Consider the following 72089-nt stretch of genomic DNA (forward strand, 5'->3'; position numbering starts at 1 on the left):
CGAATATATAATAGTGCCCCCCCCCCCCCCTACCTAAAAACATGCACCCTACGTACAACAAGGAGAGGAGACAAAAGAGGGCCGAGACACTCGCAAAGAAAGCGGGGAAAATGAAGCCGGAGAGGTCGCCTACGTGGACGCGGCTAGCGGGAAGTCGGGGGCGGCGGTGGCTGTGGTCGTCAACGGCCGCGGCGTGCCCGCCGCCTCCGCGTCCGTTAGAAGCCGAAATGTAGACACGGCTGAAGAAGTTGCAATAGCGCTCGCTTGCGTTGGAACGGAAGCCAGCATAGTTATTAGTGACAGCAAAACAGCTGTCTGGAACTTTGGAAAAGGGAGGGTCTCGACGGAGGCAGCCAAAATTTTAGAGAAAGGAAAACTTGACAGAAAGATTCGAATTATTTGGACCCCCGCGCACGAGCTCATCCCCGGCAACGAGGCGGCGCACGAGCTAGCCCGAGCTCTCTACTTCCGGGCAGCCGTAGAGCCGCCTGATTGCGATGGGATGGACGACAGGCTACAAACTTATAAGGAAATTTTAGAACACTACAGACTTAGCAGAAGGTCCCTGCCACCACCGGACCAAACGCTAACTAACAAGGAGGCCGTCGCTTGGCGGCGCCTGCAAGCTGGGAATTTCCCAAATCCCGTCTGGCTTTTCCACACGCAAGTGGAGGAAAAGGCGGACGATAAGTGCGAAACCTGCGGAGAAAGGGTTACTCTGGATCACATAATCTGGCAATGCCTTGATTCCCCTGGCGCCAAGGAAAACATAAACAGTAGAGAAGCCTGGGAACTGCTACTGCGGAGCGAGTCCCCCGCCAACCAGCAGCGAGCTGTCCGCCTGGCGGCTGAAGCCGCGAAGAAACACTGTCACTTCGCCTGTCTTTAGTCGCGGAGGCCCCGGCCTCCGTCCTATAGTCCTGCGTGCCGGGGGCGGGGAGTAGGGGGCCTCCTACATCGGTGGAAAAATAAAGTTCATGACAACAACAAGAACCTTTTCTCCTAACATCGTTGGCGTTTGGACGGTACACCATCGCTCCTGTCGCGTGGCGTTTCTTGGCCGCGTGTTCAAGTGTGGGATTGCAGATGGCAGGAATGCTAGACAAAATGAGACTTCTGGTTGGTCGCTTCGATTTTGGTGGCTAGGGATGTCACTTCTGCGTCGACCAATCAGGTGCGCCGCTCGCCCGGACAGCTTTTTTTCGACGACAGTGTGAGACATTTAAGGCTTTTTCCGAACGTTCCCGGAAACAGGTTCGAGCGAAAATGTTTGAGCAACTCAATAGCAGCTTTTTAGTCGTCACTGCCTACTCTCTAGGTTAGGTTTGGTACTGCACAGCTCCGCATTGACGCTATTTTTGGGTTGCTTTCCCGCGCTCAGGTGTACTTTCAATCGTGTGCATGCATTTTTGCATGTATCAGTACGTGCAAAATATTGAAATGTGACCAGCATCACCGGTGCTTGAAACGAGGATATGGCGTTGCGCAGAAGACTACGCTTGACGTGGCGTAACATGGGCGGTGTTGTGTTCCTTGGTGTCGCGGGAACTATGACACTGGTCCCAAGGTGCGTGTTCTCGCCAGTAGGATGAATCATAATTTAGAGCCATCTCGCGGAAGTATTTCGCACCCAGCGTGCATTCCAACGGTGAGAAACTGAAGTATATGTCCCGCGTCCTCGACCAGAAGGTCAGGAAGTGCTTAAATAATCTTTGACGTGAAAATACTGGCAGTCTTAGTGAACTTTCACCAGGGCAGAGATAATGAACAGAAGTATGAGGCAGTGTGCTCGACTGCTAAATAACACGCAAAGTATGTAATAGTGTGTCCATATGCCAGCAATAAGTGACTACATATTTTTATGCCGTCTATTATTTACGAATGGTGGTGGTGACAAACTTTATTAAGATGAGCCTTAGCTGTAACATCCTAGGGATGGAATGGCTCTTGGGTGCGTGTCGTGGCCGGAAGGTGACGTTTTCCGGCGAATTCCAAAGCCCAGTACACCAGCTGCCGTTGGGCAACCGGCTCAGAACTGGACACCGCAGCCTCCCATCGCTCGAGGTTAATGAGTTGCCATTCGGCAGGTGGAAGATGCTCAGGGCAAGAATAAAGAATGCGAGCAAAATCCGCTTTTGGAGCACCACACAGGGTGTATTCTGGCGTGAACAGTCCCGGGTGAACAAGGGCGAGGTAGGCAGGGGAGAGGAAAGTGAGATCATTGCGCGTTGGAGCCAAGTCAGCGAGCGGCCGCTGACACTGTAAATGCACTCACCTCGCGATGTGTGGGTCGGGGTGCTGCCTTCGGAGGTAGTCGTCGATTACCGCACGCACGTCCACCAAAGCGAGTTGCTCGTCGCTAGGAGGGAGTTCATGTGCTGCGGTAGCGAGCTCGTCGGCACGTTCGTTGTCCTCGATGCCGTAGTTGCCGGTCATCCACTGTGCTCTTATAACACAGCCGCGCTCCGCCAAGCGCGAGAGACGAGCGCGAATCTAACACAGCAGCGGAGTTCCCCGGCCGGTGGTTCGAAGGCGGCTGAGGGCGGCGCAGGAGTCGCATAGCACGGCACACCTGAGGGGCGGTGGAGTCAGTTCAAGCAGTAGATCAAACCCTAGGCGTAGGCCCAGCAGCTCCGCCGAAGAACCCAGGACTGACAGGTGCAGCTGTCTGTGCAGTTGCAGGGCGGGGATGGAAGCCGCCGTTGCTAGCGAACAACTATCTCTGGCCACGAAGCCGTTGTTGTTGTTGTGGCTATAGGAAGAACGAAACGAAAATGCATGGGCCTGCTACTGGCTCTGCAGCTGAGCCACCTCCGCTGCCTCGCGCAGACAGAAAAGAAAACAAAGAAAGAAAAGGAAGAGGGAAAGAAAGACGACGCGCGTCGCAACAACAGCCGTCGTCCACCTCCTAAGCGGTGGTGGGTGAAATGACGGCCTACAACAGATAAAAATTCGGTGTCAGGCTAGCCCCCGCCGCAATCGGCGGTGACCCAGCCCCATCAGGGGAGACCTGCCACGGAGCCGTCAGAGTAAATTAAGAGGTGGTGTTGGAGTGCCTCGTAGACGATGGCTCCGGTCACCTGCTGCACTGCACAGAGCGGTGTGGTGCGTTTCCCCGCAATGCCCACAATTTCTCGCTAAACCTCCATAGCAGCGGGTCAGGTTAGCACAGGTCGTAGGGTGGCGTTGCATTGGAGAGCTACTCGTACTCGAGCTGCACCACTCCCATGCACGAGTAAAGATGTTGTCGCAGTCGATGTAATAGCGGGCCGCCGTCCACTGCGCGCTGTAGGCGATCGATGTGTCGGAGCTCCCGCCGCGTGGTCTGAAGTTGCGATGGCCACTAGCCTGCCTCGGCCAAAGTAGCTGCGCATTGAGAGTTCTGAGGAAGGCCGAGGCAAATGCGGAGCGCCTTGCGATGCTCGACCTGCAGTTTCTTCCAGCATGGTTTGCGCAACGTGACGAGCTTTAGCGCGTAGAGAATAGTCCCTCCAGCCGCAGAGTTTTACAGCCGTAACGCAACTTGCTGGCAGATGCCCTGGCCTCGAGCAGTGAGCCTGTATACGGTGGCAGTGGTTCTCTTCATCTGCAGGCAGGCCTTGGTCGCCGCGGGTTGAAAGAAAAGGCGCTGGTCTATGTCTACCTGCAGGTACCGCACCGAACGTCGCCACGGTAGGAGGGTCCCGTCCAGCGTGAGCGGAGGTGGTGGCTTGCGCGAGCTCGAAACGCAGGCCATTGCTGAGCGAGAGACCTAGGTCGCTCAAGCAGTCAATCACCGCGGGTGAGGCACGCGCGCACCCTGCGCGGCCTCACCCGGAGGTCCCAGGCACCACAAAGCAATGTCATCTGCGTATATGGAGATGTACACATGATGCCGGCTGCCTGCGGGCAGGGAGTCCGGTACTACCGACATCGCCGCATTGAACAGAAAAAGTTGTTGTTGTTGTTGTTGTGGCTGTAGGAAGAAGGAAAAGAAAATGCAGGGACCTGCTACTGGCTCTGTAGCTGAGCCGCCTCCGCTGCGTGGTGCAGACAGAAAAAAAAACTGATTTATTTATAGGAAGGGAAAGGCGTGGTAACTGTCTCACTTGTTTTTCTGTGGACACCGCAACCGCGCCGTAAGGGAAGGGAGGAAGATGGGAGTGAAAGTGGAAAGAGAGAAAGAGGATCCGTAGTGGAGGGCTACGGAGTAATTTCGACCACCTGGGGATCTTTAACGTGCGCTGACATCGCACAGCACGCGACGCCTCTTCGTTTCGCCTCCATCGAAACGCAGCCGCCGAGGTCGGAGCAGACAGAAGAGAAAATATAGAAGAAAGAAAAGGAAGAGGGAAAGAAAGACGCGCGCCGCAACAACAGCCGTCGTCCACCACCAAAGCGGTGGCGGGTGCAGTGACGGCCTACAACAGATAAAATTTCGGTGACAGGTTAGCCCCCGCCGCAAGCGGCGGTGACCTACCTGCCCCAGCCCCATCAAGGGAGCAGAAAAGGTGGTAGAGCCCTGCGGCACGCCCGTCCCGACCGGGCGAGGCGCCGAGAGAGCACCCCCTTACGCGAACGCGCATGGAGCGCGCCTGAAAAAAGCTCCGAACGTATTGTAGCAAGCGTCCGTCCACGCCAGCCTCCTCAAGCATCGCGAGAATGGGAGCGCGGCAGACGTTATCAAACGCGCCCGACACGTCCAGCAGTAGAAGCACCGCAACATGCCTCACTGCCTTCGCGTGCTCGAGCGCGCTGAAAACATCGCAGATGGAACCCCCAGTGCAACGCATTCCGCAGTGCAATGCACCCGCCCCGCTTCGGGTGAACAACGGCTATGGTTGCGGCGCGCGTCTTTCTTTCCCTCTTCCTTTTCTTTCTTCTCTATTTTCTCTCCTGTCTGCGCGAGGCAGCGGAGGTGGCTCAGCTACAGAGCCAGTAGCAGGCCCGTGCATTTTCTTTTCCTTCTTCATACAGCCCCAACAAAAACCGCTGCGACAGTAAGGTGAGGAGGGTGGTTGTTCCTGGCCCTACGGGTCTGGGACGGAAGGTCAACGCCGCATGCGGCGGGGACTAGCCAGCCACCAATTTTTATCTGTTGTAGGCCGTCATTGCACCCGCCACCACTTAGGTGGTGGATGATGGCTGTTGTGGCGCGCATCTTTCTCTCCCTCTTCTTTTTTTTTCTCTCTTTTCCCTCTCCTGTCTGTACGAGGCAGCGGAGGTGGCTCAGCTACAGAGCCAGTAGCAGGCCCGTGCATTTTCTTTTCCTTCTTCCTGCAGCCCCAACAACAACGCTGCGACAGAGACTACTTGAGACACCCTAGAGACGACGGCAGACACTAGCTGTGTGAGAGTGTCTGTTTTCTCTCCGGGCCAGCTTCTCTGCCCGTTCCTTCATGATGCGTATTAAACGTTTGTTTGGTTAGAAGACACCTCTTTGTTGCTGGGACCGTTGATGCCGTCCGCCGAGCCACGGAGCCGTCAGGCCAGCGCTACCGATGGGGCCGCGAGCCACATGTAACAACTGGCGTCAACGGTAGGATGAGTCAAGCGCGACCCAAATCTCACAACAGGCGTCAGCGATGGGATGAACCACGCGAGCCCCAACTGTTGTCCTGATGAGGATGAAAGACGGTTCTATTTGCTTCTGCGTCGACTACCGTCATCTAAACAATATCACAAGGAAAGACGTCTACCCACTTCCACGTATAAATGATGCATTGGGCTGCTTACAAGGTGCTGAACTCTTTTCTTCGCTCCATTTACGATCCTGCTACTGGCAGGTGCCCATGGCTGCGGCACTCGCTACAGGAAGGAAATTTAGCAAAAATGTCATGAAAGATTTTTTTTACGTGTAACATAATACGCGTGTTGCGCTTGCAAAATAAAAGCCCTGGATGAGATAATGAAATATATTATGCGAACAAAATTTATATGTATAGCCGTTTGAGATGCACCTACTCAGAAGTGTGCTCATAAATTGATTCGTGAGGATGCTGCATTTCTCCAGCAGTGCCAAACCATTTGCTCCTCACCAAGTGCAAAGCACCGAATATGAATCAATTGTAGTTATAAGTATGGCTTGGTACAAAATGTGCATCAGCAGAATTATTTGTGCATATTAATGGGCTACAATTATGTGACTCTGGGTTAAATTCAAAATGTAATACTGATTTTACCGATTTGTTAAATATATTCGTTATTTGTATCACTTGCAGAGCAAAAGGTGCCCTCCCTGTAATTCAGCTCAAGAGGCAGTTCTGATGTTAGCAGCAGGAATTTTAAAATTTTATATGTATACATATTACTATCTCAATGAGTAACTGCCCTTTTAGCAACTGCAGTTAGTAATGGCAGGAATAGTAACTTTTACTAACTTACCGATTTTATGGCTGCACAGCAACCATGGTTCTGCATAAAGAAAGTAACAAAATTCCCATAAAGAAAGGTGTTAGGCAAGCAGACACGATCTCCCGAGTACTATTCACAGATTGCTTAGAGGAAGTATTCAGAGACTTGGAATGGGAGCCGTTAGGGATAAGGGTAGATGGAGAATACCTCAGTAATCTGCGATTTGCTGATGACATTGCCTTGCTAAGTAACTCGGGGGATGAACTGCAAATAATGACCGATGACATAGACAGGAAAAGTAGAAAGGTAGGTGGAGAAATCAATATGCAGAAGACTAAGGTAATGTTCAACAGCCTCGGCAAGGAACAGCAGTTTACGTCAGGTAGCGAAGCACTGGGAGTAGTAGGCGAATATGTCTGCTTAGGACAGGTAGTAACCGCATATCCGCAGCATGAAAAGGAAATAACAAGAAGAATAAGATTGGGATGGAGCGCATTTGACGAGCACTCGCAGATTATGACTAGCAGCTTACCGGTATCGCTCAAGAGGAAAGTATACAACAGTTGCATCTTACCTGTACTCACCTATGAGGCTGAAACGTGGAGGCTAACGAAGAGGGTTCTACTTAAGTTGAGGATAACGCAGAGGGCTATGGAACGAAAAATGGTGGGGGTAACACTAAGAGATAGGAAGCGTGCAGAGTGGGTCAGAAAAATAACTCAAGTTACTGACATTCTAATATAAATCAAGAAGAAGAAATGAGCATGTAGTGCGAAGAGAGAATAACCGATGGTCGCTTAGGGTAACAAACTGGTTTCCAAGGAAAGGAAAGCGTAGCAGGGGGCGCCAGAAAGTTGGGTGGGCGGATGAGGTTAAGAAGTTCGCAGGGGTCAAGTGGATGCAGCTAGCACAAAACCGAGTTAATTAGAGAAAGATGGGAGAGGCCTTCTCCCTGCAGTGGGTATAGTCAGGCTGATGATGATGATGACTAACTTACCCTTTATAAGTGCACTTACTAACTCAATGGATTGCTACCCTATTAGTAACTGAATTTAGCAACAGGAAAGTTACTAACCTTCCCATTGTAACTGCACCTACTAACAAGGTAGTAACTTATGTGACATGCAGTTGTTACCCTAAAGTTAGTAAAAATACTACATTTTTCTAAGAGTGTATGGCGACCGACGGATACTATCTTCGAGCGCACGCGCCCGATGGCGCAGCATGCAGCCCCGTTCCGTCCTAGCAAGATCGTTTGCTCGGCGTAATAAATGTTAAGCGGTACATTAAAATGTGGCCCATCCTAGTGTCATCCGTTAATAATTAGGGGGTATTATTAACGACGCGCCCTTAACGGTGCGCACACTCCCAGACACCCTTAGAGTGAACGGGGGTAGCTGTTCCGGTCGCAAAGGAGATGCCCTCGACCTGCGTGGCAAGCTCAGCCGGAATTCAACTACCTTGTAGTGACAGAAGGGGGTGGTCGTTTGGTGCCCAGCGGTCGCCGGTTCAAGCCAGTGTAAGGGTCGGAGCCAGAAGCAACAAACAAAACAAACTTTATACACAGCAACAGACGATACAAAGGGACACACAAGATCACTTGAAATGCACAGACGAGAGGTTCACAGAATAACAAACGCTAAGCATGCAATTACAGAGGTATTCAAAAACACAGAGGCTTTACAACACAGATTAACCACGAGAGAGTTACATAAACAAACACCAAATTGTTCACCGGGCACTGTTGCAGTCCGACGCCTCAAGAGTCACGATGTGGCCGCCACACAAGACGAGCGCCGCTCCATTGCAGATCCGCAGGCTTGCCAGCAGCGGGTGATCCCCGGGAGTCCAGTCGAAGCACTGGCGAACACGCCGCAACCACTGACTGACTGACTGACTGACTGACTGACTCAACAAGCGGCGCGGTCTCTTTAAATGGGCGCGCCGCGTCTGTCAGCACGCGTCAAAGCTAGCGCGCACACACACTTAGCTTCGCTGGTTATAGCGCTCTCTCCTCCTCCCGTCGAGCCCCGCGTCGTCATTGGCCAGGTCCCATAGAACATACTCGATTTTTCTGGCGTATTCCAGAATGATGAGGTCGCGTCATCGCCGGGTGATGAGAAAGAGGGCGACGGCGACGCGTACAAGGCTACGCGCTCTCTCGCGCGGGGAAGGAGGTTTTTCTCGAGCTTTCCACGCGATGCCGCGCGGGCCTCACGCCGTGCCGGCTTGATGAAAATGTGTCGCCGATTTTGTGACACTGTCCCTCCCTTAAAGAATATTGTCCCACAATATTCACAACAACCACGAACATCGCGCGCACATGCATGCGCTCACAATTATATGGGGCAAATGTCCACATCACACACATTGCACAAATTTCAGAAACTGTAATAACACATTGCAAAATTCACACATCAATGCCATGAAATTCACAAACATAGCAACACACTGTTGTCGGATACATACAGGAATCAACAACACACAGCTTTTCAAATGCGAAGCACACAACCTAAATTTCCGAGCGTAATTCCAACCTGCGATCAGTGCGTGACACGCTTCTGTCCACCAGGGATTCTGCTTTCGCTCCAGGCTCTCGCATTTGAGGTGCTTTCATGTTCCCAGATCGGGCTACTGCAAATATCTCAAGGCTTCACTGATAGTCACCTTGTAACTCACACAACCAATGCGTGCCGATAAATGCCGCTACAACTAGTAGCGCCGACGGATACACGGGAACCTGTGTCAACGAGCACAGACCAACAAAAAGAATCACTGTAGTAGTGCTCTTTCCTAGGGACCGGTATTCCTTCCGCGGAAGGTGGAATATTCCAAGTAATGCTTTCATAAGTAGGAAAAACACTTGGGCTACCTGCGTCAACGACGGCCTAGGCATTCCTGACTTTATTTCCTGTGTTGCCTCTTTCTTTTCGGTTTCGTCCTGAGGTGCTTCCCTTTGTTTATTCTTTTCTCAGGGCTTTTCCTCAGGCTTTTCATGGCCTTGCTTGCCTAGCCTTCGCTTTTTCTTTTTAGATTCGCTGAAGTGCACAGGCGCGGAACTTTGACGAGGATCCTCGGGAAATGTTGCGCCCTTGATATTGCCCAACAGCAAATCATATATAGGGCGTTCCATGCAAAGGGCTGTTAGTTTTCCAGAATAATATGGCGTTTGCACTTCAAATTTTGCCTCAGGTAACAACTGAATTGAGCCATCAATTAGCCTCACAGGGCATTTCTCACCAGTCAGATCATTTTCATGAATCAAGCTCCGTTTAACAATTACGGCACTGCTACCTGTATCTCGTAGCACAGACACTGATTTTCTTCCTATCTTTCCCCTCGAAACCGGCATACCATTCACCGCAGATTCAGGTTGCGCGTGTACTACGGCGTTCACCACCCGGATTTTCTTGTCCTTCTTCCGCTTAACCTCCTTCTCTGCTTCCTCCTCCTCTAGGCCGTGCACCACGTGGACTTTCTTGCCGTTCTTAAGATCAACAAAGCCATAGGCATCTTCTTCCTCCAGACGACATTCCGACTCTGACAGTCCTCGCGCATGCCGCCCGCGGAGCTGCCTTGTCAGCGTCGGGACACGGCATCGCTTTGTGGCCCTTCTGTCCGCATTTCCAACACGAGGATGGATTTTTTGTTGCGAGTTTGTGGCAGTTAGGTGCGATGTGGCCGAGTTGTCCGCAGAGATAGCACCTCGGGTGTGACTTTGCGCTATGTTGTGTCTGCCAGAATTCGGGCTTTTGAGGGGTTTCAGAACTTGCATTCCTGCTCAAATTTTCGCCTCCCTGGGCTTCCAAATATTGGTCTGCCAGATCAATAATTTCGTTCAATGTATGCGCTTTTCTTTCTTTTAAATAAAGCGACAGACCAGGGTGACAGCTACACAGGAATTGTTCCTTAATTAGGAGTTCGCGAAGTGCGCCATACTCTATTTTAATTTTTGAGAGTTCATTCCAGCGGTCAAAACAATGACTCAATCGCGCAGCATACTGTGTTGCCGTTTCACCGTGCATAGGTTTTCCAGTCCTGAATTTCTCACGAAACCCATCCGTCGTAAATCTAAACCTTTTAAGTAATGATGCTTTCACCTTGCTATAGCTGCCTGCATCCTCAGGAGGAAGTCTTCCAAATACGCTTAATGCTTCGCCGCTAAGGCAAGTGCTCAAGATGGTAGCACATTCACTGTCTGTCCAATTTGCAATATTGGCGATCCTTTCGAAGCGCAAGAGGAATGCGTCGAGATCGTCTCTTCTCTCGTCGTACTTCGGGATCAATTTACTTGCGTCTATCCACAAGCTGCTATATCCTTCACTGGGGCTATGCACTTCAGCAAAACCGTTGTTATTCCCTGAGTTTTGGAGCTGAGGTTTCATAGTAAGTAATTCCTTTTCCCGCTGAAATTCCTCTTCCCGCTCATTTCGAGTCTTCTCTCTTTCTTCCTCAGCTTCCTTTTGAGCCTTCTCTCGTTCTTTTTCTGCTCTCTCTCTTTCTTCCTCAGCTTCCTTTCGAGCCCTCTCTCGTTCTGTTTCTGCTCTCTCTCTTTCTTCTTTTTCCCTCTCTCTCTCCTCTTTTTTCTCTCTGGCTAACCCATTTGCGCAGTTCGGCACCGGACAACCCCAGCTGGGTGCCAGCCTCAATCAGCTCTTTCAGATTCATATCTGAAGCGGGAACCGTCTGGGTGTAGGCTAAACACTGCTTAGTGAACCTCGCCTAAATGCTTCCGCGCGGCACAGCCTATCGATATCGCTCTGCTGCTACACTGTTTACGACCTCTTCGTAAACTCTTCCAATTTGTTCTCCGTCCTCTGAGCTTGAGTGCACCAAACGTCCTGTCGCGGACGCCAGAATAATTGTCACCCGTTAATAATTAGAGGGTATTATTAACGATGCGCCCTTAACGGTGCACACACTCCCAGACACCCTTAGAGTGAACGGGGGTAGCTGTTCCGGTCGCAAAGGAGATGCCCTCGACCTGCGTGGCAAGCTCAGCCGGAATTCAACTACCTTGTAGTGACAGAAGGGGGTGGTCGTTTGGTGCCCAGCGGTCGCCGGCTCAAGCCAGAGTAAGGGTCGGAGCCAGAAGCAACAAACAAAACAAACCTTATATGCAGCAACAGACGATACAAAGGGATACACAAGATCACTTAAAATGCACAGACGAGAGGTTCACAGAATAACAAACGCTAAGCATGCAATTACAGAGGTATTCAATAACACAGAGGCTTTACAACACAGATTAAACACGAGAGAGTTACATAAACAAACACCAAATTGTTCACCGGGCACTGTTGCAGTCCGACGCCTCAAGAATCACGATGTGGCCGCCACACAAGACGAACGCCGCTCCATTGCAGGTCCGCAGGCTTGCCAGCAGCGGGTGATCCCCGGGAGTCCAGTCGAAGCACTGGCGAGCACGCCGCAACAACTGCCTGACTGACTGACTCAACAAGCGGCGCGGTCTCTTTAAATAGGGCGCGCCACGTCTGTCTGTTAGCACGCGTCAAAGCTAGCGCGCGCACACACTTAGCTTCGCTGCTTATAGCGCTCTCTCCTCCTCCCGTCGAGCCGCGCGTCGTCATTGGCTAGGTCCCATAGAAGATTCTCGATTTTTCTGGCGTATTCCTGACAGATGAGGTCGCATCATCGCCGGGTGATGAGAGGAGGAGGAGGTAAACTTTATTTAAAGAATTGGTCGTAGGCGCGGGGTGGGTTGACGTTCCCGTCCCCGCGGTGGGCTCCTCTTCTAGGCCGGACGCCAGGTGGCCGACCGACGATGTCGTTCGGCGACCTCTTCAGCCCGCTCCGTGACTCGGAGTTGAACCTCCGGGTCGGAGCTGAGCAGCGCGGCCTCCCACTGAGATTGGGTAGAGAGCTGCAGACTCTGTGATGGCTTGTCTTGATTGCATGAGTATAGGATGTGTGGTGTGTCTGCCTTTTGATGTCCACAGAGAGAACAGACAGGGCTGAACTGCTCTGGGAACCATATGGAGTACTTGTACGGATTAAAGAAAGTGTCTGTTTGAAGCTGCCGCCAGGTGATTAGTTGTGTTTTACTTAGAGATCGATGTGGTTCTGGGAAGATTTGTCTTTCTTTCTTGAAGTGGGTAGTAATTTCTTTGTAGGTTGTCATCCGCTCCCTGGCCGACCTGAGCTCAGGGCAGCGCACCTTCCGGTTAACTACAAATCCTCGGGCAAATTGATGCGCTGCCTCGTTCCCAGGATGGTCCTAATGGGCAGGGACCCAGATCAATGTGATAAGGCGGGTATGGGAGATTTTTTGTAAGATTTTGATGGCTGCGGAGTGGGCCCTTCCTTTTGCAAAATTTCGAATTGCGGTTTTAGAGTCGCTAAGGATGTATTTGGCAGTGGTGGAGGTAATGGCTAAAGCTATGGCAGCCTCTTCGGCCTCCTCTGGAAATTTTGTTTTATTGATTGTCGCCGATGCGAGGGGAGAACCTCGATGATCGACAACTGCCAGGGAAAAGGCATCTCTGTCCGCATGTTCTGCCACGTCCACGTGCGCCGTGTCTTTCTGTACTGAAAATCTTTCGTGTAATTTTTGTGCCCTAGCCCTTCTTCTGTCCGTATCGTATTCTGGATGCATGTTTTTAGGCAGAGGACGGACTATTAATTGCTCGCGCACATGTCTTGGAATCGGCAAAGTGTGGGCCCGGATCCCTTCATATTGTATTCCTGCTTTTTTTAGGATGAAACGTCCCGTTTCAGTGCTTGATAATCGCTCGCATTGTGCGGTGAGGTGTGCTTCCATCATTTCCGCTAAGGTGTTATGAATTCCTAACTTTAGTAGTGCTTCATTTGGGGTATTGCGAGGGAGGTTAAGCGCAATTTTATAGGACTGCCTAATTAGTGAATCCAGGTCGTCTCTTTCTCTAACTGTGAGGGTGACGTATGGTGTAGAGTAGATAACTCTGCTAAGAACGAAGGCTTCTACTAGTTTCCTGGTCTCAGCTTCTTTAACTCCTCCACGCCTATTCGCGATTCGTCTGAGGAGGAGGGAAATTTGGTTCACGGTGTTTTTCAGTCTCTTAATTAGTGTGTCGTTTTTTTGGTTTGACTGTATGAGCATTCCCAAGATTCTTAGTGTTGCCACTTCTTGGATGGCTGCACCTTCCGCGTAGATTTTGATCGCAGGCGCTTTATTCTTTCTTTGACGCTTTGGGTGTAGAATGAGTAATTCAGATTTCTGGGGGGAACACGCGAGTCCCGCGGCTTGCGCCTCCTCTACGACTACGTCTACCGCTTGTTGTAGCGTATCTTGTATCGTGCCAATGCTCCCCTTGGTGGTCCAAAGGGTGATATCGTCCGCGTACAAAGAGTGTTCTAGGTCTGGGATTCTTGCGAGTTCGCGTGCCATTTTGATTAGGGTTATATTGAATAAAAAGGGGGAGAGGACCGATCCTTGCGGAGTTCCTCTATCTCCTAAAGTGAAGGTGTCAGATTTGATAGTGCCAATTTGAATTTTAGCCTTCCTATCGGAGAGGAAGTCCTTGATGTAGTTAAACGTTCTTGCGCCTACATTCAGCAGTGAAAGAGATTCTAGGATTGCTTTGTGTTTAACATTATCAAAGGCTTTGGTTAAATCTAGGGCTAGGATTGCCCTGGTACTCCTTTCTTGCTCATGAGATAGGACTTCGTTTGCTAGTCTTAGCATCGTATCTTGTGTTTATAAATGTGGTCTAAAGCCGACCATAGTGTTTGGATATAAATTCTCTTTTTGCATGTGGGACTGGAGTCTGTCTAGTATAACGTGCTCTATCAGTTTTCCTATGCAAGAAGTAAGCGAAATAGGTCTGAGGTTTTCGAGCGCGAGCTTTTTGCGAGGTTTTGGGATGAATTTAACGATGGCATGTTTCCAAGACGCTGGGAGTTTTCCCTCCTTCCAACACTCGTTCGCAAAGTCCGCGAGGGCTGTGATAGAAGCGTCGTCTAGATTTCTGAGTGTCTTATTGTTAATGCCGTCCTCTCCTGGGGCAGATGTTGTACGTACCTTAAAGAGGGCTGCTCTTATTTCCGCCATTGTTATGTCAGCATCCAGGATGGAGTTAGGCTCTCCGTTATAATCGGGCAGGGACTTCGTCTCGCGGGTTGTGCAGAAGTATTTCTGCTGTAGCGTGTCTATAATATCTTGATCCGTGCCTGGGTCTATGTTTAAAATTTTGGTGATTTCCTTTTGAGTGGTAGCCTTGTTGGATTCCGGATCAAGGAGATGCCGCAGAAGATTCCACGTCTCCCTCGTGCCTAGATTGCTATTCACATTTTCACAGATATGGTTCCACTGCTGTCTCGCTAGTTCTGAGGTGTGGTGTTGAATTTCTTTCGTGAGTGTGACGATCCTGTTTCTAAGCTTTTTGTTATATTTTTGCTTAAGCCATCTTTTTTCTAGGCTCTGCCTTGCCTCCCACATGTGCGTAAGTCGGCTGTCAACCGTATTTACGCCTAAGTCATTTTCTAATTCCTTAGTGGCCTTTTCCACATCCGATAGGAGGGTCTGTGTCCAGTGTTCTAAGTCTATGATTGGCTCGTTATTTTGGTCGCGGATAGTCCTAAGTTTGTCCCAGTCGGTGATTTTGTTTTTTCTGGGTTGGGGTTTGAGATTGGAAATGGTGATTTTAGACATTATGATATAGTGGTCACTTCCCAGATTTTGTCTGGTGTTGCTCCAGCTTAAGTCTGCGAGATTTTTGCCCATCGTTAGGTCCGGGCACGTGTCCCTGGTCACGCTGTTGCCTATCCTAGTAGGGTGCATGGGGTCCGTGTATTGGGTGAGCCCTCTTTGCTGGATAAAATTCATTAGGGCCGTTCCTTTCCTGGATATGGTTGCGTGTCCCCATCGCACGTGTTGAGCGTTGAAGTCGCCCACAATTAGGGTTGGGTTTTGGCCTGCGATTTGGAGGGTTTTGAGTATAGCGGCTTTCGCTGGTCCAGCCGGTGCCCTGGGGTGGCTGCGTTTAGTACGAACAGAGAAGAGGAGTTTCTTCTGCTAGGCAGAATTTCAATTATTATACAATCGAGCTCTATGTTTTCAATCTCGTGGTTAACCACGGTAAGATTTCTATGTACCAACGTAGTGGTTAAAGGCTGTTCTTTGATGTGACATGGCAGAACCGCCCGGTACCCTGGCAGTTTTAGTCCAGACATTCTGGGTTCTTGAATCGCTATAACGTCAGGTTTTTCGGATTGCGATTGAACGTGTAACTGCAGATTAGTTTTTTTGTTGCGCATAGACCTGCAGTTCCACTGCCAAATTGTTACGGTTTTAGGATTGGCCATTTTGCTGGGATAGATCGATTGGCGCCCCTTGAGCTGAAGGGGGAAGCCGGTGTAAAATTTCCTGTAAAACGGCGTCAATTACTCCGAACTTGTGATTTGCATCCTGTATGTGTTGTTCGAGTCTTTGTGTTAAATTATCAACTCTTTGGTTTAGACTATCGAGTTTCTGGCTGTGCTCCTCCACTTTTTGTTCGAGTTTTGGGACTCTATCCTCCACTGAGGTATTTCTTACGTCTGCTGCTACTGCTCGTTTTTTGCGAGGTGTTTCTTCCTTGCTAACTACGCTTACTGGGGTTTCGACTGAGGCGGCCACAGTAGTTTCCATTTCTGTGACTTCCGGCAATGGGAGTGGTTTCGGAGGTGGGTCCTGAGATATGGCGGGTGCTTTTAGTTTACTATTTTCCTCCTCCAAGTGTTTGATTCGATCCGTGAGAATTTGAATGTGGTGGAGTGCCTGATCTAGTTTAGACTGTAATGTCTGCAGCTCCATCCCCTTCCCATGAGAGGCCACTCCTGCCCAGCTCACCTGTTTCGGCCTGGGGCTCTGAGTCCGGCTGCTAGTGCTGGCGCCTCCTCCATTGCTGCTGCTTCCGTTGCGTCCGCCGCTGCTGCTCCGTCCGCTACGGCTGCTGCTGCGTCCGCTGTCCAAGGACGGGAAGGAGCTCGAGCGGTCCTTCCTTTCGGTAGATGTTGGGTCGTCACATGTCCGTGATTTGGGTCTTGATTGGTGCTCCGACTTTTTCGTTTGGTGTCGTTGAAATCGCTTCTTGTAGCTGTTATCGCCTGTGCGGTGCCCTCCTCCGCAGATAATGCAGACCGGGTCGCAGACTTCTTCTTTCAGGTGTTGGTTGCCGCAGTACGGGCACCGTTGTTGCGGTGGCTCCGGACATACGTCTCTTCTGTGGCCGACTCTTCTGCAGTTTGTGCACGCCTCTACTTTGGGAATGAAGGGGTAAACTGGGTACAAGACTCCGAAGTAGACGATGCTATCTGGGAGTTCGTCCGCGTCGAAGTGAAGCAGGAGGGACTTTGATGTTCTTCCCATGGTGCGTGCTTGAACGATGTCAGGGTTTCTTTTTCGGAATTCGGTCATCATTTCTTGGTGCGTTTCGCCATCGTAAACCCTATAGATAATAGAGAGATTTAGCTTACCGGAGACGTATTACGTCTCCCGGAGACGTACAGACGTAGACGTATGGGACGCCTACTGCGCATGCGTGAAAACTGCCGATACGTACAGGCGCTGGAGACGTACTCCGGAGACGTATGCCGCGTGACGTCCAGCTTGCCGTAATCTCGCGAGATCTCACGAGATTTCAGCAGCCATGGAGCCAAGCCGCCAAGCTAAGCCAAGCGCCGATGGGATGGTGCTACGAGTGCTTGTAGAGTGCTGCTGTGCGCAACGGGCCACATAGTTCTCCCGTTTTCACATTGGCGTCATCAAATGCTGTAATACCCTTGCCCCGGCCGTGCCAAGAAAACATCATGCGCAAGCGTTTCAGTGCGGCGGACGACCAGCAAGTAGCTCGAGATCGACCATCCTGTACATACACTGTACAGCGCAGGGAGAAGGCGCCGTCGAAAGAAGTTGCAACGATTTCTAGGGATCCGCCGACGGCGAACGAGCGCTCGCTCCGCTGCGCAATGAAAGCGTTCGCAAAGGCCTTTGCAACCCATCCAGCGTCAGAAAAAAAAAATGATTCTGGTAAGTCACTACCCACTACCTTCTCTGTTCAGACGATCGGACTGGACAGCGGACTGTCCGAGCGGAACAATTAGTTATCATATGTGACGAAAACGGCACTTTCGAGTAGCTCGGAATGGCAATGACTCGGCGCCTGCCGATCGCGTGCGCTCCGAGTAGGAGTGGTGGTGGATGATGCTTTCCCACGATACATACGGCCCGCCCGTCTGAACACCGCCTAGTCGATTGCTGGAGAATAGCAGCGCAAAGTAAAAAGCCACTTACGTTGTGCGAATTAGATACATGATATTTCAGCATTTTTGCTAAACATGGTTCGAGTTGCATAATATAATACACGTCGTGTAGCTGCTTTTCTTTACATGTGCATGTAAATGTGCACAGCCACCAGGAGCCACAATAAATGAAAATTGTTTGCAAGATGGTTTACTTTATCTTCTCAGACAATTAATTGTCTGGCACCATTAGCTAACAGCACATGCTGAATGCAGTGCCAAAGCCAAATAGTGCAAGAGGTCATTTAATTTTTTTTTGCTCCAAGCTTATGAACTTGTGTCCCTGTGTCAGCACGTGAAATGAAGCATTTTATGCTCTTGGACAAAACATTCAGGCACTGGAAGTCTTATTAGCATTTACAAGTCGCAGAGGCTGAACTGGTTTGCTCATTGTGTTATAAAAACACCTGAAAATCAAAAATGATCCTTGTTAAGGACCATTGCATTGAATGAAGGCAAGTGTCTGCGTCGTGGCACTTTTCTAGTGTCCTGGCGCAACTTTCAGCTGCACAATTAGATCCTGTATTATGTTGGCAAGTTAATTACCAATCATCTGTGTCTCATATGGTTATTCCCTTTCAGATGAAAATGAGCCTGCAAGTGCCTGAATGACATGGTGCCCAGAGAGACTCATGATGATGAAAGCAATCATGACAACTCCCGGAATAGTAAGCGACAACACTTCTTATATTACTTTCTTCAATGTTCTTGTTGAACACGTTACAGCTATTTACAAAGCACTGCAATGTTCAGTCTTGATTCTCTTACTGCTGTGTACAAAGTGTAGCCAGAGTGCTAAAGTAAGCTCGTGCATGTTGTTATGCACCGGAAAACAGCCCAAGATCTCATGGCTGCAGAAATAATTATTTCTTTCATTTGTTTGCTTGCTTCCATGGCACAGCCACAAGTCTGCACAGTGTGGAGCCGCTGCCGTCAACACCAAGCCTGCAGTCAGTGCCCTTGAGGGGTGAGGACATATTTACGTTATTTTGAGCAGCACCAATTTGTAAAAAGTTTTATTTATCTCAATGCCTTAACAACTTACTATAGTTTAAAACTCAAGACTGCTTAGTACAACTGCACTAGAACCTAGTTGTTAGCTTTTGCATTCATGCCAAAACTATGCATGGACCAGCAGCAGCAACAGTGCATTATACAAAATGCAATGGTCTATGAAAGCAGCGATAAATGAAATAAATGAGTAGGAAAACAAATTATTCACAAATTTTCATGTTCATGGTGCACACTCACGAGACCATCGCAATGCTTTGTGTATTGTTATGCTTGTCTCAGACTGTTTTGAACCTACACTCCATTTGGTGGCATGACTGAGTCTTCGGTTTGAGAGAAGAATGACGTTTCGAAGATGAGAGAACAAAAACAATGAAATTTGATTGCACTTCTGCAGACTTATGTACATACTTCAAAGGTCTTAACAGCAAAAGGTCAAAAGCAAGTTCATAGCAATGATAGACTATTGAGCCTCTTGCCCAGGGCCAGTATTGTTTTTTTTTTACTCCACAAGAAACCTTTAAACAATCAATCCAGCCCTCTCACAGAACTTTGGCCAATAAAACACGGCACATCTCTTCGGGTCAATCAGCCAGTCAATCAAACAGTATTGGTAAGCAATGTTCCTGCAGTCATACCTTGGGAACAGGCGAGGAGACATAGAAACTTCCTTTTTCACTTTGATAGCATTGCAATAGTCTAACAAGGAGTCTGTCTGCCAGAAAAACACAGGGCATGTCTGATGTCACATACAGCGGATCAAAACAGCATCTGTAGAACTCAACTCCTAATGGATCAGTGTAATGGTTTTATGGCCATGTCCCTTCTCCCAAACAGCCACCGTATCTTCCTGTGCGGTGTGGCCTCAGGCACCCCTCTCCAGAATGTATTCATCATCGGGCAAAGCGTGGGAAGTTCCCACATGCTTTTTCTTTTTGCGGCTTCACACTTTTGTGTGATGTTTGCCTGGACGCGTGATGCATTTCCAGCTCTTAGGTCATTGCAGCATGCTGCTGTGCATGTGCATAATCAACGCAAAAGCTCAGAAGTAATATTTTATAGAGACATTTCTACCGCAATTACCCATTTGGTGAATTTTATTTATCCTCAAGAAAAGGATGGCAAAATTATATTATTGTTTACTCCACCCTCCACTGTGGTCTTAATGCATTGGTTGATGTGAAAAAATGATTCAATTTGTTTTCAATGTGCATCAGAAGGAGTGTTCACTGACATAAAATAACATCAAATACCATGGAAAATCTTTTGCATATGCCAGCAACAGGCAAGTCCCAGTATAGATTGCTGTTGAACGTGACACTTAGTATTCTCTGCGAGCCTACAATTGTAATGTTCCGGCTCTCATTGCTGACAGCACGATTAAAAAAAATTTTTTTTTTCTGGGAAAATAATCAGCGTTGTCTTTGAACAATTTATATTAAGTTTGTTTGATTGAAACCACAACAATAATGTTAACAGGAAGGCTTTGCTTTGCTTTGTCAACGTGTCTGCATCAGTGCCCGTCATAATAGAACAGTCATCTGCATGTGGTGGTGGCAAAACTAATAAATATCCAACAGGTGCAAGATAGGTGTCAACTTATCCGCAAAGATGACGGCCTGGAGTCCTTGGACATGGGCGACGTCAGCTAGTCGGATTAGACCTAGCAGAATTTCAGGGCGTGAGCTCGACAGTAGTTTCCCAAAATTATTTTTTGTCTCTCGATTTATATTTTAGATTTCTGGACACGCCCATATCATATGTACCAGATCCACCCTATATATGTACGACAAATTTAATGGATATGTCGATGTGGGCAATGTCTTTGATGAACACTTTCAACAACAGTGGCCAAAGCAGGCTTCCTTGTGAAACACTGTTAGTGACTGTTAGATCGTTCAAATGGTGATTACTCAGGCATGCTATTTGTGTTTATTCTCCTCTCCTTCGGGGCAAGTGCCAAGGGATATACCCTACAACCTGTGTGCAGTTCTGTTCACAACTATATAATCACACCAGGTAGATTGCTACAATGAGAATTCACTGCCTTTTCTTTTCCTTTCTTTTTTTTCATGAAATTCTAGTTTAAGATTCGTAATTATCAAAATACCCAATTGCTTGTCCATGGACCTTTTGTACTTGCTATATACCATGGCCTATTCCCCGCCGTGGGTATGTGCCATTACCACTAAAGACAGTCATCAATGGGTCTGATACATAGGTCAGGGGTGGAAGCAGGCTCAAGCATTTTGGAGCAGCTTTGGGAGCAGCGAGAGTTTTGGAGCAGCTTTGGAGCAATGAGACAAGAGTTTTGGAGCAGGTTCCTAAGGTCAAATGCCTCTGATAATTGTAGTAATTGTTTTTCTCTTTCTGACAGAAAAAGATGAGCTCTTCCTTTTTATGCAAGTTCAATGCCTCTCCAACTTCGCACTCATTTCTGACAAGACAACGGCCACCAACTTGAAACAGACTAGCCAGCAAACAAAATGCTTGCTGGTGTGCTTTATAACTGAACACCTAGTGTGACCTTGTGACCTAACACATTTGCCTATTCTGACTTGACAGATTCAAATGTCAAGTTTACCACTTCAATGCACTCAAGCAATGCCACTAATTTGGAGCTCAGATTAATGGACATGACATTTCTGCTCTCTATCTTGTGCATATCCTTTTTTGATCCTATGCCTGTGCTGATAAATTCCTGAGCAGTGGTCAGTAGTGCCTTCAGGAAATGTAGATGGCACTGAAGGGTAGCCTTTTCATCCTTCAGCATTTTTACTTCACTACCTCCTTCCAATAGTTTTATCATTCTTTGCTTGAGCAATGCTGGGGCTCATTTTTTAAATCTTGGCAATAGGCCCTGTATGGCTTTCCAACACTCTTGAGACGCTTCCTAGTGAGTGACATCTTTGGAGTACCAACCCATAACGATTCAAGTATGATTTTGTCTGCCGTAGGCCCGACAAGCTTGTTACTGAAAAAGAGGCTCGATAGGTGCCTGCTTGTTCTTAGACCACAACCATTAGAATAACTCATGTGGTTTTTCCAGTCGGACAAGTTTCCTTCCCAACGACTCACGGTAGTTTGCGCCTATCTGCTTCGCTTGCTGCTCTTGCTTCTCCCTCCACCGGTGATCCAAAGGCTGAGAGGAGGTGCTACGTCACATGCACAGTGCATTTTTTTTGCAATTATCTCCAATCGCCAGTGACTCATATTAAATTTACTTGCAAACAAATATTTATTATGCCACATGCTTCCTTCCCTTACAAAAGTTTCGTTTGTATTAAGCCCAGTGCTAGATGCGTTATATCTTTGCCACTTGTGCAAAGACATTGTTTGCGTGTTGCACTAAATTTGATGGTAGAACATTTAAACAGCCAATTTGGAGCAGTTTTGGAGCAATATTGCATTTTGGAGCAGGATAGAGCAGGAAAAGCAGTTTGGGAGCAGAATGGAGCAAATGGAGTGGCAATTCAACCCCTGATAGGTGCATTCACAAGAGGAGACTGCTGCACTTCTGTGCCATGATATAGGGGTATGCCATATGCCCAGACATTTCATGAATAATCATGTGCGTAGTTATTCACTGCAATACCAGCTGGAGAGCAATATTAAACAACCTCCAGCTTTCTCATAACAGCTTTAATTTTACAGTAATTTCTGTGAACACTGCACCTTTTCATTCCAGGAAGGTAGAAGAATACAACACGGATGTTTTATGCAGCACATGGTGACGAACACTGCCCCGTGTGAAGATGGACATGTGGAGATCAGCTGGTGAAATCTTGGCAATCAGTTGACAAGATGCTGATTGCGCTGATGAAAGAATGAAAGTTATTTATGTTGGCACTATATCACATTGCAGATAGCACCAGTTTATTTTCTCCAAAACTCTCTCGACCATGTTCACTTTGCCAAATAAATCCCAAATACATTTTTGCAACACAAATGCTGTCGGTGTGTTTCTGTTCTTGCATTTTATGGTGCATAAGTAGCTAAGGCTACAGTTTTGCAAATACAGGTCCAAAATTATCTGCAAAGGGCATTACACTAATTTTAAATTGCATATTTTAAGAAATATTTGCATTGTGAGAATTGTAAACATATGCAATGACTCAAAAAAAAAAATATGTGCGCAACCTCTCTCAAGTGAGCCTCAGCTACAACGTTGAAAACACTGTTAGTGGCCTGTGGTCACCACTTCACAAAAAGAAATTCAAAATGTCCCGTCACATAGTGGTAATTGCTAAAAACATATCATAGGTCAGTGTTTCTCAAATAAGGGCTCACGAAGTGATTTTCAGGATCCACGAAACCCACAGCTGCAAAAAAAAAAATAAAGATATGAGTGATAGCTTTGGCCTGACTAGACACAGTTTTGCAGGGTTAAAATCTAGGAGATTCAAAGGCGACATTAGTTTATGAAAAAAAAAGAAAAGAGTGCGGAAACAGAGGGAGAGTGCATCTGCGGCATTCGTTGATGCCAACGTTGGTAAAACTCGAGCTCTGGCTGCACTACTGGATGGGGCTACAATGCAAAGCGTCTCGGGCATGACAACATGACAGCTCAATGAGAGTACAATTAATTCAGTAGTGTACAGAAAACTGAATAATGACTCTAGCAGCACATGCGATCAATAATTATATGAGCTGTGAATTAGCGGCATGAAGTGAAAAACCATAAAATGGCATCATCACTTTTTGCATCTGGTAGCACAGGTTCTCACTGAAGCCGTCAGACGGCCTGACGAAGACAAGCTGTGGTGGTTCGCCGCCTCGTTCGCCAAAGCAGATGGCACTTCACACATACAGACACTTTTATAACTCAGATGCCACCTTTCCTTAATCTAGACAATACACAAATGCATACACAACCGTTCGGGTGAAACACTAGAGACGGCCCACGCGGCACAACTCATGTAGAGTGTTCAGACTGGTGGTCTAGTGCATATTTGCGGTCACAAGCATCTCGTGCCACTAACAGTTCGAAGTCAGCGTTGGGAACAAGTGAAGCCGTTGGTCCGGAGCACAGCTGTCAGGTGTCCACCGGTAGACGGTCACGCAGTCAAAGGAGCATGGGAGACAATGCCGAACCAAAGTCATCGCGTCCTTTCAGTTCGCCAAGTAGCGAGATGGTAAACCGAAACTGTCATATCGCTGCACACAACACTCGGGCAAAAACCCCTGCATTTGAACACGAACACTATCACACGCCACCCTAAATGCCACCACGCACACAATACGTCATGTTGAACACTGTGAGACGAGAACAACGAGAAAGTAGTCATGCACTGCTGCAATCAATCGAGATAAATATTGCTGCATCTCGCATAAAAAAAAAATTCATAAAGCTGCATCTCGGCATAACAGCGTCAACAAATGAACAGCATAAATCTTTGGGTAGCATTGTTGCATGCAGTGATGCTCATCTTGGAAATGGAGTAACTGTTCTAGAAAACACGGACAACAGAAACGGAAGTGGACATGGACGTACACAGGCTCACAACTGTATTTTACTAACCGAAAGAGGACATATATACAGCAAGCAAAAGTATAGCGTTGAGCAAGCGGTTTTGTGCACTTTATATATGTAATCGTTACTTAGTAAAATCCAGTTGTGAGTCTGCAAGCCTCCTGTCCACTTGTTTCTGATGTCCAAGTTTCCTAGGTCACTTACCCTATTTACAAGATATGCACCACTGCATGCTGCAATTATTGCTGTAAGGAATACAGAGATGAATTTTGCAACTGTTGACAAATGCCTCAACTGTGAAGGTCACTGCTTGCCATGCTTGTCCATATTTTACTGAGAAAGGCAGCCTAAAAAAAAAAATGTTCCAAATTTTTTGACCGCAGGACATAGGCCGACACTTATGTCTGAAAAGGCACAAGGTATTGACCAACTGAGGCAGACACAAGACAAAGTAGATAGACACATGACAGCTGTACAAAGATGTTCGGTAGTTCATTGCGCAACTTTATACATGCGTGCGCCCTACCTGTTACCATCTCAAAGTTTGGTTCTTGAAATAGTCAATAAAAGCAAAATCCCATGCTACGCTGCCAAACCCCCCTCTACAGCTTTCCTAACACTGCTAATTGCCTTGTTGAAGGCAACATGATGAGGTTGCAGTATGGCACCTCCAAACAGCTTGTAGAGTAGAGGCCATCGGGGGTAGGCTGCATCACTATAGATCACATATTTATGACCCATGGTGATCTTCTGCAGGTTCTCAAAGTGCACCGTCTCCTTGAGGATCCCTAAAAGATAGCAAGAATTAAAAATATAACCAATGCAGGTCTACACAGGTGCCTCTTCTTTTTGTATAATGAGATGTAATTACAGTTGCAAGTTTTTAGATACAATTTTTTTCCTACAAATTTATAAAATGCCACATGCTAACACAATCTTGCATCACATACTTAAATGCCACGTTTCTTTACAGATGAAATGCTGTTTTTCATGAGGTGGGTCATTGAGTACCCTTTCCCAAAAACCAACTCAAAAAATATAAAAGTACTTGTGGAATTTTCGCAGCAGAGATGTTAGGCTTTAATTTGGAAATGCACTCCCCTGAATATGAAAAACATATTACAGCTAGTTACTGCAATGAAGACATGACTGAACAGGCTTACCTGCATCGTGACGTCTGCCTTTAAATGGCCCACTGGCAGACTATGGCATTGGTACACATTAGTGCCTGATATTTCTGCACAGGCTCCACTTGTGCCCAGAGAAGTCCTCCTTCTGAGCCACAGACGGTCGACAAATTCGCCTTGCTGTGCCATGATGAAACCCCAGCAGTTGAGCATGGGGGCCTTCCTTTGCATGCACCGCCTGAGGAGGAAAAATTGGAGCGGCTGCAAGCAACGATCGCTTATAGAGTCCCTATAAAGTGGTCATGAGAAAATAATCTTTCAGTGTGCACCTTCTTTACTGTGCCGTAGCATAATACTTATTGCATTGCTTTTGGAAGAGTTCACTAGTGTTACTTCGTACAGGCCCATCAATTTTAAGGTGAAAATCTTTAATGGCTCATACTGTCGGCATTCGTTTGTTTGGTCACACTATAGCTGTCAATCAAATGACGTCATGATGATGCCATCAGAAAAAATTAAAATCCTGTTTCCGCTGGGAGCCGAACCTCTATTCCTCGCATCCCCATCCGAGCGCTTTAGCCAACTGTGCAACGTTCGGGATCTTGAAACACACATCCAAAATCTCCTTGTCTACTGTAAGGATGATAGTAGCGATGACATTAGCAATGATAATGACGGTGCATTTAATTCATAATGATGAGAGCAAATGTGATGCACCGAGTGCACCAGCAACGCTTAGATTTTCACATTTCTGCAATGTAGATTCCGCAGTGCTCCCGGATTTTTTCAACACTATCACCGACACTTGATTTTTTTTTTTCAAAGCAAGCGAAATTCAGAAACCTACACTAGGTTATTTTCTTTTTTTTTTTTTTTTGTAATTGAAAGATCATATATACATCTCACTTTTGCAAACAGTTTGAGACAGTAAGGATGTAAATAAAGACCAGGAATTTCACAGAAATCATGTGCCAAATCAAAAATGAGCCAGATTCTGCTGATGTGCAGATGGAAATGAGCCAAATCTATTTTATTCTTGAAAGCTTTCTTTCTCAGCTTTAGCATGATAGGGTGGACTACTGCGAGCGTAAATTCAATTATTGCTTCTCCATAGCTACTTCCTTATCACTGTCTAGGATACGAAGAGATCACAGGAAAATCTGAAGCCAGAAGATAAGAAACTGGGAACATAGGCCTGCAGCAGACGAAGCAGTTTGTGCATAAAGCTAGCAAAATAACTTATAAAAGACTACATTCAGTTTAGCCTGTTGGCAGCGGCTTTCTGCATTTAGCAACATAAGCAAATAGCCGAAACTGGCAAGAAACGACAATATTTGCCGCTGTCTTGTCGCTTTGCATCCTATGTGCATCTACCATTCCCCGGCAATACAATGGTGCACTGAATTAAAATAGCTCTTCATTAAACACATTCCAACTAATTTCTACCAATAGAAAATAGCCTCACATCTTTGCTTGAAGCAGAAGCCCACTAAGCATTTATTTGCTCCCTTTAGAGCAAATCAGTGCTGCTGATTGTGTGACAATGAATATTACAACTCTTCATCAGCTGTGTTCACAGTATGATCATTTACAGGTATTATTTTCACAAAGAGACTAGAAACGACTCTGAAAAAAATTTCCTTCAGTCGAAGTAGGGTCAAATATAGATTTTCATATCGATAAGGGCCAAATCCAAAATTGCTTACATTGTTTAAATTATTGCATAAAATTTTATGAAATTTCTGTGTTGAGTATTTCTAATACATGAAGCAAATTAAAAAATAACTTGTGCTGATAACAACCTTTTGCGTATTTCTCAGTTTGTGTTTCCGTGGACTTCCCTAATTTAATAAAAAAAAATATTGACTTGTAAGTGTGCTAGTGTTTATGTTGATGACCTTGTGCTGTGCTAGTGATAAAATTGAAAAGCAGCATACCACTGGTTGCATTCGGGACGTTAAACAGTTTCACTAAATTCGATGTCGACAAGAGAGCACCTTCCCAAAGCTCTACAACCGAGTTGGAGAGCAGGGTATATATATATATGCCTTTGCACAAGTGTGCCTAAGTTAACTGACGTAAAAAAAAAAAAAAAAAAAAAAAAGGATCAATGATTACAGCAGACGTTCGGTGACTGGGCACGAGTCAACTGCAATCGTTAATGTATATTATGTTTTACAGTAGCCAAAACTGCTCGCCTGCTAGAAACGACACAACGTCGTTACGCGCCAGAGAGCATTGGTGCCTTTCGACTACAAAATGGTAGGGTTTTGACGTAGTTATATCGAGTAGAAGGCTCGGTAGCGTTTATGCACACATGGAAGCTGATGGGGATGATGTGCAATGAGTAGCGCGAGAGTGCGTAGCAGTGTGCACGCGGGATGATACGACATCCCGCCCCGCTTCTCACAAGGAATTTATCGCTTTAAATGCGCTCCGGCCTTTTTTTTTTTTTTTTTTTAATTTGAAAGCGCTATAAGCGGTCGCACAAGTGTTAGACTGTTTTGATAAGCTCTGAACCTCAGGATTAGCGCTAATTCGCATTCAAAGATGACTACTGAAACGCCACAGCCAGTCAGCTTTGCTTTACATGTTTCGGCGGGCATATTTATTTGACACAGAAAGCACTGCTATCAATAATTTGGCTTGTAACCGTCAAGCCACCACAGCTACCACACCATGCGCTACTTACCTCGGAGAATCGCTGAAGAGCTTGCAGATCAAGCCACTTGTCATATCGTAGAGTAGATGACCGAAGTAAAAATCGAGCTGTGCCAAGGTGCCTCGGAGCCGGAGACCCTGACACGCTGCGCACTGATGACCTCATTTGGAATTAGGAGGGCTAACTGCAGCTCTCCGAAATCCTCTTTCTAGAATCTAAAAATCCTGTTGAACACTATGTTGTTGTTGGCGCCGATGTTGAAGGGTACCACGCTCACGTAAGTTCCTTCGAGGCTTTGGAATATCGCGCTCCCGTTGAAATCAATGCATGTCTTCAAATTCATCCCATGATAGGGTGCTCAAAAAAGCTGCCTGTCGTGAAGGGTGAAGGATGCTGTCGGCATGATGTAACGTAACGTGGGCAGGTTGCACCGATAGCACGAGCAAATTCTAGCACACGACCGAACACCAGCAAACACGAGCAGATGTTTCCTTCCTCCATGCGAGCACCAAAACAAACGGATTTAATGCAACTAGGCTTGGATTGTTCAGGCTTGCTGCAGGTGGCAAAGTGGTTAAAAGTGAGCTCAAATTAATAATTATTCGAAACACAGCTAACACATCAACATGCTGACTTCGGGGGATCTGCATGTGACATTTTTGTGACATTATTTGAAGCATTTATTAGAAATAGCTTCTATCTTTTTTTATTGGATAGCCATCATCATCATCTGCATGTACGTCTAGCGATACGTCTTACGTATGGGCGATACGTACAGCTAAAACGTGTTTTGCCCGGTGTCAGCCGAATACGTCTACATCAATTTGCACGCATGCGCAGTAGGCGTCCGATACGTCTACGTCTGTACGTCTCCGGGAGACGTAATACGTCTCCGGTAAGCTAAATCTCTCTAATGCCTTGCAGGGCCCTGTCCGGAGGGGCGATGTACGACGTCATAACAATGTATTTGCCTTCTATTTTGATTTGCTTGACTGCGACGTAGCGTAGTGCGTTTGCCCGCACCGGCGTCGATATGGTGATCACATTTTTTGCAGAGTTGGTTCTAGATTGGTCGTTTTCGGCCGCGGACGTGGTGACGCCGCTCGCTGTTGCGATCGCTTGTCTTATGGATTTTTCGGTGTAGCGCGTGATGTCTACGCCACCCGTTGGTCTGTAAATTATTTTATAGTCCTTCTCCGGGAGTCGGGGTAGCGGTTTCTTGGGATGTAGCGGTGGGAGAGGTTTCGCCTTCGGTTTCTCGGACTGCTCATTTTTCTTCTGAGGTGTTAATGACTCAGCTTTGGGGTTCTTGGTACGGTAAGAAACAATTGTTGTCCAATCTGGTGTTTCGAATTCGGCTGGGGAAGCGTTCGTCCCAACTACGGCGTACTCCATGACTGCCGCCGTGGCGTTCGCGCCGCACTAAGCCTGGCGTTCGGGTAAGCAAGGGCGCCGGAGCGACGCTGGATTTAGACAGTCGGAGCTCGGTCTCCCGAGCTCCGATTTGCGTAAATAAGGTCTTGAAAGGTGCCTTGTACACTCACGGTTCTTGTCCGTGTGTCGCAGTCGACGTATCCGGGTGTTTTTCCGGGTGATGAGAAAGAGGGCGACGGCGACGCGTACAAGACTACGCGCTCTGTCGCGCGGGGAAGGAGGTTTTTCTCGAGCTTTCCACGCGACGCCGCGCAGGCCTCGCGCCGTGCCGGCTTGATGAAAATGTGCGCCGATTTCGTGACACCTAGCCGCATCAAAAAAGTAGACGACAGATGCGCAACACCTGCCGCACTGAGTAAAGTGAGCTTATCGCAACCAGGGCCCGATAATCCTGGGTTCAAAGGGTTCAAATCAACCAGGCCCGCCATTCTCAGGGCCCCCCGCGAGATGAAACAATGGCGGCCTGCGAGGTTTCTTAAGAAAAAAGCATTAAAATTTGAGCTTAGGTATTGAAATGTAGAACGCTTCAAAAGCTGTTCGTCGGATGGTGCGCTTAATCCCATCCCCCCCCCCCTTCAAAGCCAGCCTTATGTTGCACCAGTGAGAATACAAAACCTTATACTGGGCAAATTGGATGAAAAAGGTACAGACGTGTGTGGTTGGGGTGTGTTAACCGTGCAGGAAATTCTAAAGTGCGTCCAGTCTCAAACATGACAAGTGACAGCGAGAGCTCGACGGGGGGGGGGGCTATGGGGGCACTCTTATTATTTTTGAACCGGGCTCTCATTCCTGTTAATCTGACACTGACCGCAACTACGGTCAGCACGACAGCGGCGGACATCGGCAGTCTGGCCGTGCGCTGCGTCCTAGTCGTCGATAGGCCTAAACTGGTTCACACTGAAGCCGCAGCGGACGGCGCCTCGGAATTTATCGGCCATTCCGGCACCGGAATACTGCGGCAGACGGTTTAGAATATGTCGTATGCGAGAAGATCGTCGACACGGCATCTGATTTTAACCGTTGCCTAACACTCCAGAGGCCAAACTCCTATCAGGAACATCCTGTGTTGGTTAAATGTTCCGAGTATTCATGCGTTCTCAGGTGCAGAATGGGCGCCATCGCACGATTAAATTTGCCACGAAGCTCTTTTTCTCGGGAAATCGGTGGTAAATCATTCTTGTTTTTCGTAGAATAACTCGTGCAGCCAACAACACAACACTAGCTATGGAATCCATTAATGTGGGAGCTGAAACTAGAAGATAGTAACACAGTGATTCCAAGATCTTTGCTGCTTGCAAGCAAGCTGTCAGCCGTGTCTGCGTCGTGCCAAGCTGTTTCTAAGTAGCGCCACCGTCGTCCTGCACCATGCCAGAAGCACCTCGTAGGATCGTACAGGCGACGCTACATCGAATACGCAGCGCCCAGTAGGGCCGTTGCATTGTCGCCGTCGCCTGCTTGAAAACAGCTGCACGACTGTGATGTCATCAAGTACAGTATTGGCTATCAAAATTTCCTCTCTGGCAGCACAAATCACGGGTCCCGGTGTGCTATCTGAAATTACTTTGCGGGAAAACTCAGATCCTCGCCAACCTTTTGACGGATGCAAATAAAGGTTATTTCTCTCTCTCTCTCTCTTGCGGGAGAACTAAAGCGTCCTGCACTGTTCACTTTGGAACACGTAATCATGACATTGAGAAGAACGTCTGATGCAAATTTCATCGACATCTGTGAGCATCAATTAATCGTTGGAGGAGGAGGAGGAGAAAGATGAGGAGAAAAGGCAAGTATGTTAACCGGCAAAAGAAACCGGTTTGCTACCCTGCACTGGGGAAAGGGGTGAGTGGATATAAACGTTGTGGGTAAGAGAGGGATGGATGAAGTCAGTACAGTCATATCACGTAACATAACAGCAAAATCATAGCCTTTCGATCAGGCCTGTGCTTTTCATAAACCGGAGCAGTGCCTGGGAGGCCTTCACCGCCGACGATCGCCGTGGCCAGGAACCTAGAACTTTAAGTTCAGTCGGTGGGCGTCCATCTAGATGCTCCAGCGCACGGCATAAACACTGTCTTTCCTCGCTGTATATGGGGCATTCACAAAGAATGTGGCCTATAGTCTCGTCGCACCCGCAGTTTGTACATGCAGGGCTATTTTCCATATCTATCACAAAATAACAAGAATTTGTTAATACTACACCACCCCACAGGTGGCACAGCAAAGTTTCTTCCCGTCGGAGTAGGCCAGGTGGAAGCCGGAGCTTCAGGTCAAGGTCCAGGGATTTTAAGCGGCAGTTCGTAAACTGCCCTGAATTCAACAAGGAGAGCGTGTGTTTCGGCACACATGTGCAAAGTCTGTCCGCTGCGTCCGCCCTGGAAAAGGAGATCAACACACAATCGCTGTCTTGGTGGGCTGTTCGTGTGACCTAGTCCATCCGGAGACTTCCCGCTATGCCGATGTGTCCTGTAAGCCATTGGTAGATGGTATCAGGTCCTCCATTTATGGCATAATGATGAAGTTGTATTTCCGCGACGAGTTGCTCATGGGCTCCACGGCGAAGTGCCCCTTTTAAGGCTTGCAAGGCTGCATTTGCATTTGTGAAAATAGAGCATCGCTGAGGGCTCTGCTGAATAATATGCCTAATTGCGACACGAAGTGCGGTTAGCTCTGCGACTGTTGAAAAAGTCCGGTGAATTGCCCTAACTTTTATTTCTGTAGCAATTGCGGGTATGACCATGGAGCCCGAAGAACTCACGGCATTCACTGATCCGTCGATGTAGACGTGCAAACGATTTGCATGGTGCTCAAGGAAGTATTCAAGAGTGACTTGTTTTTGTTCTGTCGGCGATAGCTCGAGCTTCCTCCCGATGCCGAGTATTGAAAGAAGCACGTGTGGTTCATGCAGGCTCCATAGTGGAGTAGTGGAGAGGACGATCTCGATGCGGGTGTAAACTGGAACGGCAATATAGCGCGATGCGCATCAACGGTCTTAGTAAACGATGTACGCGGCCTGTTAATAGGAATACTGCCCAAATGATGACAAGAAATCCGGGAGATGTGTCGGAAATGTCCCCTCAGGCGTCACCTGTTAGGTAGGTAGATATGGGATGCTCCCGTGCACTTAAAATGTTAGCAGCCGTAGAGACACATTTCGGCAATCCCAGGCAGGTTCACAGAGCTTGAGCTTGAACACTCTGTAGAATTCCTAACTTTGTTTTTCTGACATTTCCAAGCGCAGGTAAGCTGTACCGAAGAAATCTCATAAATAATGCATGGTACAGCTGGAGCATCGACCGCACGGACGCTCCCCATGACTCCCCCCCTTTAAAGGCAAGTACGTGAGCAATTGCTGCGAGCCTCTTTTTTATGAATGAAATATCGGGAGTCAACGAAAGATTTCGGTCGATGATCACTCCCAGAAAGCGATGGCTGCTTTCGTAGGGTATTGCTTTACCATCAATGCGCATGGTGGGAGGTGACATGTTCTTGCCTGTAATGCAACAATTGAACACTTTTCATTTGATATCTGTAGACTTTGCAGGTGGAGGTAAGCCGCAACTATACTTTCCGCCTTTTGAAGCCTCGCTCTAACCTGTGGGCGCGCAACGCCTGATGCCCAGATACAGATGTCTGCATATATTGAAAGTTGCGCCGACTGTGGTATTAAGTCGACAAGCCCGACAACAATAAGATTGAAGAGTGTTAGGATTAGTACTCCACCCTGTGGGACACCACGGGAAGTGAAATGAGAAGATGTTGGGCCATCCTCAGTCTGCATAAAGGGAGATCTGTTGGATAAATAACAGCGTATCCAGCAAAAAACACAACCGCCAAGCTCGGCAGCTTCCAGAGCGTCCAAAATGGCCTGGTAAGTGACGTCATGTGCGCTCTTTATATCCAGGAACAACACCGCGGGTAGGCGCTTCAAACTTTTTTGGCGTTGTACAGATGATACCAGGTCCACCACGTTGTCCACTGAAGAGCGTCCGCGTCGAAACCCGGAAATTATATCCGGATATACGCGGTAGCACTCCAAGTACCACTCAATACGTGTAAGCAGCATTCTTTCCAGTACTTTACCAACGCAACTAGCCAGTGCAATTGGACGGTATGACTTCAAACCCAGAGGCGATTTGCCAGGTTTCAGGAGCGGAACTAAACGACTGCACTTCCACTCGTCTGGAACTGTACCCTCACTCCATGATTTGTTGCAATATTCCAAAAGAGCGTGCCTAGCTTCTTGTCCAAGATTTACAAGCGCAATGTATGTCACACCGTCGGGACCCGGCGATGATGACTGTCTGCAAGAAGCCAGCGCAGCGTCAAGTTTTTCCACGGAGAAGGGAAGGTCCATTCATGAATCCCGTGAAGCTGGAGCATCGATGAAATGTAGCGTTACCATTGGAGTCGATTGGCCTGCTAACCTAGCGCAGAAATCTTCAGCTACCTCGACCTCATCGCTTCTTTGGTAGAGTGCGAGAGATTTGAATGGGTAGAGCTGTTTAGGGGATGTTCAGAGACCACGAACGACATTCAAGATGCGTGATAAAGGCTTGCGGGGATCAAGCGTTTCACAGAATGACCGCCTGGAGGGCTTGAATGCTGCGCTGAATTTTCTTTTGCATACGCCTCGCACCTCTGAGATCGAGGCGTGACTTAGTGCGTCGGTATCTACGCTCTGCCCTCCATCGCAATGACCGCAGGCGCTGTAATTCCATATCAAACTCAGTGTAGGTAGGCATTGGGGTGAAGAAAGACGTCCCGTTTATTATGGCCTCTTTAATTTTCTCTTCAAAACCTGCAGAGAGGCCTGCTATGCAAGCATCTTTTATAAGTGCTTGAAATGCCGACCAATCGATGCGGCGCATTCGTGGGACAGAAGTGGATGTGGGAAGGCCATTAATCATCACATATGTAGGAATGTGGTCGCTTCCGTGTGTTTCTATATCTGCAAACCATTGGATGCTGCTGGTAAGGCATCGAGACACGAAAGCCAAATCAAGACAGCTAGCTAACTGTAAGTTGACTCTCGAATAAAGGTGTCATGATCGGAGGCGAAGGACATAAGCTTTCTTTCCTTACGGTTCATTCGAACACTTCGCCACATCATGTGGTAAGTGTTAAAGTCTCCTATGATAATTCAAGGGCCATGTGTAATCTCCATCGAGTTGCTCAATCGTGTGGCGTCAAAGCGACTTCATGGCGACATATACGTACCCACAAGTGTAAACGTGAGATTGTGCTTCTTCACTGTCAGGCAGACGTACTGGTTATCGTAGCTGCGAGGAACCGGATGAATTACATACTTGAGTTCTCGTCAAATATACGTAGATGATGGCCTTGCTGTTTTCCTGGTGCGTTGGAGATGCAAATGCCTGGTAGCCCAAGAGGCGCAAGATCTTGGTACATTCGGCTCACTAATAACAATGATGGGGATGCGATTTGCATGAAATATTGTCGAATATCTGCAATTCGGGGCTGAAGCCCACGGGTATTCCATTGAAAATTAGAGGCATCCTTGACTATTTTTCCAAATGTTAATGCTGGGGGAGCCGTTGTATCTGCTACTGTATAGCTGCTAGAACCTGGTATTAGCGCGTCCAGAACCTGTAGCTCATTCTGTGCTACTGGCCTGCGCCGACCAGATAGCACAGCGCGGATTGCATTCATCATGAACGTGAGAATGGCAATTATCTGTAGGTCTTGGCCATGATTTGTAGGTCTTGGCCATGTCCCACATCCTGACTTTTCTCTAGTTCGGCAGTAGGTGCAGGACATTCGGTTCGCGGCAAGTTTCCTGGCCCAGCGGACGTGGATTGGATTGCAAAACATTTATTTCGTCGCTCAAGCAGGTCTAAGGAGAGACGTACTAGATTTCCGCTAGTCCATGGCTGGAGGCGACCTTATTAGCCCGCTCGATGGCCCGTAGTTGAACCTTCGGGTCTGAGCTGACCAGCACGGCTTCCCACTGCTCGGGAGAAGGAAGCTGTATTAATTCCACCCCAGGTGTATCATTAGCGCAGTTCTAGAGAATGGGATCGTATGTCGCTCTTTCGCCGCATTTACTGAAGTTTGTGTTGTACTGGCCTGGGTCCATCAGGGCAAGCACCGCCGGATTTAGGAGAGAGCGTGTTTGTAGTCGGCGCCAGGTAACTTCCGGCGCCTTTGTTAAAGATTTGGGGGGCGGGAGGAGAGGGCGGATATGTGCGCCTTTCCAGCCTGAAGTGATGGGTAATGTCATGAAAAGAAATTAACCCGTCCCTCGTGAAATTCGGGTCGGAGGGCGCGCTCCCTGCCCGGTCGACGAAACCTCGGGCTTGTGCGTGAGCCGCCTCGTTCCCCGGATTAGACGAGTGGGCCGGGACCCTGATTAGTTCAATTTCCCTAACCGGAGCAGGGATGCTTTGGAGGATGCGGAGGGACGTAGACGTGATGCGGCCCCTCGCGAAATTGCGAATGTCTGTTTTAAAATCACTGAATATAATATCGGCGGACGTGTTTGCAATAGATAAGACTATGGCCGCTTCCTCCGTCGTCTCGGAGGAGGTGGTTGCGATTGATGCGGCCGCCAACGGGGAACCGTTCCCATTCACAGCGGCTAGTGCGATTGCTTGTCTCTGGGTGTGCCGATATTCCGCAGCGTCCACGTTTGCTGCATTGACGTGTCGGCCGTACTGGGCATGCAGGGCGCGAGCCCTCGCCATGCGTCGGCCTTCGTGATGCGCGGGGTGCATATTCTTGGGCAAGGGTTTAAGGAATAGAGCTGTCCTGATGTGTGTAGGTAACTGTGTTTTCGCATCCTTCTCTGGAAGTTGTTCGCACATGTGTAGTCTGTACAGGATGGACCTTCCCGTGTTCGTGCCAGTGAGTCATCCGAGCTGGGAGACAAGGTGTGCCTCGCACAGCTCCGATAGCGTGTTGTGAACCCCAAGGGCCACTAACCTTTCCGTAGACGTGCTGTGCGAGAGCCCAAGGGCAGCCTTGTAGGCCTTTCGGATCAGGCTGAAAACTAGCGGCTCCGATTTCGCGTGCGAGCATTCAAGGCCCACTCCCGACGCGTAGGTTTCGATTACGTCGACTGCCTGCTGCAGCGTATCCTCTGTTTGGCCGCCATTCCCCGTGGTTACCCACAGGGCGATGTCGTTGAAAGAGTGCTGCAGCCCCGGCAGGGCAGAGAGCTTGGGGGGAAGTGTAATGAGGGCCATATTAACTAGTAAAGGCGAGAGCACCGAGCCTTGTTGTGTGCCCCAGCTTCCCAGAGGAATGGGGTCTGATTTAAGGCTACCTAGTGTGAGCTCTGCTGTCCGCTCGGATAGGAATGATCGGACATAATTAAATAATTGTTCACCAGGCTCCAATTGAGAGCGATTCGTCAGGATTGTCTCATGCGAGACGTTGTCGAAGGCTTTGCTCAGGTCTAGCCCGAGCACCGCCTTCGTCCCAGTTCCACATGGAGGGTCCAGCACATCCTTCTTAAGCTGTAGCGTCACGTCCTGCGTGGACAAGTTTTCTTTAAAGCCAATCATTGTTGAAGGAAGTAAGTCGCAGTCTTCAGCGTAATTTTGCAGTCGGTTAAAGATGACATGTTCCGTTAGCTTTCCGATGCAAGACGTGAGGAAGATGGGCCGTAAATTCTCAATCGTGAGTTTCTTGCCTTGTTTTGGGATGAAGGTGACCCGCGCGTGCCTCCATTCCTGAGGGATCTCGCATTCCCTCCAGTGGGGGTTCATTAGTTGCGTCAGGGCCGCGACAGACGTGTGGTCTAGGTTTCTGAGCGTTTTGTTTGACACTCCGTCAGGTCCCGCCGCGGTGGTGGTACGCAGCTGACTGAGAGCAAACAAGACCTCGGCATCTGCTATGTCGGCATCAAGGGTGTCGTAGGGGAGACCCGCATACGCGGGTAGAGGGTCTGTGTGGGATGTGTTTAGGTAGCGTGTTCGCAGTTGGGCAAGTAGCTCAGCGTCCGTACCCTGGTATTGGTGAATTAATTTCGTGAGCCGGTCTCGCTGTGTGCATTTTGTCTGTGTGGGGTCAAGGAAGTGTCGGAGGAAGAACAACGTCTTTTTGTTTCCAAGCTGCCCGTTCATATTATCACAGATTTGTCCCCATTGTTTTTCCTGCAGCTCTATAGTGTACGCTTCGATATGGCGCTCCATTTGCGCTATACGCTTGCGTAGATTTCTAATGTGTCTCTGTCTCTTCCAACGTTTTAGTAGGCTGGTATGCGCTTCCTGCATGTGGAGGAGTTTGGAGTCAGTCGTCTGGTGCGGCTCCTCAGTCGGCGTCTCGACTGTGGTGGTCTTGACGTCCTCTTTAAGTGCAGCAATCCACTCCGTTAGGTTGTTTATCTGACTGGAGGCAGTTTGCTCTCGTAAGCGTCTGAACCTATCCCAGTCGGTGATGCGTGTGCGCATGTGGTGCAGTTTGTGAAATGTTATATCAAATGTTGTAGCTATTATGTAATGGTCGCTCCCTAGTGTGTTTCTAGTGTTGGACCAGCAGGCTTCGCTAATGTTTTTGTTTAGTGTGAGATCGGGTCAGGCTGTTGCCGACCCGCATGATTTCTTGGGGATCGTTAAGAATTGTGAGGCCCAGGTTCTGGATAGACTGCCACAGCTTTGTACCCTTGGGGTTGTTCTTCCGATAACCCCAAGCCGAATGGTGGGCGTTAAAATCGCCCACCACAACGAGCTGCGTTCCTGCGGTGAGTCGAGATGCTTTACACAGCAGGTCGGGAATTCCTGACCCCCTATTTTTCGGTGAACTGTATAGGTTGAGTATAAAAAGATCTGCCTCCCCCTTTTTTCTGGGCACAATTTCAAGTAGCGTGTACTGTTCGCTAGAACTGTCTATGGTGTGTTGTATAGCCGTAATGTTGCGTTGAACAAATGTCGCTGTGAATGGGACTGCCGCCGTTGTCCCTGCGTTCGAGGGGGATGTAAACTCTTTATAGCCCGGTAATTTCGCCGGACCGCTAGCTTCTTGAAGGGCTATTACGTCCGGTTGCTTAGGTAAGCTTTGGATGTGAAACAACAGCTTACTCCGTTTGTTGCGGAATCCCCTGCAGTTCCACTGCCATACCTCAATTTGCTGGCGAGGGGCCATGTTGAGACATGAGAGGAATAATTACGGGCACGGTCGCGGATGCCGGCATTACATTACGGCTTGCCTCCAGGGCCACGAGACGCTGCACTACTTGCTGAAAAAAACCCAGCGATGTTTGAACCCAGCTCAGTTACTTCGCGCGTGAGAGTGTTAACTTTCTCCTCAAGACCGCTAAATTTATTCTCGAGTGCGCTCAATTCTGCTCTTAGCTTGTCTGCTGACTTAGATTTGGTAGTCGGTTACGGGTTGTCATCTTTAGACACTTCTGCAGCGCTTTTCGACCCGGGACCCTCATCGGAAGGAGCCGGTCTTTTCAGGTTAATGCGGCTGCCCGTCTCCATTGCATTACTGCTGGAGGGTATGGCGCTTAGCGTGGTGGATGAAGGCGCACGGTGTGGTGTAGTTGTTTTTACGGGTGGTTGCAGAGATTTAAACAGACTTTTCATTTCTCTTATTTCCCGTTGCATTTCAGCAATCGTGGCGTCTCTGGACTGTATTTTAGCTAAGAGTTCTTTCTCCCGAGCGGTGTAATTCTGGAAAGCCGTATCCGGCCAGCTCACCTGCTTTGAGCAGCTTCTGCTCCTGCTCCTGCTCGAACGCTGCCGTCGGTCCGTGCTTCCCTGCCTCGAACTGGCGTCCTGGCTAGATGACAGGGGTGGGAAGGAGGACGACCTGTAGTGGGTCTTGCTTCCCCGATGGTGGCTCGACGAATGGCTACCGGCTTTGTCTCTTTAGCGCGGCCTGTGTTCGGATTGCTGGTCGACTTCATCGTTCAAGTTCTTGTGTTGTTGATTGTGTTTTGGGCAGTGTTCTACAAAGCGATGTTTTCAGTTCTTGCTCCCGGTGTTGTGGGCGCCTTTGCACATAATGCACTTCGGCGTGCAGGTGTGAGCTTCCCCTGGGCTGGCGGAAGGTGTCCTTCACCGCACCTGCGGCACATTTGGGTCCTGGGCTTGTAGCAGACATCCGCCCGATTGCCGACTCTTCTGCAGTCGAAACAGGTTTCCACTTGCTCTCTGTGCAGGTGTACGCGGCAAGGACTCTCCCATTAGTAGATGGTGTCTGGAGCTTTCTTTCCAGCGAACGTGACCAGTATGGACATTGACTGGCCAAGGCGACGAGCATCCACCACCGGAATCCTTTGGTTGCGCTTCAGGAATCCTTGTCGGACCTCATCGGGAGTTCCGCCGTCATATGTATAATAAATGACGCCTCTCGTAGAGTCGTCCAGCGCTGACACGTACGATGTCACTTCGTACTCTATCTCGGCCAACTTGAGCCGTCGCAGGTTACTGTAAACCGAAGCCCTGAGCTTATGCGGTGTGCTTATGGTGAACGTGTTGTTAACTGTGTTAAAACAAAGGCTGTCTTGTTCCAGCACCTCTTAAAGTGGTAGGTTAACCGCTATGCAGGTAGCTCTGAGAAGGTTGCGCGGCGCGACGGTGCGCAAGTCCATGCCTCTAGGCCTAACGACTACTTTATACTTGTCTGCTGGTAGCAGTGGGAGCGGCACCTTTCTACGTCGGGCAGGTGGTTTCTTCCAATTGTCGAGATGAGAGGGTCTAGACTTGCTTTGGTTATGAGGAGCGCGCGTGTCCGTCAGGTCTTAGCTCGCTTGTCTGTTTTCCTTCGGGCCGCGGCGCCGGTAGCGTTCTTGCAGGTTTAGTACAATCTGCCATTCTCGTTCGGCAAACTGCTCCAGAGTGACGTCTTCACCCTCTACAGTGTAGACCATGATGCGAGTATCCTCGGTGACTCGCGAAAGCGAGCGCGGGTCCCGGCAACTCGACACTGGCGTTTGGCCCAATGTTAGGCCAAGCGCGGTTCACTAAGTGCTGGCACCTAAAGTTCCGAAAAATAGATTCTCGGTGGTCATACCAGGTGAAATCCGGTAAAGGTTGGCATGAAACACCCATCCGAATCTTGAACACTGTTCACAGGGCCAAAGTCACAGAAATTTGACAAAAAGTGGTCGTGAGGCCAGAGCCCATGCGGCGCTCGTCCGCACAGCTCGGCGTCTCGAGAGCAAGTCCCGTTTTGGAAGCGGTGGCCAGTTAACGTCTGAGGCAGCACCTCCACCTTCACCGCCCATCGAGGTTCTTTGATTTAAACCCGCAGGCATAAGAGTAGGACAAGATTCAGAATTGTTCGAGGCCTTGCTATCAAAATTACCTGATTTCTTAGATGATCTTTGGCGACGCGAACGACGCCGTCGCACCTTAGCAGCGGCCTCTCTGTGATTGATTGATTGATTAAAACTTTAATTTCCACTGATTTAGGAGGCCCCCTACTCCCCGCTCCTGGCACGCAGGCCTGAGGAACGGGGGCTCGAACCTCCGCGACCAAGGACTGGCGAATATACATTGGTTAATCGCGGCCTCAGCCGCCAGGCGGACGGCATCAGTGTGCGCTCTCATATTCTTCAGGACAGTGGCACTATGACCGGCGTCATCTACAATGTTGACGTGGCCATCGCTGACACCGATCGATCAGTCTTAATCAAGCCAGAATCAAATAGCATCTCCATACTGCAAGTACAGCGTCTCGGGAGATCGCAATCCACCAAGCTCACGTTCAGGGGCGACTGCATACCATCGCATGTGAAGGTTGAGCATTTCCGACACCCGGTCCGACCTATCGTGCCCAAGCCATTTCAATGCAGAAAGTGTATGAAGATCGGGCACGTGAGTGCCGTCTGCAAAAATTCCATCATGTGTCCTAGATGCTCCGAGTCGCATAGCGGTGACATCTGCCGCGCGAGTGTTCTGAAGTGCGCCAACTGTCGTGGCCCTCAAGACTCTTTCTCTAAGAACTGCCCCCGTTTAAAAACCGAACGGGCAGTCCAGAAACAAATGGTGCGTAATCAATCTACGCACAAAGAGGCCGCTTCGCAGCTGGGTTACCCAGGCTTCTCTACTTTTAAGATCAATATACAAAGGACCTCGAAGAAAGAGCACTGGGAAAGCATGAGAGCGCATGGGTTGTTATTGTCCGTGTCGATCATCAGTTAGACTGAAAGTATATATGCATTACTGTTTAACATCTTTGTGGAAGCACAAGTAAAGTGTTGATTCGCCGATATCCTCAAAAACATCTCGTATTTCACCCCTACTTATTTTACAGCGTCGCCAAGTGAAATTAGGGAACAGCCCTAACCGCTCTTGCGCGAAGTTCCTGTGGTCGCATGCATCCATTATCAAGCTCTGAAATGTGCGGTAGGAGTTATTCTCGGCCGGTTTGTCGCCGGTCTTCGAAAAAGCACCGACACGTGTCAGAACATTGGATTTCGGAGGTCAATTTGATGAACAATGCATTTTGAGTGAAAAATAATTAAATTGCAAGTTGCAGGACCGTCGAAAAACGGTCAGAGAAACAACTCTGCTAGACCTTATATTTATACATCGACATGTGATATTGATAAGCATGAGGCCTCTGCATAGCAGGAGTGTCTATTTCCTCATTTTGGATTTCGTCCGAAAAGTAAAAGAAAAGATGAAGGGATGTCTGCCCCACCATATCTATCGTAGGCATAGTCTAGACTGCCTTACCATGCATTTTCCGGATTTTTGAAGGTTTGCTAATAGAGAAGTGGCGTAGGTTATTTATGAAGATCCACCCTCACACTGTAAAATCAATTATACTTATGGGACTGAACAGCTAGAAACTGAGCCTCTGGAGGACTTTCTTAGAGGCACAGTACGCTACTCAAGTCCTGGAAAAGACTTATACCACTAAAGAAACGGAGTACTTCATGTTGAAAACGGAGGCATATTCCAGTCTCAGTGCATAAGTATCGCAATAAAATTAGAAATGAAGGGATACCTTTTTAGCAATTAGGGGAGATTGAAACCAGATTTAAAGTTTGGTAGCTCCGAGAATAAGGAATCCTTTTTGATTGCCAATCCTATAAGAATTCCGCACTAGTCGTGAAGTCTACCACTGAGCTTGGGCAACCTTCCTTGCCTTAAAAAAGGACTGCGCAAGCGGGCCATTTAATTCCTTTTTACTTCCTTATATAGCGTCATTCTTTTTAATAGCAAATAATTCGAACAACCAATAAAATCCTCATTTAAATAAATATGGATACTTGAGCTATAGTTACTGGTTCATTGTGGAAGCCACATAGCGAAAACAGGCGAAAACGAAGGACATCACACAGCGCAAGTCTGTGTGGTCTCCTTTCTTTTCGTCCTTCGTTAGTTTTAACGCTGTACATTGAATCCTCATATAACTCTACCGCAGCCTTTGAGGCCTACGCAGTACCTCGATTGGAACCTAGGCTTTGCAAAAAAAAATGTAAAAAAAATACAAGAAATCATTCATAACCTCTCTACACGTATGGGTTTCTTCTTAAGGGGGGGGGGGGGCTTGCCCCTTAAAGGAACATTGCTTGTAGTCAACGGGTAGTAGATAGGGACCCCCTGGGGGTAGAGGCGTAATGCTGTCCAGGAAAAAGAAGGCAGCGCGGATCCGGGGCAGGAAGGACTGCTTGCGACGGGAGATCCTCACCGGGAGGCGTCGGGGCCGAGCGTGCAATACGATCTCGCAGTCAGGGCTGAATGGGGTGTCGGGCTGTTATAGGATGAGCCGCGAGAAATGCAAAACAGTGCCAGCTTTTGACACTGGGGCACCGCTGCAGTGCGCGGCCTTAGCAAGCCTGTTGGTCTCCTCGTTAAGGCAATCCCGCGATGAGAGGGTAGACAGTGTAGTAAGAAGAACCTCTCCAAGTCCTTGATAACCAAATAGGTGGACCGCAGCAGGGACACAGGTACCTGCGAGCTCTAGAGCTACCAAGGAGTCTTCAAGACGGTGCCGTGGAAAAAAAGGAGGGCCGAAGGATAGGAGGCCAAATGCATGACAAAGTGGAGGCTCGCTATTCCCACTGTCATGGGAGCTGTGCGGGAAAGTAAGGCCGCATAATTTGGAGGCTCATTGGGAAGAAATGACATGCTGAGGGGGCTGCTCGGTAGGAGGAGCCATCCGTCGGGATGCACCAAAAGTTTGCCCTCCAAGATCTCTTCCAGAAGATAGGTCAGGGACGTCTTCAAAACGGAGATTAGGGTCTGCTTTTCCCTATAGCATGCTATACTCACGTTCACCTTCAGGAATGGTGGTTAGGTGGAGGCAGGGCAATTGTATAAGCCGAGCAGTCGCCTATGAAGTCAGTATACTGCACGCACGGACGACCCACCTTGGAGGAAGGCGTTTTGCAGAGGTGGGCCAGAAAGGCTTCTCCGTAGAGGGTGTGATGCAGCCCACTATACATGGTGAAGCTTAGCCTGGAGGAGCAGAAAGGCCAGGAGCCAGGTACATGATGGCTGCTTTTGCCTGTGACATGAGATCATTTTCCCGTACATTCGCACGTGCTTTTTTCGCAGTTAAGACGATATAGTCAACTAAAAATAACTTTCCGAGAAAACGCGCGCTCCAATCGGGATAGGGAGGACTGTGAAAATCTACATTCTGCGATAATGCAAGTAATAAAGGACACTTCTCGCCTGGCCTTATAAGATAAATCCTTTCAAAGCTTTGCCGGTACGACGGTATTTTTTGCAGATCATGCAAGGATAATCCACTCGGATGACTAATTAGGTGTCTAAACACGGGCGAGGTACCGTCGTGCTTAGTCATATCGCTAATAACGCCCTAATTGAACCACGGGACATACAGAACCTTCGTGTCTGGTAATCAGAATGAACAGACGTCATTGGCAAAAATGCGTCTTGAGCCCGTATTTCATAAGCTTACATTTTCCATTTCAGGTCCAATTGGTCATCTGACATTTTCTTGCAAGTGGCGTTAGGCGACTGAGCCGCGAGTTTCAAGAATCTCCGTGACAGGCGTCTAGAGAATTGGCTTATATTAGCCACTGCCTCTCGACACTGGGTGCATCAGTGAATGAAGCTGTGTTTAGCCGTTGATTGTGGGGAGGAGCAGTTGCTATCACCGAAGGCTGGACAAGTCATGTTGTGATTTCTTTGACAGACCGCTCGTTGCTATCGTCTTATGCTGCCGTAATGGAGACGTCTGACCAAATTAAATTCAAAATGGCAGCCTACGGAATGCAGCCGATGGTATAGACCAGATAGATAGATAGATGGATTTATTGAAAGGAAAAGGCAGAGAGGTCGGCCGGAATAATTCAAATTTGGCCTGCTACTCACACGTTGAAACCAGCTTCACTGACGGACGACGAACGTATATCGTTGCGAGTAGCTTCCCATTCAAATTAATTAATTCATGAAGATCGCTTCACGAAGTATCTTTCTGTAAACTATGGTGACGCGTGGACATATTCTTGGTTCTCTCCATCCACATTGCTAATTTCTTTTACTTCAACATGACGGTTACATTCAAATACTAAGAACGCCACACGAATAACGAAACGTAAAAATCTCAGCCAACAGAACAGCGACGCTAGATAAGAAGTTGTAGAGATGACAGTCCAGAAAGAAGTTGTGGAGATGATAGCCAACTTTTACATCTAGCTCTTTGTTCCGGCATACCGTTGCATTCCATAATACCAATTTCCCTTCTTGTACTGCACGAAAGAACCTCCTAAGCGTCGTGGATACTTTCAGCCACCTCGGCACAGGGTGCATATCAGCATAATACTAAAATACTCTCTGAACTCTAAAACGCTCGGAAATCTATCCCACACAAAGCACGGATTGAAACGAACCAAGTAACACATTAGGTCGTCCCTCAGGGCACACTGGAGGCAGCCCACGACCGTCTTTATGATCAGCGTGCTTCCATTTTCGCTATGGTGCGCGTAAGCTGCACGTAGCTTGCATATTAATTACGCTTCTTGGGGATAGGTGTCGATTCCTCGCAGCATATTTTCCATGTCCGAATGCTTCACCGTATAAGCTGCAACCTTGCCCTTGTCTAAGTAGCCATCTAGTTTCTGCAGTGTGTCCAGGCGGTTGGCAGGGCATTTGATGGTCACGCTCAAGGTCAGCTCACTAGGCACGTACACCGCGAGTGGAAGGACGGCAATGATCCAGGTACCATAGAGCAGTCGCCAAAGCAGTGCTCATCTTTCGCTATCTGGCTCGGGCGCACTAGTTGAGAGCAGCGGTGCCAAAAGGCACATCAGTCTATCGTTGATGTCAGCTAAGAATGGCTTCTCCTGATTTCCAGTTCCTACCAAAACCAGAGATGTGAGTACCAAGAGCCCGGTAACAGCTGATAACAGCTGCCAAGATCCCCCCATCGCTTCCACAAGCGACTTAACACGGGTGACAGTGTCATGAGCATAAAATGTTCGTAGATGATCTGCACATTAAGATAATCCATGTAGGGTATACGTACGGCTTCTCCAAACTAGCGGTAGCAAACGCGAAATCAATTTTGTGCAGACTGATCTCTGGAAACATCTCGTGGACGTTCTCGAAGCCGCGAGCCAGAAGCTTTTCTGTGGCTGAAAAGAGTAGCCATTCTATGGAAGTCCCCAGACTGGCAATTGTTTTTTAAGGGTCTTGTTTATTTTTTTGGCATTCATGCATGCCACGGTTAAAGACTTCCCGGAAAGCTTTTCCGTTTCTTGGATGTCCAACTCCAACTCGACGAAATTTCGTTATAAGGGGGTTCAAAATTTTTTGAGAAATTAGAGGCACGAAGAGTGCACTAATATATTCACCTTGCAAGCTCAAAAATTCAGCTTCGTTGGAAGGGCCAATGTGGGGTAATTCGTCTGATTTGAACGTTCCGACTGTGAGCGAAGAAAAAACTACACAATGTGACAGGCAGGAAATGTACTTGCAGATAGAACCTTTAGCACTGTTTTCATATCTAAGCTGAAATCTGCCTGAATCAGCAAAATCTTTCACCCCATGAGTGTTCTCAGCCGAATGTAAAGGCCCAATCTTCGGCTCTGGACAGACCATGCTGTTCTTGCTTGGTTGAGCAGTCAAGCAAGTGTTCTATGGTCTTCGTTCCATGTGTTGATGAATGTGACGAGAATAACGTGAGCCTTTTTCTCAAGTACTGCTTCTGGGAGGCTGTCGTCACTCCACTGATGGATTCTGTCGTCAGCAAACTCAAAGCAAGCACCGTTGCCGGCAGCATCAGTGCAGTAGATAGATGATGATCCCGATACTTAACTGCCATGCTCATTGATTGATCCAGCGGTCGAGAAAATGGTTGGCGCTGGCATCGAGCTCACGTCCAGTGGCATGGGAAGGCTGTTGTTTTCGTTCTGTTTTCTCAATGTAGAAGGTTAGTTAAGAGAGGGGTCCTCTCTGCTGGTCTTCTGTAAGTATGGCTTGACAGCTCTTCACCAACAGATTTAAAGCAGGTGTTGTTGCTATAGCAGTATTGCTTCACGCAGCGTACCGAATTCAATCATGGGCATAATCATCCACATTTCCTTTTGATTGCTTCAAACAGCGGCGTCTGTTAGCAGCAAACAAATGCCAACGTAATCGACGCACGCACGTCATGTGCGACAGGTTCGGCGACTATCGTCACCTTCATATCCAGTTAGCGATTGCTGTATGTGCATTGATTCTTTAACAAATACTTAGCGGACTTGACGGACCGGCAGCAAGCATTTCGCCACCGACGCCTTTTTGCAGGGTCAAAAAAAAAAAGCACAAGACGAGCGCATCAAAATACGCCTAAGGATATATCAGTGTCTGGTGGAACCATGTCGTGAAAGCGTTAGCGTTTTTTTTTTTATTGTTTTTGCCTTCAACTGTTCAAAAAAACACAAGCTACTCCGAGTCGGGTAAAGTATTGAAGATATGTAGTCGTCGGCTGGTGCGCGCAAGGTCAAACATTAAACACCGGTTGGTGCCCGACTCTACGAAGCGCGCCTGATATAGCCTGCGAAATTAGGGCTTGATTGAACTATATCGTGATATCAATGGTATTCGTCTGCTCTATTTAAGTATTACTCTCTTTACCAGTTGAAAATCGAAACACTCTACGAGTTGCTTGGAAAATTTGGAAGAAGTCGTCGACTGATGCGCCAGAGATCAAAGAGTAAATGCCAGTCTGTTTTCGATTGCACGATTCACGCGCAGGCGCGTCTCAAGTGAAATGAGTGCTGGATGGAACCAGGTCATGACATCGATATTCTTTTGTTATTTTTCTGAGCGTAGCCCTTATGCGCCTGTTCGGCTATGCAGCCGCGTGGCCGTTGTTCACGTTGCCAGTGTAACCGAGCTAAAGAGAGCCACAAGTCACGACGTATTCACGAGCCACAGAAAAACAGAAAAAACTTAGGATCACAAGCGAGCTGCGCAGAGCTCGTAGCCATTCTCTTCCGAGAAATTTTCTTTGCCTCGTGAGAAAATAAAGGAGCTTTTGTGACTGCACATGCAACATACATACATACGTACATACATACATACATACATACATACATACATACATACATACATACATACATACATACATACATACATACATACATACATACATACATACATACATACATACATACATACATACATACATACATACATACATACATACATACATACATACATACATACATACATACATACATACATACATACATACATACATACATACATACATACATACATACATACATACATACATACATACATACATACATACATACATACATACATACATACATACATACATACATACATACATACATACATACATACTACTGTAGTGAACTCTGCGAAGATATTATGAAGACGAGGATGAACTAGGCGAGGATATCACAAAGACGAGGAGAAGAACGACGAAGTGCCGCTGCGCTGCTCGAGCTCGCTTGTGGAGGCCAAGACTGGCTGTGCTCTTTTGTGGTTCTCTGTGCAACTTGTAAAGGGCTATTATCCCTGTTAAAGGACAGTAAACACCCCCTTTCACTTGGTGGAGGTCAGGATTTCCTGCCGTCCTGGAGCTTCGAAGCCGCACACTCCCGACAACAGCCATGACCGATGCTACCACTCCTAGTCCAACCGCCTCCTCGTCCCCCGTCTTCTGCGCTGGAGCTTTGCGCCAACGGGACCCTCCTATTTTCAGCGGAACCGGCGACCACGACGTGGAAGATTGGCTGTCATCATATGAGCGGGTCAGTACGCACAGCAAATGAGGCGACGGTCTCAAACGTGATATTCTACCTAACGGACGTTGCCAACCTGTGGTTCCGCAACCACGAGGCCGATATCTCCTTGTGGTCTGCTTTCAAGACCACTTTTTCCGATATCTTCGGCAGGCCTGCAGTGCGCAAGCTGCATGCGCGCTGAGCAACGCTTGCGCGCCCGTGCACAGCTACCCGGCGAAAGTCTTACGAGTTATATTGAAGATGTTGTAGACCTGTGCAAGCGCGTGGACGCTTCAATGACAGAACATGCCAAGATTGGTCATATTTTACAAGGAATCGACGATGACGCGTGCCAGATGCTTCTAGCCAGAAACCCAGCAACCGTGGTCGACGTCATCAATGCATGCCAAAACTTTGAGGAATTACGCAAGCGCCGTCAAATCACTCGTTCTTCGCTCTCACACTAGGAGCCTCTTGCAGCTTTAACAGCTGACGCAGAACAGTCTCCCTTGATGCAACAAATCAAGCAGTTAATTCGAGAAGTTGCCCGTCAACTGTCCCTCGTTCCCCATCGTCCTGACGCTTCCTCTCCTTTGGCGCCAAAGTTGCAGCAAGTCATCCGCGAACAAGTCGCAAAAGCACTTCCCACGCTTCCTGAAGCTCCTGCCGTCGCTCCCTTGACATACGTCGGAGCACCACTACAATATAGCCAACCATCTGTCCCAGCCCCTTTGACCTACGCGGCAGTGGCTGCGCGGCCTCCGCCTGAGCCGTTACCACCCGTGCAGCCTGTCCTACGCCATGCACAGCTTCCTCAAACGGCTCCGCTTCATCCTGCGACTCCGCGCTATTACAACCCGTGGCGCACTTCTGACAATCGCCCAAATTGTTACTACTGTGGTTGCCCTGGACACGTGGTGCCGTCGCCGCACGGCTGCGCGTCCCGAGCCTGCGTCTTCGGAGTACTCCCCACCGCTGCTTCGTTCTGCTCCGTCTTCGCCTGCATACGCCGCCGAACAGCGTTCGTACACGACCCATCGTTCTCCTTCTCCACGTCGCAGGTAATTGTCACCAATGCGCCGGCGACCACTCCCTGCTGATGAGGGAAACTAAATTCCGCGGTTCGTGAGGCGAGAACTGCGTGCTCTGCAAAAAGCTCAAGGCTTCATATTTTGCCCACGAACGTTATAGTAATCTCTATCGATGGTCTGTCTGTACATGCGCTGGTCGATACCGGTGCTGCAGTGTCTGTAATTCATGAGCGACTTTGCCGACGATTACGAAAAGTTACAACGCCATTTAACGGTTTGTCGCTCCGCACTACCAGCGAGGAGAGGATTGCACCTTTAGCAGCATGTACAGCACGTGTCGTCATTGAAGGTCTTTTATACAGTGTCGAGTTCGTAGTTTTGTCGTCTTGTTCTCACGATGTGATCCTTGGATGGGACTTCTTGTCTAAAAATAACGCCGTGATCGATTGCGCCCGAGCCGAAGTGGAATTTTCTGCACTGTGCGACGTACTGCACGACGACAACCGTTCAGTGTGTCCTCAAAAGCTCACCATCGCTGAAGATGTCGACGTGGCTCCAGAAGCTTGTGCCCTTGTGCCTCTTTCGTGTCCTGCCGTGTCAACCGTTAAGGTTCTATTTACACCGTCTGCATCCTTCATCCACCGCAAGCACCTGCCGCTGCCGCCTGCTGTTCTCGATGTTCACGGTGGCTTCACGAAGCTACTCATCTACAATCCGTCTCCGCGCCCGATTTCTTTACTACGTGGGGAATCTCCCGGTTCTATTGAACCAGCCCACCTTCTCTCTTACCTGGATGCCTCCGAGACCAACCGTGGTAACTCCATCGATGCTCTGCAGTGCGATCCGACGCCTGACGCGTTGCCAGACGACTTCTTCCGAACCGGCATCGATGACGCCCTTTCTTCCACCTACCGGACGCAGCTTGTGGCCCTTTTACAGACGTTTCGCTCCGCGTTCGACGCCGCCCACACACCTCTCGGCCGCACTTCCACAGTCGCGCATCACATTCAGACCGGCTCTAACATGCCTTTTCGACAGCGCCCCTATCGTGTGTCAGCGACAGAGCGTCGCGTGATCAATGAGCAAGTTGAGGACATGCTAAAACGTGGTGTGATCCGTCCATCTCAAAGCCCCTGGTCTTCACCAGTGGTGCTAGTAAAGAAGAAAGATGGCTCAGTTCGTTTTTGTGTTGATTACCGGCGTCTGAACAAAATTACCCACAAGAACAATTACCCCCTACCGCGTATAGACGACGCTCTTGATTGCTTCCAAGGTGCCGAGTACGTTTCGTCTCTTGATTTACGTTCCGGTTACTGGCAAGTACCAATGGCCGCCTGTGATCCATACTGATGCGAGTGGCGTTGGCCTCGGAGCGGTATTGGCTCAACGGAAAAATGGCTTTCAAGAATACGTCGTCGCGTACGCGAGTCGCGTCCTCTCCAAAGTTGAATGCAACTACATGGACGCCGACGCTCTGTCTCGTTCTCCCCTATCCATCGCACCAGTTTGCTCCTCGGCGGCTGATCCCGTCCTCTCGTCTCTAACAATCGCTGATATACCTGTGGAGCAGCGAAAAGACCCGTGGCTCGCATCTCTTATCGACATCGTGTCCACTCCTCCAAGCGCTGCGCCTTCTCGGACTTTACGTCGTCAAGCACCACACTTTGCCCTACGAGACGACCTTCTCTACCGCCGCAATTATATGCCTGATGGTCGACGGTGGCTTCTCGTCATTCCCCGCCATTTACAAGAAATTTGCGCCTCTTTCCATGCCGACCCTCAGTGTACCCATCCTGGTGTAGTCAAGACGTTTCAGAGAATTTCTCAACGCTACTATTGGCGCGGCATGTACGGCTATATTCGCAAATACGTCCGCTCCTGCATCGCCTGTCAGCGCCGCTAGTCACCCACACCTCGTGCTTCTGGCCCCTTACAACCACTTCCATGCCCGGCCCGCCCTTTTGACCGCGTTGGCGTTGACCTTTACGGGCCACTTCCCTGCACGGTCTCTGGGAACCGGTGGATTATCGTCGGCATCGACCACCTCACCCGGTATGCCGAGACCGCCGCTTTACCCGCCGCTACTGCCTGTGAAGTTGCCCTGTTCTTGCTACATCATTTTGTTCTTCGCCACGGCGCGCCACGAGAGCTGCTGAGTGACCGAGGACGCGTCTTCCTTTCCAACGTCGTTGAAGCTCTACTGGCCGAATGTCGCATCATACATCGGACCACAATAGCCTACCACCCTCAAACTAACGGGCTGACTTGAGTGCTTCAATCGTACGCTTGTAAATATTCTCACAATGTACGTTGCCGCTGATCAGACCAACTGGGACGCTGTTCTTCCTTTCGTGACGTACGCATACAATACCGCTACGCAGTCAACCACTGGATTTAGCCCTTTCTTCCTGCTTTATGGGCATGAGGCATCGTCCACGATGGACACTATTTTACCATATCGTCCTGACTCCTCCGAGTGGACTCTCCTTTCAGACGTTGCCAAACATGCGGAAGAATGCCGCCAGTTAGCCCGCAGTTTAACATCGGAATCGCAAGGCCGCCAAAAGTATCGTCACGACAAAGATCAGACGCCACACGTTTTCCCTACAGGATCCCTTGTTTGGCTCTGGGTTCCTGGCACCCCACCGGGATTGTCCTCAAAATTTCGAACCGAGTACCACGGCCCCTACCGCATTGTCCGCCAAACCTCCCCTGTGAATTACATCGTGGAGCCACTCACTCCCTCTTCGGACATGCGTCATCGCGGCCGCGAAACTGTGCACGTGAGCCGCCTCAAAACATACTACGATCCGCTCCTCTTGCCCTCACCATAAGTCGCCAGGATGGCTCCTCTTCGCTCCGGGGGAAATTGTAGTGAACTCTGCGAAGATATTATGAAGACGAGGATGAACTAGGCGAGGATATCACAAAGACGAGGAGAAGAACGACGAAGTGCCGCTGCGCTGCTCGAGCTCGCTTGTGGAGGCCTAGACTGGCTGTGCTCTTGTGTGGTTCTCTGTGCAACTTGGAGAGGGCTATTATCCCTGTTAAAGGACAGTAAACACCCCCTTTCAATACATACTACATACATGCATGCATGCATGCATGCATGCATACATACATACATACATACATACATACATACATACATACATACATACATACATACATACATACATACATACATACATACATACATACATACATACATACATACATACATACATACATACATACATACATACATACATACATACATACATACATACATACATACATACATACATACATATCTCAATTCTTTTTGACTAAATATATCGCAGAAAAAGCAAATTTTGCATTAGGATGTTATCGTCCTTAGACTTTTTGTATTTCTGTCTTCAACAGTTCAAATTAAGGCGCCTCCCAATTGAAGTGTCATATGTTCTACTGTGCATTGTATTCTTTGTGTTATCAGTTCATCGCTGTTTAAAATTCTTTGTTTTATTGTTTTCAAACTACATGACATCTGATGCAAACGACCTCTCCTGCTTGGGCATTTATTATACCTGCAGTATTTCTTAAATAAATAAAAATAGTGACCAGTTCGGCGCTATCGCACATGGATATCGAGGCTTAGCTAAGGGTACTTACCGCTGTTGACATGACCTGTTGGTTCGCATGTTGGCGTAAACTCGCCTAGGAATGCTGTCAATACTTGTTCATTTGCATTTTGGTTTAAACTGATTTAACAGTGCTGTCACGACCCGATGGGTGGCATGTAGCGAGATGGCATATATCGCGAACTGGACCCAATCACGTTCGTCGCCTAGAATGCAGTGGTACAACATGATCGTGATGGTCATGGCCAGGATCACACTACACTACGGGGTGATGTGCGCTTTCTCAAGACATAACACATGCGGAAGAAGTTGCCACCGCGTTAGCCGCCGCAGACCAGAACTCGCAAGTCACCGTCACCGACTCGAGAGAGGCCTGCAGAAATATTAAACAGGGGTACATTTCTCTCTTTGCGCACCGCATCCTTCAAAACAGTGACTACCTCGGGGCCCCCGCGTCTCGAACGATTGTATGGGCTCCAGCTCACATGGGCCTCGAAGGCGATGAACCGGGCAACGCATTCGGACCCTTTTGATGCGGATCTCGAACCCAATCCGGACGATCACTTTTCAAGAAATTACTGAATTATTCCAATTCGGTCATGCAATTTATCCCAAGCCTTGTAAGGGACTTACAAAGGTGGAGGAGCGCACACTCCTCCATCTTTACACCAAAACGCTGTTGTGCCCGGCAGTTTTAAAACACTGATCCTGCATGTACAAAAAAAACGCCCGCACTGTACGGAGAAGTCTTCAGACATCTTCCACATGGTATGGGCATGTCAGTCAATCCCGAGCCGCGCACCCATACCCAACCCCACCCGGGAGGACTGGGAGGCAGCCCTGCTCGGCTGCTCCGACCTGGCGAGGCAGAAGGCCCTGGTCCACCGAGCCCGAGCCGCGGCGGTCGCCAATGGGCTCCTGTGATGAGGAGCCCACCTAGGGATTGCGAGATGTTGCCCCGGCTTCCTCAAGCTTCCTCCCTGAAATAAAGTTTTTCACACGCACAAATACATATGACTGGAACCACTTTCTTTCTTCAATTGTCAAAATTTCTGAATCTGCATCGTTTCGATCTGCTGTTACAGTTTTTATTGTCTAATATAGTTTTAGTGACTCTATATTTTTGATCACCTATTCCAATTGCAATGCATATTTTGGTAGCTTATTATCTTCTTATTTATTTATTTATTTATTTATTTATTTATTTATTTATTTATTTATTTATTTATTTATTTATTTATTTATTTATTGCGCTGAGTTTGCCACACGGCATAAAAGGTATGCCGTGTGGAGTGCAGCCATGTGCAAGAAGTCACACAAACCGCGTGCATAAATGTTGTTTGTTGTCCATAAGTGGAAATGAGAGTCACTACTCGGTGAAAGTCCAGCTTTTTGTAGAATGGTGTTGCGCATATGGGAAGTTCCTGGGCATGTCCATATTAGATGCCGGACAGTGGTGTCGTTATTCTCTTCTTGCTTTGTATTGCCGCGAAACCTGCAAAACAGTATTTGTTGTTTTTTAACAGCCGCCGGCATACAGGCTTATCACTCTGATTCTGGACCGCGTATCAGTTCTGTAATCTTTGTTTGTTACTGCTCGATGTCGCGAGTCACACCTTTATCAGTTTTGTCGTAGCGCAAGACGCACCGAGATCTGTCTGGAAGGTTCCGGCCACTCGGGTGTCTTTCCACAATGTTCCAGCCTGTGCTGATAGCTGTTTGCGACGTTATCTAGATTGTTCTGTGCAGCCTTTAAATTGAGCGCTGCCGAGTGTGACGGGCATTCTTTGTTCGACGATCGACGAGCACGTTTGTTTCTATCGCCGCCGCCGAGTTGCTTAGTTCTTTTGCGGGCGCAAGTCAGCCCAAATAAAGAGTTCCTTTAGTGCAATTATCGACCCCTTCATTTGTGTCGTTGACCTCGTCACCACTACGTGACAGTATTGTCAGTATTTTATGTATTACCCACTCCTCTCTGCAATGCTTTGCCCTGAGGGTACAATAAATAAAAAAATAAATAAATAAATAATAGCTTATATACAATGAGCAGGCTCCGTCCTCGCCGTCGTCGTCATCATCATCATCATCAGCCGGTCTACACCCACTGCAGTTGCACCCACTTTACCCCTGCGAACTTCTCACCTTCATGCGCCCACCTAATTACCTTCTGCCTCCCCCTGCTACGCTTTCCTTCCCTTGGAATTCAAAGGAATCGCTTCCGCCAGGAACTGATTCATATTTAAGCGAATCTGGCATGCGCGCAATGGAATTGGGAGCAGGAGGACATTTACTGCAAGCGTCTTCAGACGCAGCAGCAGACCCATTATTACAGCTTTTTGTAACCGGCTCACACAGTTTCGGCTTTTGTTGAATTGTTAAAAGTGGTTATAAAAAAATATAACAGAATAATATCGTGGATATCATGTGCTTGTTTCAACATTCCCCTTAAGGCGTACCTCTTGCGCGTCATGGAATCGTCAGCAGATTGGAATTTACTGTTCGATTTCTTTAGGAGCAGACGAGAACATTTTTCGCTTCTTTTTTAAACCATTCGAGGTATTTCGACTTTCAACCATGAAAGAAAAATTCAAATAAATAGCAGACGAATGCCATCGATATCAGAGTTTGGTTCCATCAGCCACTCATTTCGCTTGAGGCGATCCTGGCGCGCGCTTCGGGAAGTTGGGAACAAACCGGTATTTACTGTTCTATCTCTGGCGAATCATCTAACGATTCTTTCCAAATTTGTTTTCAACAGAATCGACCGTCGGAGCGGTTATACTTTCAACGGTTAAAGATAGTAATACTAGAAAATAGCAGACGAATACCATTCATATCACGACTTGGTTACGTCCAGAACTAATTTCGCTCGAGCGTACCTATCGTGCGCGTCGTGCAATCGGGAACAAACGCATTTACTGTCCGATCTCTGGCGCATCAGGCGACGAAGTTTTCAAATTTTTCTCAAACGACTCGCGAAGTCGTTCGGCACCCCACTGGGAATTATTAATACTAAGCAATATCAGACGAATATCATGGATGTCACGATATGGTTCCCTCAAGCACTCATTTCGCATGGGCCGTACCAGGCAGAAGTGTCGTGCAGACGGGAACAAACTGAAATTTACTGTTCGTTCTCCCGCGCACCAGCCGACGACTATTTTCAAACTTTATAACCGTCTAGGAGCGGTTTGTACTTCTTTGGACGGTTATCAAAAAAGAAAATGGAAGAAAATTGTCAAAGGTATCACGACCTGTTTCAATCAGGAAGTGATATCTCTTTATTAACGTGCTTGAAGCGTGAGTCTTCAAATCGCGAAAAAAAAAAGGCTTTCAGTTTATGGCCCTGTATAAAGGCGCTGGCGGCGAAATGCTTGACGCCTGTCGGTTAAGTCCTTATTGGCCCAGCACCCGCGAACTGGATGTGAGGGTGACGATAGTGACCGCCGCTGCTCACGCAAGACCTACGTAGCGTCGACTCCGTTAGCATTTGTTCCCTGGTACCAAGCCCCGCTATTTTAAGGAACCAAAGAACATTTGGACGATTATGCGCGTGATTGAATTCGGAACATTGCGTGAAGCACACTGGTAGCGCCAGCGTCTGCTTTAAATCTGTTGGCGAATAACTACTATACTTACGGAAGACAAGCAGAGATGACAGGTCTCTTCATGAATCTTCTACCTCGAGAAAACAAAGCCTTCCCACGCCACTGTACGTGAGCTATACGTCAGCGCCAACCAGTTCATTGACCGCTGAATAGAACAATGAGCGGAACAATTAAGTACCAAGGTCATCACCTATCTACTGCAGTGGCGCTGCTGGCAGCGATGCTTGCTTTGAGTCTGCTGACGAGAGAAGCAATCAGTGCATCGATGGCCGAAAACACAAGCTTCCCAGCAGTCCTTGAGAAAAGGGCTACCATCATTCTCGTCTCATTCAGTAACAGATGGAACGAACACCACAGAGCATTTGCTCGACAGCTAAACCAAGCAAGAACAGCATGGGCTTTACAAAACCGGGGATTGGGCCCTTACATTCCGACGAACACACTCAAGGGGCGAAGGATTGTAGTAATTGAGGCCGATTCTACTTTAGATATGAAAAGTGTGCGGCCGATTTTATCTGCCAGTAGACTTCATGCCTGCCACATGGTGTGGTTATTTCTTCGCTCAGAGAAGAAGCCACTGCTCCGTCCAGTAAGCGGATTACCCTATATTGGCCCTCTTCAGAAGACTGCTTTCTTGAACATGCGAGGTGAATATACTAGGGCACTCTTTATACCTCAGATGTCTGAAAAAAAGTTTAAGCCCCCGTATAATGAAATTCCAGCAAGCTTGGAGTTGGAACATCCAGATATAGAGAAGCTGTCCGGTCAGTCTTTAACCGTGGCGTGCATGAATGCTGAATACACCAAGGCCCTTAATAGCAACTGCCAGTCTGAAGACTTCCTTAGAATGGCGACTCTTTTTAGCCTCAGAAACGTTTCAATTATAGCTCGCGGCTTCGCAGATGTCAATGAGATATTTCGACAAATCAATCGGCGCAATGTTGATGCTGCGTTCATCGCCGCTAATTTGGAGGAGGGCTTCCTACCTTACATTGATTATCTTGATGTGCAGATCAGCCACGAGACGTTTTATGCTCGCGCCAATGTGACCCGTGTCGAGTCGCTTGTGGAAGCGATGGGAGGATCTTGGCAGCTGTTCTCAGCGGTTACCGGGCTCTTGGTACTCGCATCTTTGGTTTTGGCACGCACTGGAAATCAAGAGCCGCCATTATTGGGCGCCATCAACGACAGATTGATGAGTCTTTTGGCGCCGCTGCTTTCCACTAGTGCGCCCGAGCCAGAAAGCGAAAGATACACCCTGCTTTGGCGACTACTCTATGGTACTTGGATCATTGCCGTCCTTCCACTCGCGGTGTACGTGCGTAGTGAGCTGACCTCGAGCGTGACCATCAAACGCCCCGTAAACCGCTTAGACACACTTCAGGAACTGGAAGTCTACTTGGACGAAGGCAAGGTTGCACCTTGTGTTGTAACAGATTCGGTCATGCAATATATGCTGCTTGAAAGCGAGAGCTATCCCAGAGAAACACAGTTAATGCGCAAGCTACGTGCATCTTACGCGCACCATAGTAAAAAGAGAAGCACGCTGATTGTGAAGACGGTTGAGGGCTGCCTCCAGTGCGCCCTGAGGGACGACCGTGTATGTTACTTGGTCCGCTTCGATCCATGCTATGTGCGCAATACATTCCCAGACATTTTAGAATTCAGCGAGTATTACAGTATCATGCTGAGCGGTTATCCTGTGCCGAGAAGGCTGAAACTCTCAAAGACGCTTAGAAGGTTCTTTCGTGCCGTCCAAGAAGGGAAGTTGATATCATGGAATGCAACGGTATGCCGGAACAAAGAGCTCGACGCCGAAGTTGACTATGATCTCCACGTTTTCTTTCTGGAGTACGCCGCCATACTTTCGGCTAGTGTCGCTGTACTGTTGGCGGAGATTTTCGCATTTTGTTATTCGCAGAGAAAATGAAATGCGGTCGCCCTAAACTTTTGGATGTAACTGTCATGTTGAAGTAACTGAATGAAGTTAGCAATATGCATGGCGATAACCAACAATACGTCTACGCATCGCCGTAATTTGCAGAAAGGCCTTTTGTGAAGCGAGCTTCATGATCTACAGGAATTTTATAAGCAACACACAATGACGGACGTTCGCCGTCTGCTGATGAAATTGGTTTTAACTTATGCATTCTTCACTAGCGATGTCGTATTTCATAAGCTGCCGTTTTTAATTTAACTTTCTCAGATGTCTCCATGACGACAAGCATAAGGCGATACAAGTGAGTGGCCAGTCGAAGAAATCACAACTTAACGGGACCCGCCGTCGGCGATAACCATTGCCCCTCGCCTCACGCATCAGGCTGCTAACCGCTGCTTTATTAACCCACAGCTGAGACGTGGTCACTAATGAACCGGTTGGCCGGTCTCCTCCCACGGATGCTTGAGAATCGCGACGTAGTCACCCAGCAACAGTGACACTGACCAGCGCCAGAGTACCAGTATGATTTGAAGTGGAAAATGGAAGCTTATGGAATACTGCCACAGCTGCTCACCGTGGTAACAAACAAAAAGGAGCTGTAAGACTGCAGCTCAATTATTATCTTCTTACCTAATGTATGGTACGTATAGATCGAGGTACCCCGCCAGCCTTTAGACGCCCTTCACCTGGGCGGAATCTTCTAAGTACATTGACGCAAGGAGAACTCGTGGCATCATTGAAATCACAAGGTTCGTCGGCTGTCACCGATATCGGCGTGTTAATTGACACGATTAGGCCTGTGTAGGGCTGGGTCAGCCTGAACCGTGGAGTGGCAGACAAAAGAACTTGCGAGGCATGCAACAGATACCGACGTACCGGCAAATCATCTAAATGGGTTTATCTAACGAGGTCAAGAAAAAGTGTCCGCTATGCGTTTCATTATCGGAGATGGTATTGTGAACTATAGTCCCTATTGCGAAGGGCGTGAACGTTCTCCCGGTAAACCATTTTTCTCTGGCTATGTCGTCAGCTCTACAGAAACAGTAAGCGGGAAGGGTAGGTGACAGTGACCACATATCAGAAGTAAAGGAAGCTATCACATACCTTGTTCCTGGCACCCAACTTCTGTAGACGTCGTTACCACGTATCATGGACTGTAGCAATTCATCTACTGGCTACTTTGACTCACCTCCGCAAAATGGCTCTCTCCAAATTGGGACATCTCTGCGTGCTGTATACGGACTTCACCGGCGACCGTCCAATTTGCACCATCATACCACCCTTTCCGAAAATCAACGTTGGTATTCCAGGCTGCAGCAAAAACCAGACCCGAATGTGCACTTTGCATCATTCCGTGGCCTTCTTGCTGAAGAAGATCCTGGGAGGCAGGCTTCTGGATCATATGGATGGCTCCATCCACCGGGCAGGCATCCGCAGCCTGTCATTCCTTCTCCTGGAGCCTCCAAGCTCTGCCGTCGAACTTTTCCGGCCATCTTCACGCCAGTGGAGATGACGGACACCTACTCGACTACTGGACTCCTCTGCTTAGGCAATCGTCCCCTTCTAGTCGCCACCTTGTACGGCTTGGTCAGCCCTCCAAATCCTTCAGCGGTCCTGCGTGAAGCAGGTACTCGTGGCCCTGCTGCAGCGTATACCTTTCTCGTTATCAAGGCCTCGCACAGGTTCTTCTCGCTACGCTGGCTACCCTCATAACGCGAAGTTGGCGGGAACGAGGAGGCCAGCAGGTTTGCTAAGGCCCGGCAACTGTGCCCAAAAAGTCAACAGCTGCCACTGGTATGATTTATCGAGGCTCACCCTGTAACGGTCCGTCACCTCGATCAGTACACCCTGCTGCTAGATCGCATTCGCGTTTCGGTTCCGAAGCCTTCCAGTAAGGATCCCCACCTACCCCCATCCCGCACAAGCAGTCCTTGCTACTGCAGATTCACACTGCCTGCTCTTGGACGGCCTTCTACGGGTAGCGCCTCGATGGCCCCTCTCCTTGCCTTCTACTTCTAATACGGAGCAAATGAGACAGCGGCGCATGTGTTGGGCTCTAATCCTGGTCCGATCTACGGATACTGGTGAGCGGATAGCGCGTCTACTCGTGCTACCGGGCACCTCGGACAACGTCTTCTTCATAGCCGTTATAAAATAGCTATACTGGGCTGAGTTCGGCTTTGGAAGTCGTCGGCGGCCTCCCCCCTCTCGTAAGCACAAGAAAAAAGAGAACGCTATGCGTACAGACACGTTAGGAACGGTTTGTTGATCTGTTTCTTTTTTTAGCGGTGTCTAGGATGTGAGGTACGACCCTATAGCCGCAAGGGTTGCTGTAGAGTTTTATGACAATTTTATTGGTTATTCGACTCCTTTACCATCAACACGAGTTGTCTCGCCTATATAGTGACGTATGTGGTTTAAACGGGCCGCACAACCTAGTATTTATATATGACTGTTTCCTCTTTTTTATTTTCGGTTTTTTAAAAATTCAAGAAAAGGCGTGTTAATGCAATCCCGACCAGGCCTGCGATAGCCATGCTAGAGCAGGCATTCCCTCATTAATTATTTTATTTTCAGGGGGACTACAAAACTAGAAAATGAAGCCATTCCTGTCTGCGCAGAAGCTCAAAGGCTTACCAAGTCATTAACTAACAGTCTACTGGTAGATATATATAGATGAGGTCCTGCAGAGTTGTTTTTCTGACTGTCTTTCGACGGCCATGGAACTTGAGGTTTGATTCGTGTTAATTTTTAACGCAGATTTTTTCTAATTTATCCTGCCGAAATTTAATGTTATGAGGGTTCTGTGCTCTTGCGAACAGCGGCGACAAATCGATCGAGAATAACTGCTATATTGCATTCCGGCGCTTGACAATGGACGCATGCCACCGAAGAAACCCTGTGCAAGGGTGCTTAGAGCTCTTTGGTTATGTCACTTGGCGGCGTTGTGGTGAATCACCAGGTTTTTCAATGATATCGGCGAAGGTTAGTATTTTACCTGTGCTGCCCCAAAGTTGGTTAACAGTGACGTATACTTTGCGTCTAGCTGATGGCAGGGACAATAAACCTTATGCTCTCGTGGTTTCACAGTGCTCTTTCTGCGGAGGTCGGTCGAGTGTCTCCTAATCTTTTAACGGAGATTCTGTGTCCAATAAACTCTCGTATTTCAATCAACAAGAGGAAATATTTAAGATGCCGTAAATTGTCAGCAGGATGGCGGAGCGGCTGAAGCTGGTTATCTGCGGATTCGGTTTTCCGGAGGAAGAGGTACCTGGTTTCGCTTTTCCGGAGGAAGAGGCAAGCTCCCTGCTTTCGCGTTGACTGATTTCCGAGTCGACGCTGCGGCGCCTGGGATCAACTGACCAACATAGGTTGGAAGCGAAGCAGAAAAGGACCGTCAGATGGAGCAGAGTGCAAGGGGGAGAACACAAGTGCTGCGTAGCAGACGTTAACTTATAAAGCCTAAAGATGCACACTACACAATTTATCTTGCGGTTTGTTATCATCACTTTGCAGATTGCTAAAGCCGAACCCCGCGCTGTATGTTTGGGGTGGTGCCGGCAGTGTTTGCCCGCAATAAAAATACTCTCAGACTGAAAACTTTCATGGGCCTGTTTGTTATTTCCTGCACTTGGTATGCGGTGAAAGTTCTGCGCTATGTCATTGTGTAGTGCCTCCTTTTATCTCGTTCATTTCACCGTGGTGAGAATATATTTTCATTTAAGCGCTAAGTGCGTCACTTTTCGGGTCGTTGCGATGCCTATCTTATGTTTCAGCTCTTGATCAAAGTACAAAATACTCAATTTTCAGATTACAGATTTGCTGTGTCAGCATTAGCATGCGAATTAAGAGAAGTTAGATAGAGACTTTTTTTTTTTTTGGAGGGTGGGGATACTGGTAGGGATTTAGTCACATTCCCAAGTTTCCCATACAAAAATCATGTTAAACGTCATTTTTCTGGACTATAATATCAAGAACTTCTTTCCTCAAGTGTCCGTGTCTCTTGCATGTGCAGTCGTGCTTGTACTCTTCACGGCAAGCCTGAAAAGCTTCTCTACGTTGCATTCCCACCGTATAGGTACTTCGTTTAGTAATTTTATAGCTGACTGACCCACTCTTTATTTGCCGAAGTTATATCAATATTGACGACGCAGATCTCTCTTCTTTGTTTTCACCATGGCTGCAGCTGAACCTGGTGAGGAATGGTATACCCCGTTAAACGTTAAAATGTATATTACAAGCGAGACTGAGTACCAAAATTCAAGGCTAACTTTGTTTTTTATAACCGATTGCCTTCAGCATCCAGTGGCTGTCAAAAAAGAGGTACAATTAGTGGAAGGGTGGGCAACCATGTAGGTGAATGGTCTGTCATACCCGGACTGTCTGTTACATCCATGTCTCTTATTTATGTATACATACGGCAGCCCCTTTATGGCGCTATTGCAGGAGTCCATGGGATAAGCAAATCTGTTGTAAACGTCATAGAAAAACAAATAAACCACAAAATTTCAATTCATACAAAATAAGGCAGAGGACAAAAATATAACTAAGAATAACAGCAACACTGGGATAAAGTACGAAAACATGAATGCAGCAGTACACTGTAACACAAAATACATAAAATCAGGTGAAATTAGTTTTTAATAGGAAATCGTTTAATGACAGGGCCCTAATTGTTCCAGGGATTAAATTCCAGTACTCAATAGGGCATGGAAAAAGAACTATTTAAGATTATCAGATCTAGCGAAGTAAGGCTTAATGTTAAGGGTATGATAACTCTTACTTGAGCGGGGAATATTTGAGGGAATATATACGGAATGTGAGACACGATAAAAAAAATTGAAAATGCAATGCAGAAATTTCAAGACTCAGTGCGATGGCATACAGATAAAGGGTTTGGTTCATAGAAGACCAGACACGAGATGGTGAAAAATGTTGATCATAGTGAAGATATATGAACCTGATAGATTTTCATTCTCTCAACGAGGTTAATGTCATAATGCTTATGAGGGTTCCAGACAGGCGAAGCAGAATCTAGGATTGGACGAATTGAAAATTTATGCATTAATAAAAGCCTCTTTTGGAGAAAGGTGAAATGGCACCTCAAATACCAAATCTTACCAATTGCGTTACTCCAAATGAAATTAATGTCTTTCGACCATGATATTTTACTGGTAAATAATAACGCCAAGATACCTATACTCCGAAACCCCGTGCAAGGATAGGTCATTGAATATGTAATTTAAAAATGAAGGAAACGCACTACTAGAAAATGACATTATGACAGCTTTTGCCGAATTTATTTTCATTTGCAAAGTGTGACAATAGGTACAGAAGCTGACAAATGAGGAATTTGGTTCCAGATGATCTTCTAGTGTGTTAATCACGCGATATAAAACACAGTCATCCGCATAAAGGCATATGTGTGAAGTGACGTTATGAGGCGGTGTCACTAATGTATAGTAAAAATAATAAAAGACCAAAAACCAACCACTGAGGTACACCAGGCTACACGTCAACAGAAAAAGAGTTAATTAAATTATAAGATACGAACTGTGACCGGTGCGAAAGAAAATTTGCAATCCAACTAACCAAGTGGGGGTTTTTCAAGATCATGTTAAGCTTCATTGAGAGACTAGAATGCAGTACAGTATCAAAAGCGCTTGAAAAATCTATAACTATGGCGTCGACCTGGATGCCGATATCAAGGGCGTAGACAATGTCGTGTGAAAACCCAACTGACTGTGTTAAGGTGCTAAAAAATTTCCTAAAACCACGCTGAAAGTTAGGAAGCATGTTGTTAGGTTCCAAGAATTTCATTATATGTTCGTGAACTATGTGCTCCAGCATCTTACACTAATACGATGTTAATGAAATATGTCTATAATTATATAAGAACTGTTACTTGTCACTAGATTTGAATAATGAATGCACTCTCAACAGCTTCCATGAGTATGGAACAATGCCAGTGTTGAGCAACTTTTTAAATATGACGGTTAGATATCGAGCAGATTACAAGGGATAACGAACGAGTAAAGAATTGACATACCTTCGGGACCGGTCAATTTTCTGTGTGTCTAACAGCAGTATTAGATTAAGTACACCATGCCCATTAATAATGATATCAGTAATCGGGACGGCAACATTAGGAGACTCAAATGATGGAACATGGTGGCTGTCAGATGCAAACACAAAATAGAAGTCGACATTAAAAGCGTCAGCTATTATTAACTGATCGTTATTTGTTTCATCACTTAAAATTATAGACGATGATGCAGACCCCGTTGGCAAGACAGCACCAAAATTTGCGAGGATTATTTTTCGAATATTTTCTAACTAGACATTAAAAACGACATTTGGCCGATTTGGTTCTTACTCGAAGTTCTTCCTTTGCCCTGCTAAACTTGCTGACACTTTCTTTAGCCAATAAACGCTTCATGCGCCTGAGGCGTCCAACGCGGCGTGATGCGTGTGATCACGAATCATCCAAGGTACTTCGAAGTTTTTTCTTTGTTTTTATCCGAACAAAAAGTTACCTGTAGTTGCTGACAAGAGTTTCAAAGTAGCTGACTAATTCGTTGATGTCACCCACGTGACTAAGCATTCGAAATGTTTCAAAAGAAGCAGCAAGAAGATCGGTCATAGCAACATCATCTGCACGAGTGAAATCAGGAAACGTGGTGAAAGTCGACGGCGGCGCAATAAGCAGGATAGTTGGAAGAAACAATCACTGCCTTGTGGTCCGAAATTCTATAAACAATATCGCATTCAAAACCGCACTAATAAGTGTTTGAACCCATGAAAACCAAGTCAAGCAGTGAGTCACCTCTTGTTCCTTCGTTAACAATTTGCTTTAGATCGAAAAATAATGAAATGTTCAGCGATTCTCGACGGATGGATGCACCTCGACGAGAAAACGTAAATTTTGGCCAATGGATACCTGAAACGCTGAAATCACCCATTAGACAGTTTGAATGGTTGTCTGTTCAAATAATCATTAAGAGTGTGCAATAAGGTGGTCGATAAAGAATGCCGACTACAATTCACTATTTATTAACACAAAATTTGCACCAGACATATTCAGTTTCTCATGGGGCCTTCCTAATAGAGTATTCTTAATGTCAGATATACAGAGAAGAGTGACGCCTACGCCTTTGCAATGCTGTCGATCCGCTCGTATTGCAACGTAGCCTGAGGGATTGAATTCTGAATCATGGATGCCATTGTGAAGCCGCTTTTCCGTGATGCCTACAGCGTGTGGGGAGTGCGAAGAAACAGGGACAAGAAGTCAAGAAAACTTTTTTTTATAATACTTCTAGCGTTAATATTCAGTAGCTTTCCAAGCTTATATGTTTAGGAAGTCAAACAGAAGATGCAGTGGACTGTCGGGTTGTGCGTTTTGGAGGAGTGCCTGTGGTCCTGCTTAAGTGGATCCGTATCAGCGTTCCATACGTACCAAGATTTATCGATGAGAATATAGTTAAAGCAAACCTTCACCTCAGAGCCATTGCTTCCAAAAGATTTGTTTTTTCGGAGTGCACGAACTTTAAACGAGAAGTCTTCAATTACATGGCATTCAGTGTCTTTAAATTTGTGTACGTGGTTTAGTATGGTTATTTTCTCGTAGTCCAAAATTATCAGAATAACGGGACGCGGATGGTCCTGGCGTATCGTACCAAACACTATAGATTCTTAGACACTGGATCGTCAAATTCTTTGTAATGACATTTGACACCTTGTCCAATAAGTCCTCCCCATCATTGTTTGGGACATCGGGGATGCCATCATATTAAGTGATTGCGACGCGATTTATTTTCCAGGTCATCATTTTTCTTAGTTAGCAGTGTCAAAGCAACGGTTAAGGAATCAAGTTGAACACATAAGTATCGCACTTTTCTGGATTCAAGTGCAGTGACACGACAATTAAAACTTTCGAAATGCTCGTCGACAGATTTCTGGAATGACTTCATGTCGGCTATGTCACGGACTAATTGCTTCTGCCCTTCTAGTAGTTCAGATAGTATTTTGGCAATCCCAGCGTTATTAGCATCAACAACCGCAGTGCCTGCTTGTGACGGGAAACAGCGGCCGCCGAGGATCCCGTAAGGCTACTCGAACCCATTCAAATTTTGGGGGAAGGATTATGACCAGAATGTTTCCTTGGATGGCCAGGGTGAAATTCCACGTCATCACTCAATAGAAGGCGACTCAAGCAATACATCATTTGTGATGAACAAGAAACATCATGTGGGCACAGGAACAGCAGTAGAAACCTATCGTCGGATCAATACAGGGCGTACCATTGCGCTAACATACCTGCACGAAAAAGAATATTCGGGCGAGTATCTTAGCTGTACTGCTGTCTCCTAGCCCACTGAAGAATGACGTTTGGATCAACAAATTTATATCCTAGGCACATGACGTAGTAGGAGCGCGTAAGCCACTCAACAGTCAACACCGGCTGATCCAGCCAGGCGCCGCGTTGGCAAAGTCTGGAGCAAGGTGATCAGAGGCGTGCAGGGGGCCAACAGATACGATGACGAACGGGCCAGGGCTATCGCGCAGGGTGATAGGGCAGTTCAGACACGCATTGTCCGTGCACACCTTGTAAGCAGGGACCAGCTGAGCACGAGGAAATGCTGCAGCCAAAGTAGCAGCACAGCACGAAGCGGGAACAGCCAGGCAACCGCGAAGCTGCACAAGGAAGAATATTCAGGTGAGCATCTTGGCGATGCTGCTGTCTCCTAGCCCAATACGAGACAGCAGATGATGGAGACCGATCGAAGTGGTCGGATGTGCTTACACACGCCTAAGTACGTTTATGTAAGGAGAACATTGGTTTTTTTCTTTTTTACACAGTTACTCTAGGTTCAATAGAAAACTGGCCCTTAAAATTGAAGGAATGCTGGCTTACAGGATCAAGCCAAAAACAAAAGGGCAGAGCGCGAATATTTATTGCGGATAAGATGGAGACCAGGGCTGGTAAAGGGAAATGGCAATAACGCTGAATTTTCTGGAAATCTTTTTCGATGACAGTAATGTATTCTTTGAGAGAGAAAAATATCGAGAATGCCGGCCGCGAACGAGGGTTTTCTGTTACTGTATCTTCCTGTGGTATAGCTCAGCTATCGACATGGGAACCTTTTAGAATGCAATAACATTGCGATGTTCCGTGAAGATAGACGTGGATGAGGTGCGGCACTTTATGTAAAGAGTGTAGTGTGGTAATCTTCATCGATATAACCACTGACATGCGTCGCGTGCTGCCGCTCTCAAGGACGAAGAAGTTGTTCGCTGCCTTGCTCTTTCGCCACGCCTGACGCTTCGCTGCGAGTCTCCCCTGAGCGGCTGGAATCATCTGGGTTCACCGAATAAACACACCCCTACAATTGGTGGAGGTGCTGGGTACGTTCCCGTCCACCCTGGAACTAAGAAGCCGCACGTTACCCTCTGCTTCCAGCATGCCGGACGACACTGCCACGACATCGTCGCCCCTCCCAACCACCGTGCTGTGTTCTGGAGCTCTACGGCAGCGTGATCCGTGCTTCTTCAGTGGCACAGCCGACCAGGACGTCGACGATTGGTTGGCGGCATATGAGCGCGTCAGTAGCTACAACAGATGGGACGACGCTATCAAGCTAAGCAATGTAATCTTTTATCTGACTGACGTGGCGAACCTCTGGTTTCGCAACCATGAGGCAGACCTGCCATCTTGGTCTGCATTTAAAAAGAATTTTGCAGAAGTGTTCGGCCGCCCTGCAGTTCGCAAGCTCCGGGCAGAACAACGCTTGCGTGAGCGCACTCAGCAAGTCGATGAGTCGTTCACTAGTTATATAGAGGACATCGTGGACCTATGCAAGCGTGTCGATCCGCTAATGACTGAAGCGGATAAGATCGAGAACATCATGAAAGGCATCTCTGACGACGCGTGCCAAATGCTCTGGGTAAAAAATCCTGCCACGGTGAGTGACGTGATCAAGCTTTGCCAGAGCTACGACGTGCTTCGTAAGAAGCGCGCTTCTACCCGGCGGTCCGGTGTTAGAGACGACGCCATCTCTACACTTGCGCTGGGCGGTTCTACCCCATCAGAGGACAGCCCTTTACTTCAGCAAATCAAAGCCTTCGTTCGAGAAGAGGTCGCCCGCCAGCTATCGCTGGTCCCTCAGTTACAGGATAGTGGCCGCCTTGTTCCTGACATGGCTCCGTCTTTGGCCCCTACTATACGGCGTGCCGTTCAAGATCACATCGCTGACGTCCTTCCTCCCAGCTCCATGCTCCCGCCCAGCCCTGTGCTGCCGCCCAGCCCCGTGCCAGCGCAAGTAACGGCACCACTGACTTACGCCCAAGTTGCGGCCAGGCCGCTCATGCCATCAGCATCTCTTTCCTACCAGGCCGCTCCTTCCAACCTTCCTTCGCCTTTGCCTGGGTCTGCATTCCATGTCCCTATTCCAAGGGTACGCCAACGCCCTACGAACCCTTGGCGTACCGCGGACAACCGACCAATCTGCTACTCTTGCGGGCTGCCGGGCCATGTCGCACGCCTTTGCCGCCAACGCCTTCCACCTTCTCGACCTGAACTATGGAACTACTCCTACAATACAGACCAGCCCTCGCCGAGAAATCCGCCCAGTTCCGAATTTGTATCTCGTGACAATCAAACGTACACAACTCGCCGATCACCTTCCCCTCGTCGCCGTTCCCCGTCCCCACTCCGACGTTCTACCGGCACCGTTGAGGGAAACTAACAGTCGCAGTTCCCGGGGCAAGAACTGCGCTTGGTTCGAACTCTTCAAGTCCTCGGTGTTCTCCCACTAACGTAATTCAAGTGTTTGTCGACGGCGTCGCAGTACTCGCTCTAGTCGACACGGGCGCTGCCGTATCAGTCATCAGTGAAGCTCTTTGCCGTCGTCTTCGTAAGGTGACCACCGCACTTTCCGACTTTTCGCTTCGCACCGCCTCATCACAGCGCATTCATCCCTCAGCGGCGTGCACGGCCCGTGTTCTCATCGAAGACGTCTTATACACCATCGAGTTTATTGTACTGTCTCGCTGCTCACACGACATCATCCTGGGCTACGATTTCCTTTCCACTCATCATGCCGTTATTGACTGCGCCCGCGCGGAAGTTTCCTTTTTACCTCTTTGTGATACCGTCTTGTGTGACGTCCCTACCCGGCCTGCAAAACTCCTCGTCGCCAGTGACACAGACATTCCTCCATTTTCTGCTGCCCTCGTTCCACTCTCCTGTGAAAGCGTTATTAGTTCGACTGTCTTCTTCACACCTTCCGACGCCGCTTCACGCCATCCCTGCCTCCTGCTTCCATTTGCGGTCCTCAAGTTCGAAGATGGCCTTAGTGCAATGTACGTCTCAAATCCATTTTCGTGCCCGTCCGTCCTGCTACGCGGCGAGTGTCTCGGTCGTATTGAAGAACTTGATCCCGCGCTTGTAAATACTCTTCCTGCAACGCCTACTTCATTAGACGTTAATGTGCTCAGCTCTTGCGATACAGCGACCGCTTCGACACCACCCGATGTTCTTCAACAAGCTATTGACGCAGATCTCCCAACCGCACAACGCGATCAACTCGCTGCTCTTCTACAGAACTTCACTTCTGCCTTCGACCTTCCTCACACTGCTCTGGGTCGCACGTCTGTCGTTACGCACGCAATCGACACTGGTACAAACGCACCTTTACGACAGCGTCCTTATCGCGTGTCGGCCTCTGAGCGCCAAGTCATTGCTGACAACGTGGACGACATGCTTCGCCGGGGCGTCATACAGCCATCTAACAGTCCATGGGCTTCTCCGGTTGTTTTGGTCACCAAGAAAGATGGTTCCATCCGGTTTTGCGTCGATTACCGTAGGCTTAACAAAATCACGCGCAAAGATGTCTATCCTTTGCCGCGAATCGACGACGCCTTGGACTGTTTACAGGGAGCCGAGTATTTCTCCTCTTTGGATTTGCGCTCCGGCTACTGGCAGGTACCGATGGCTGATAATGACCGCTCGAAAACTGCCTTTATAACACCGGATGGATTATACGAGTTCAACGTTATGCCCTTTGGCCTCTGCAATGCCCCGGCTACTTTCGAGCGCCTGATGGACACTGTTCTTCGTGGACTCAAGTGGCAGACCTGTCTTTGTTATCTGGACGACATCGTAGTTTTTTCTGCCGACTTTTCTTCTCACCTTCTCCGCCTAAAGGATGTCCTCACGTGTCTCGCCGGCGCTGGGCTTCAGTTGAATTTGAAGAAGTGCCACTTTGCCGCTCGAAAACTCACAATTTTAGGCCACGTAGTTTCTAAGGACGGCATTCTTCCCGACCCCACCAAACTTCGCGCAGTTGCAGAGTTCCCGAAGCCAACCTCCCTGAAGCAGCTTCGGAGCTTTATCGGCCTCTGCTCCTACTTTCGACGTTTCATCTTGAACTTCGCCTCTATCATCGCTCCTCTGACCCGGCTCCTTGCCGGCAGCTCCGACCTTTCCGCCTGGACTCCAGCCTGCGATAAAACCTTCGACACTTTACGCCGCCTTTTGGTTTCGCCGCCCATTCTACGCCACTTTGATCCGGCTGCGCCTACGGAGATCCACACTGATGCCAGCGGTATTGGGCTTGGTGCCGTCCTTACCCAACGTAAGCCTGGTTACAGCGAGTATGTTGTGGCATACGCCAGCCGAACATTGACAAAGGCAGAATCTAATTATTCAGTCACAGAAAGGGAATGTTTGGCCATTATTTGGGCTATCGGAAAATTTCGTCCTTATGTGTATGGTCGACCGTTTTACGTTGTGACCGATCACCACGCTTTGTGCTGGCTTGCCTCTCTGAAAGACCCATCCGGTCGCCTTGCTCGCTGGGCTCTTCGTCTCCAGGAGTTTGACATTCATGTCATTTATCGATCAGGCCTGAAGCATACGGACGCGGATGCTCTTTCCCGCTCGCCATTGCCTAGAGATAATTCGTCTGACCACGTCTGTGCCTACGATTTGTCGACTCTTACAACTATCGACATGGCTACCGAGCAGCGGAATGACCCCTGGATCAATGCACTTTTGAATTTTCTCTCAAGTCCTACTCCCGGTCATTCATCCAAAGCGCTCGTCCGCCAAGCCCACCACTTCTCCATTCGTGACGGTCTTCTCTATCGCCGCAATTATTTGCTTGATGGACGGAAGTGGCTTCTAGTCATCCCGCGTCATCTCCGCGCCGACATTTGTGCTGCGTACCATGGTGACCCACAATGTGCTCACGGTGGCGTATTGAAAACCTACACGCGCCTACGTCTGCGATTTTACTGGCGTGGAATGTACCGCTTCGTAAGACATTTCGTGCGCGCTTGCGAATCTTGTCAACGCCGAAAAACTCCTCAGAAGTCCTCTGTTTCGTTGCAGCCGTTACCCTGCCCTGCTCGTCCGTTTGACCGCGTTGGCATAGATCTCTATGGCCCTC

The 72089-nt window shown here is 48.1% G+C and overlaps 1 protein-coding gene and 1 long non-coding RNA gene across 3 annotated transcripts; one reads left to right on the forward strand and one right to left on the reverse strand.

Moving 5' to 3' along the window:
• Positions 1-17315: 17315 nt before the first annotated feature.
• Positions 17316-22702, forward strand: LOC146200553 (uncharacterized). Of its 2 annotated transcripts, XR_014705259.1 has the most exons (4): positions 17316-17341; positions 18196-18281; positions 18515-18580; positions 22313-22702. It is a non-coding gene; the product is annotated as an uncharacterized LOC146200553 (long non-coding RNA). The 2 variants fall into 2 exon arrangements; XR_014705258.1 differs by lacking the exon at positions 17316-17341 and having other exon boundaries at positions 18070-18281.
• Positions 22703-24620: 1918 nt separating this feature from the next.
• LOC146200554 (uncharacterized) lies at positions 24621-28402 on the reverse strand. Its single transcript, XM_084595561.1, has 3 exons — positions 27917-28402; positions 25261-25462; positions 24621-24885 (listed from the first exon to the last, which is right to left on the reverse strand). The coding sequence occupies exons 1-3, from the start codon at positions 27958-27960 to the stop codon at positions 24820-24822; spliced, it is 312 nt and encodes a 103-aa protein (XP_084451687.1). The 5' UTR covers positions 27961-28402; the 3' UTR covers positions 24621-24819.
• Between the last annotated feature and the right edge of the window lie 43687 nt (positions 28403-72089).

The sequence above is a fragment of the Amblyomma maculatum genome, chromosome 2 (assembly GCF_055883805.1).
Source record: "Amblyomma maculatum isolate TAMU_Amacu chromosome 2, ASM5588380v1, whole genome shotgun sequence".
NCBI lineage: Eukaryota > Metazoa > Arthropoda > Arachnida > Ixodida > Ixodidae > Amblyomma > Amblyomma maculatum.

Excerpts from the sequence above, each read along its gene's own strand:
- LOC146200554 (XM_084595561.1), bottom strand. The coding sequence starts at position 27,960 with ATGACAAGTGGCTTGATCTGCAAGCTCTTCAGCGATTCTCCGAG. Across the intron at positions 25,463-27,916 it reads CTCTTCAGCGATTCTCCGAG|GCGGTGCATGCAAAGGAAGG; the intron begins GTAAGTAGCGCA and ends TTTCCTCCTCAG. Across the intron at positions 24,886-25,260 it reads AGGCAGACGTCACGATGCAG|GGATCCTCAAGGAGACGGTG; the intron begins GTAAGCCTGTTC and ends GCTATCTTTTAG.